The sequence below is a fragment of the Pelodiscus sinensis genome, chromosome 1 (assembly GCF_052426305.1).
Source record: "Pelodiscus sinensis isolate ZL-2025 chromosome 1, ASM5242630v1, whole genome shotgun sequence".
NCBI classification, from domain to species: Eukaryota; Metazoa; Chordata; order Testudines; family Trionychidae; genus Pelodiscus; species Pelodiscus sinensis.
The window spans coordinates 321,042,569-321,110,323 of NC_143052.1; the positions used below are offsets into that span (position 1 = coordinate 321,042,569).

Here is a 67,755-nt window from a genome sequence, read left to right on the forward strand (position 1 = left end):
AGGACCTTTCTGTTTTAATTGTATCCATTACCAATATTTTATACAAATTACTGTTGGCAGAAGCGTATTTGCTCAGTGAGGTTTGAGTGGCTCACCCTAATTTATCAAATACTAGATGTTCCATTAAAAAAAGAGAACCCTTGTATTAAAGTAAACCCAGAACATGAAGATATATGACATAAAAGTCTCTTGTCAAAAATAAATAGCTAACAGCTTCTAGCCTATAAAAGAGCTCCAGATACAGAAGGAACCCGTCACCTTGCCCTGTGGCCCATTGCCAACAGACTAAAGTTTTTATTTTCAAAATGCATATATTAAATCAATGCTGTTGATTCCAGCTGCAGAGTAGCTTTACTTCTCTGTGTATGGAATGCGTAGTTTTCATCATGTGCTGTGCACAGAGAGTGTATGGCACACAAATGCAGGGCATTGGTATTCAAGAGCTCAGGTATACTGACACTTCTGTTAAATGAGTTCACTTGAGCCCTGCTGTAAATGGTCAAAATCATAATGGAAGCTGTGAAAACAGTCCAAGAAGCCCTACATATATTACCGAGTTCTGACCTTCATGAGGCAGAAAAATGTTAATGCTTCAAAGTTAATGGAGAGCTCAGACACATGACTACACCTGGCTGTCTGAGGCAAATGGTAAGTGATATTATTGTATATCCCTGCTGTACTGTTCCTCTGCAACTCATTCACTTCTCCAAGGGCCATGTTGTCCTCTCATATTTTGGACCTGATCTAAAGTCAGTTGCTGCCAACAGAAGTGTTTCCATTAATTTCAATAGGTTTGGGATCAGCCCTCTGAAAGCGAACTCTTCTTTCAACTCAGTGGGAGTTCTGCTTAAAAACTGGAGACACAATATGCCCTCTAGTGACTAATAACTAGTAAGTCTATAACTTACACTAAAGTAATGGAATAACTCTCCTCTCTGCCTCTACTCAGTGGGGGCCCTACTGAGCAACTCCAGACATCCTCCCGCCCAGAATTGCAGAATTCAGGAAGGTCTATGAGAGAGGGGGAGGAGCCAACTCAGGGGAGGAGGCAGGGAAGACGTGGGGCAGGAGCTAGGTATGGGGGAAAGGGGTGGAATGGGGGAGGGGTGGGCCAGAACAGGGACAGGGCTTGGGAAAGGGGTGGAATAGGGTAGAGTTTGGGATGGAGTCAGGGGGGAGGGGTTGAGCACCCCCTGGCTAGAAGAGAAGTCAGCACCTATGAATAATGGTGAAGGACACTGGCAGCCAAATAGTAGCTGATCACTGAATATGAAAATAAATAGATAAGACTCAATTCTTGATAGACCTCAGGACACAAGTGTTATTTGCCAGTTGGAACATGTGTTTCCTTCCCCTGTTAAGCAGAAACACTAGAACGTAAAATGCTAAGTTCAAAGGGATTCAGAGAGTCCTTGCTGCTGGCTAAAATGGAGATTTCACTGTACACTTTCTCCTATCAGCTGCATATACCTTCAGTACCCCTCCATAACTTGTTCATGGATAATAATTTAGTCTTTCTTTTGGTTTGAATTTTGAGTCCTCTTGCATTTCCACAAGGAGGTTCAACAGTTTGAATTAGAGGCCATTGGATAGGAAAACTGACTAACATGATCAGCAAATTTCCACTCACAAAAATTGTTTGGTACAAACTACTGGCTTAGAAGGAGCTGGATTGGGACCAAACAATGACAAGTTTATGATGAATTTGACTACATGGACCTACACCCCATGCTCCTAAAGAACAGACATGAACTGCAGACATACAGAGATCCAAAGGTGATGACCCAGAAGTCTGGGGGAAGGATTATGTTCTGAAGCTCCACAGGATTATGTCCTGTGCTTCCCTGGGGCAGTGTATTTTGAAGCTAGCCCCTACCTATGGCAGAGACTACATAGTACAATCTAGACCTTAACCTCTCTCTACCTCAGTTTACTAATCTATATAAAACAAGGATCCTGCCTCTTCCATTGCTTCCTCATAGAGCTACTGTGAGACATAATTCATTAGTGCTTATAAAGTACATTGAGATCTTTCAATGGAAAGTGCTATAGAAGTCCAAAATGCTATTGACACATATTTTCTTTGTCTTTTCCATCTCATCATCCAAATCAAACATCAAGGAGAGCTCCCTGGCATGGGGACTGTGTCTTATCGTATATGTGTTCAGTGAACCTGTGATGAAGGATAAACCCCCCTGACTAAACAGATGGGTTAAACAGTAGCTGTGGGCTCAGGCACTCCCATCTGGCTGTGTCTGTAAAGCATGCCTCCTTTGACAGAGAAGACTTAGGCCATGTCTTCACTGGGGGGAAAGATCAACACTGCCATGATCGATCTTCTGGAATTTGATTTAGAGGTTCTAGTAAAGACCCTCTAAACTGAACTCAGAGAGCCCCTCCTTTGGTGGCTGGTACTATTGCTTCAGTACGGAGTAAGGAAAGCTGACTCACATTGGCCTCTCGCTGTAGGGATGGCAAGGAAACTCAAATTAAGGTACCCTCCCAGCTCAGAAGGTATCTCCACATAACAATTAAACATCTGCAGCTGCGAGGGAGCCAAGGCTGCAACCGAAGCTCAAACATCAGCACTGCAATTAAACAGCCCCTTAGTGCAAACCCATGGTGGCTGACAGACTATTCTGGGCCCCTGGGCAAGCTAGGGGGAAGCTCTGTGCCCCTGGGAAGGGGTGGGCTAGGGTTTAACCTCCCCCAGCCAGCCCTTCAGTATGATTTAAAGGGCCCAGGGTTCCTGCCACTGTAATGGCAGCGGCAGCTGGGAGCTCTGGGCTCTTTTAAATTGACAGGTCCTGGGCCAACTACCCCCTTTAACTCCCTCCACCCCCATTGTCCGGCCTGCCCAAGCCCAGTCAGCTGACACAGCGTTGTTTCACTGCTGTGTAGACCTATCCAAAGGGTACTCCAGCAACGGGAGGTGAACAGTCACAGACGTCTCATCCTCAGCTCTCGAAGAGAACAACAGCAGAGAACCAAGCTGATTTCGATGACTATGAGCACAAAGCAATAGGACAGATGGATGGAGGACTCTGCTGGGAAAAAGATGCTGGTTCAGCTCTTTATTGCTGTTAATTTAGTTTCTTTCCTTTGTTATGTGGGGAACGGGGACCAGAGCTGCTGCTGAGAATGTGAGCCTCTGAAGGCCAACGTGGGCTGATGTAGGGAGTGACTCAGGGCAAAAGCATCAGGCCTGGCAAGATGGATCTTAACCAGTCTTTCCTGTAAACTGTGCACTTCTGCAGCCACTCAGGAGAGATTCAAATGCCACCCAGCTGATTAGCAGAGTGCTCACAGGTAGGCATTTGTTTCTACTGGTGGTGCACATCCCTCCGTGCATATAAAACAATTTATTCTGCTCATGGGTAGAAAAATCCCCACATAGATGGAAAAAATTAGAGGGAACTAAATGCCACAAATGATACTAATAGGAGACGGGAAGTGGGGTATCTGGGTTCCACAACAGCTTCACTGTGGAAATTAAAGTGAAGACCCCTGGCACAAGGGATCTGAGAGACTATTGAGCCTGGATCTGCATTGTTGACCTGGTGTGAGATTCTGGGGCTACTGGATTAAAACCCTGAATTAAATCTCCGAAGGGGATGAGATTAAATGTGACCCAGCCAGAAGGCCAGGCCACACAGTGAAGGGTGCTGCCAGCAGTCTGGGGCAGCAGGGCTATGGAGAAAAAATTCTGCATCACTGCACCTCCCTGCCAAGTGGCAAGCCAGCTGGTGAGTCACATTGTCACTGGGTCCCACCAAAGTGAGCCCAGATTGGGGATTTGAGGCACTGCCACACTGCAAACAAAGAAAATGCTATGCAGACTGAAGGTTAGTTACATTCCCAGCAGTAACAGTGGATTTCTTATTTATTGGATCCAATTTTCAATATGCAGAAAACTGCAGGACTTTTGTACTCAGTCCATTAACCTAGATTCCTATCTTAGAAACTAATTAAACTGTCAGTACATGATCAAAGATCTAGAATTCATGCCACATTTTCTTTCTGTTTCAAAAAGTTAAATGAAACAACAAACTAGACAGTACAACAAACCACTTTACATATCCACCACATTATACACACTCTGATTGGTTTCTAACAAAATATCCCGCTGCCAGAGTGATCTGCTACTGAACTGATGATCAGAGCATGCAGAAACCTAGTTAAGGTCGTGAGAACTCACAGCTTCCACATCTCAGCATGTCCTGTTGTATCCAAGGTCACCGCCAGCAGGGCACAGGTGTAAAACAACTTGAGCTGATGCAAGTGCAATCGTGAAGGGGGAGACGATGACAGTTCTCTGTTCCTGCTACAACCATCCCAGTGTGCACCTGATCCTTTGTTATATATTTAGCTCTTCTAATCATCTTATCCCATTCCTGAAACAGGCAAGATTACATTTCAATGTGGTGTCAGAGCTTTTCTTTTAACAGTCACTATATTGAGTTACACCAGGTGTGGACAATAATTTTGGCAGGAGGGCCATTCCACAAATTTTGGTAAGTCATTAGGGACCAGCTGCAGGGCAGGGCCTGTGGCAGAAGGGGTGGGGGCCTAGAGCGAGAAAGAGAGAGATTCTCTGTGGGTGAGAGAGAGGCAGGGAGTAGAAGAGTGTGCGGCACAGAGGAGATGTGTAGCAGACTGTGTGTGCTGGCTAAGTTTCTGAGAGACACCATATGCTGTTGCTTTAAGACAGGGAAAGCTGTCCTGCTTTGTTGCCTTCTCTTCCCTGCCCTGCAGAAATGAGGCATATGGGAGGGGGGACAGGAGCGTATGTATGTTGTGTGTGAGAGAGCACTGGCTGCTGGAGAAATCCTAGACACAGTGCACTGCCTCTTAAGACAGGCACTCAGCACACTTCAAATTGGAGCAGCTCCACTATGTGTGTCCCTCTCCCTGACCCCTGCTGTGCAAAGATGGGGTATGTGGTTAAGGGAGCACCCTGACTTCAGTTCTCTCTTCTCTCTCCCCACACTCTGGCCAAAGTAGTAGAAGGGGTTTGGGAGCAGTTGCACTGTAGGATGGGGCAAGGTGAGGTGAGGGGAGGGGCAGCTGACTACACACTGGCAGCTAATCAGCTGAGCAGGCCAGATAGAAATGCTGGACAGGCCAGATCCAGCCTATGGGCTGTATTTTCCTCACCCCTGGGTTACACAGTATTTACTGGCTTTCACAATTCAGCCAGTGGACCATGTAATCAAAGATGGCCTGGTGAGTTAGTGTGAAGGTGATTCCTAAATGCCCCTTTTCTTTTGTGCCATCCTCCTAGTCAGCCTGGGAACAGATGAAACTAGAAGGAAAGCAGCTAGCATGCCAGTGGTGGGAGCCATATTTGTGGTAATGGAAGCAAGATAAATGCTTTCATCCCTCATCCTGGCATCTACAAAATCCCTGGTGGCAGCACTGCTTCAGATGGCCAGCTGCATGGTGGCTCTTGGTAGTCAGACTATAGTATTGTGTGTCTCACCGAGAAGAGTTTCTTGCCTGCTTCACACACAAGGTTATATAGATTTGGATAGGACTGCTCAGCCAGTGGTTGGTAGTCATGTTAAAAGGAGACAAAGGTCGCTGGTGCATTGTAACAAGTGTTCAGGAGGAGAATAGGGAACTTGATCTATGACTTGGAGTCATGCCCCACTGATAAAGTCTTATAATGAGAGACTGGCCCATTGGTGGGGCAATAATTGACAAGACTGTTGATAGTTGCTGTCTGGTCTCTAATCAACTTTTTAAGAGGCCATCATTAAGAAGGTGGTAACAAAGCAGTACCTGGAATTCTCAGATCTCCTTGAACCCAGTTATACCACTCTTGTTCATGTTAGTGAGCCTTTATTTGAATAGGCCCACTGATATCTATAGTGCTATGTGCACAGACATGTACAAATGTTAGGCACTGAGGCTGAAGGTCAAGCTATTTAATGCCTTAGATCTATTAATCAGTGAGTTAACATGAAGCCACCTGATATAAACTGAACACTCTGATCCTAGTGTTTATGCCATTTGGAAGCCAGTCAAATCACAGGAGACACAAACTGAGGGTCCCATTGGAAGACTTCATAACACCGCAAGCACTTGAAAAACTCCTCTCAGAAATCATACAACGTAGGGGAGCAGAGCAGAGCTCGTTGTCTGACAGTGTCCTCCATTCACAAAATAAAATAAGGATTAGCTGGAGATCAATGGTGAGTTATGTCCATGCTGGCAATCCTGTTCCTGAAGAATATACTATATGGAAGGCAAAATCATACCTTGGTGTCCTTCCTAAAGGTGGACTAAATGGATCTTACTGGTATTGGGTCTCTTTCAGCTCTCACTGCTATAACTGCATATTCTAAAGGCTAGTGCTTGTGCTGGCCAATCATTGGTGAGGGACTATTACAGACCCTAATAATCAGGAAAGTATTGGAGACATTGTCAGTCACCTTCCCATCCTCCAGCTACAAGTATTGCTCCACTGGACTAGGATTTCACCCTGTGCTGCCTTCGTTGTTCTGGGGAACTAAGATACTGACAACAAGCCAAATTATGTGTGACTTTTGCTGCTTTGTTTTGCAACAGTGTCACGCTGTTGATTCATATTTAGCTTGTGGTCCACTATGAACCCTAGATCCCTTTCAGAGGTACTCCTTCCTAGACAGTTGCTTCCCATTTTTGTACTTGTGAAATGGATTGTTCCTCCTTAAGTGGAGTACTTTCCATTTGTTCTTATTGAACTTCATCCTGTTGACCTCAGACCATTTCTCCAGTTTGTCTAGATCATTTTGAATTATGACCCGTTCCTATCCTCCAAAACACTTGCAGCCCCTCCCAGCTTCGTATCATCCACAAACTTTATAAGCGTACACTTTGGCTGTGTCTAGACTGGCAAGTTTTTCCAAAAACTTGCCAGCTGTCTATACTGACCGCTCGAATTTCCGCAAGAACATTGACGATCTCATGTAAGAAATCAGTGCTTCTTGCGGAAATACTATGCTGCTCGCATTCGGGCAAAAGGCCAGAGTAGACAGCTCAGATTTGTTTTGCGCAAAAAAGCCCCGATCGCGAAAATGGCGATTGGGGCTTTTTTGCGCAAAAGTGCATCTAGATTGGCATGGACGCTTTTCCGCAAAAAGTGCTTTTGCGGAAAAGCGTCCAGGCCAATCTAGACATTGTTTTCCGCAAATGCTTTTAACGGAAAACTTTTCCGTTAAAAGCATTTGCGGAAAATCATGCCAGTCTAGATGTAGCCTCTATGTGCAGGAAGGATTGAGAGAAAATGGAGGGTTAGTTCAAATTTGCAACTTTCATCCTTCAGGAAAGGATCCTGCAAAGTACTGAGCACCCCTCACCTGCTGAAGGACAGTACAGGTTGGGATCCATGACAGTGCATCTTTATCTGATCCTTCAGTACCTTACATTATGAAGTGCTTCTTTGTCCTGAAGAATACTCAAGTTTCACATACGTAAACACTGATCTACATACTTTATACAACACTAAGTGCACATTTCATGAGTGATGAATGAATGATTGCATTTCAACTCTGTGATGAAATACCCGAGTAGCCCAGAGATGGTGGGTGGGTGTTCCTCATCTCAGGCTTCTGGAAATTCTTAGCAACAGAACCTGTGTCTGGCCAGTGGCCTGTGTACCTCAGTACAGGCCTGTGCAAGAAGGTCAACTAACTCTGAGACCCTGACAAAACTCACAGACACACTGCAAGGTGCTGTCAAAGCAGTGTAATTGTGGGAGGACTACGAACATAAAGTTCCAGTGACTCTCAAATGGAGCAACTTTCAAATCTGGTAAATGTAGACCTACCTGTCCCTTGAAATACCTGATAGTTACTGTTCATGTGACTGCTAGGTTTCATTTGTGGGCATTTCTCACACAGTACAGCACCCTTTGTTCGCTCTTTGTATGTTTTACAAAAAGAGAAACTGTATGTTTCCATGTCAAGTGATTTATTTTAGATTTAAGAAAAACAGCAGGAATAAAAGCCAAGTCTCCACGAGAGATCACAGTGTGTACTTTCTCAGTTACTATAAGCTGATGCAACAGCAAGATGGCTGCAGAAATCTGTATACAGGACATATAGTTACTAACCCTGATTTTAGCTGTTTACTAAGACTTAACCACATACAAAAATAATACATCTTTTCTGTATTTTGCATTTGTGGTTCAATTTGTGATTAATGAGCGGAACTGTAACTTAGTGCATACTGACTTTTATTTGACTAAATTCTTCGCATTCATACTGTAATTTCATTCCAACTGCCTAAATGCTCCCCTTAATTTAGTCAAGCTACTCTAATTATAAATCACTGTTGTTCTCAGGAAACAAATTAATTTACAGCAGTTACAAGTGATAAGATTATCCAGTAGGGTTTCTTTTTTTAACACATGCAGCTCATAAACTTTATTAAATGAAAATAATTTCTTCCAGCAGACACTTGCATTAATAGCAGAGAAAGACAAATTAGAGAATATTAGCTTTATACAGCGTCACAGACTCCTTGCAATTGAATTTGACAGACCACTGTTGTGAATAATAAAAGCTAGTGTAGCAAATATATGTCCATACATGTATGATTTTCAGTATTCACTGACTACTGTTGGTGCATGCACAAGACATACATATAGTTACTAGAACATAAAGAGGCTCTTTTCCAATGATGTAGCACTTTTGTCACACTGACTTTCAGGATTCACATTCTAGTTTGGTTTCTGCTGAAAGGTGAATTGTTTGGGAAAGCTTGATCAAAAAGGGTTCTGTTGCTTTTGGATACAAAGTGAATAAATATTATTGAATGTCATATAACTCTTCTAAGCAATTCTTTGCTCTGCGTTATACTGTAGCTCAGACTAGGTAACCTTCCTGGTCTTAAAATCTATGATAAAGTGCATTTTTAGCAAAGCTTAATAGTTTTCAGAAAGGTAAGCAAACTGCTCACCGGCATGATGGCTTGGCATTTAAGATGCTGGTCTGGAGCTTTAGAACCAATGGTTCAATGATCTGCTACAGGCTTCCTATGTGATATTGGGCAAGCTGCTTAATTTCTCTGTTCTTGAGTTTTCTTTGCTGTACCTGGGGTAATATATTCTGTGTCTTGTCTGCTCAGATTGTAAACTCTTTGGATGAGGACATTCTCTCAATGTGTATGAGCAGGGTCTAGCACAATGCTGCCCTCTGTTCATGGCTGAGGTCTGAAGGTGTTGTAAAAAACAATGTTCAGCTGAAAATACAAAAGTGCTGCTTTAGGGCCTGATCTTATACCAGAATTCATGGCACTGTATGATCATGAAGGAGCTTCAGTGGCATTCAGGTGATACTGGGGATATTTTTAATGAAGGGCTGACGAAATTCTAAAATCATTAGTATAACATTCTTCAGAAACTTACATCAGTCAGGTAGCCTTAGGGCAACTTTTCCCAGCAGATTTTCCAAACTGATTTTAATGGCTATTTGCAAGGTGGCAACAGACTCTATAAACTACCCAACAATATATAATGTGGGCATAAACGCCATTCACTAGAAATTATGTGTATTTTGAGTAAAGGTCACAATTCTTAAAATAGTTAATAGCCAATAGCTCTCTTTTCTCCCTCAGATTCCAGGGGAGATAATGTCATGCACTCATAGTCCATTGCACTCAGTTTTTTCAGACACATCACAACATTCTGATGCCAGCTAGATTTCTGATTTCCTTGAACTCAAACCCTTGAGCAAGGCAGGATATCACGCTGTTTGATTTGGACACATAGATCCAATTCATCTGAAATATCCAGATTTCTTTTTTTTCCCCTTGGTTAAAAATGTCTGCCACGTAACTTCTCCTGCAGGTGCTGTATGCTCTTATATGTGATTCATTAGCTTGACACTAATTTCCCCAACAACAGTGAAAACGTCTCATGTTTTTAAGAGCTGCACAAATCTGAGGCCTTGTCTACACTACAAGATAAGGTCAAATGTATTAAGGGCAATTTTTAGCACACAAGTTTAAAAAGCTGAAGGTGCATGTCCCCAGTGTGCACAAGAATGTGATGTAGTTTGAAGTAGCACATCCCCAGTACGGTGGCTACTGTCGTCTTTGAGAGCGATGCACTGTGAGTAGCTAACCCACAGTTCCTGCCTCCCCTTTGCATTCTGGGCTATGCTGCTAGTGCCCCATGGGACCAAAACCGTGCAGTCGGTGGTTCTGGGTACACATCATCAGCTTCCCATAATACACTTGTCTTCTCCCTCCCTCCCTCCCTGCTTAAAAGCAATAGCAAACAGTCTTTCACAGTTTTTTTCCCCTTAATATCCATGTGGATACCATGGTAGGGTAAGCCATAAACATACTGTTCTGCGAAGCACTTCAGCTGAGAAGGGAATGTTGGTCTGCAAAGGTTGGAAAGGGTGCCTGTGCATGTAGCTGTCCTGGAAGGCAGCCATGTGGCTTATCACATCTACTGTGGCTGTCAAGACTCTCTCCTGGTTCTTCACTTCAAGTTCCTTGCACTTTCTCCTGTCCTCATGCACTGCTCACATCTCCTGCAGCAGTGTATTCCTCCACTCACATAATCGCTCCCTGCCCATGTTGGCAGATTGCATTTGCTCCTTGAACATGTCATTCCTAGTATGTTTTTGCCTTCAGATTTGTGCTGGCCGTGCTGCTGTCAGAGCCCGGGGAGTGTGCGGCAAGCTCACTGCTGCACCCGCTGTAACAAAAAGTGAAGAGCAGACTTTATAGAAGATAAACTGTCGAGCTTAAAACCTAATCTCTTAGCATAAAAGGAAGGACTGTCTAAAGGGGTGTGTAATGTACGAGGCTTTTTATGTTATGCTTTTAAGTAGCCCCCATGCAGCAGAAACACCTTACAGATCTTAGGGAACAGCTGGATTCAGTTTGGTGGCAGGCATGGTAAGTGACAGACCAGGGCTTGAGCCTGCAGAGAAGAGGAGATCTGGCCATGGCAGCAAGGCAGGGCTGGACAGGGCAGGGGCTCACTCGGTGACCATGTATTTGGCACCTCCATGTGCTGGGAAAGTGCAACTTTCCCTTTCCACAGGACCATGCAGGTAGGAGGGAGGCGGGGAATCCGGCTGTGGTGGCAGGGCAAGGGCTCAAGCTGTGCTTCACTGGGGATGAACAAATAGAGCTAATAGCTTCCCGTTTCATCCAGATTGCCACAAGCAATATCAGTCTTCTCCAAATCACACAGCATGCTAGGGAACTGATAAGACCACTTACTGCTAGCTTGGCGTGGAAAAGTGTCCAACTGCTGAGGACAGCATAAGACAGCCCTCCCCAGAAACCTTGTGAGAAGGATGAAAGAGTTCCTCTAGGAGAGCTATATGGAGATGTGCAGGGAGGATTCCTGTTCCGTCTCCAGACCCATTAACAAACTCTTCTGGGAAGCCCCTGGTGTGTAGGCAGAGTGGCCGTCACAGATCACACCCAATTGCCCTAACACACTTGTAGCATGATTAAATATATGAACTCACCAGAAGTGCCCTCCCTGCCATCAGGGCCCGGCAGCTAGATGTTCTGGGAGGGGTAGATTGGCTCCAAAATTAGAAAAAGGTTCTGGCTGTCAGTGAGGTCAGATGTTCCACTCATCTGCTGACCATTCTCCTCCTCCTCCTCCATGCTGTCCTCCACGCTGCTGCCAGAGGCTGCCTGATGAGTCTCTTGGGAGGAATTCACGGACTGGGTAGGGAAGCTGCTTGGGTTCCCCCGCCTCTCCCCTTTTTCCCCCTCACCAATCACATGCAGCTGCTCATAAAAGCTGCAAACTTGCAGTGATGATCCAGACTGTCTGTTTGCCTCCTTTGTCTTCTGGTACAACTGCCTCAGTCCCTTTATTTTCATGTGGCACTGCTGGGCATCCCTGGCACATCCTTTCTCCACCATGCCCTATGTGATCTTGGCATAACTAGCAGTGGTTTTTCGGCTGGTTTGTAGTTCTGCCTGAACTGGTTCCTCTTGCATCCCCTACTTCCAGACTCCACACACCCAGCTCACTCCTGCACCCTACCTCCCACTCAGACCCTGTACCCCAAGCTCACACCTGCACATTACCTCCCGCCCAGACTCCACATCCCCAGCCTGTTCCCCAGCAGCCTCCTCTCATGCACTGAACCCCTCATTTTTGGCACCATCCCAGATTCCCACAAAATCTACTAGCCCCAGTCCCCTAAGCTCTGGAGCTTGAGAGTAGTGAAGTGAACGTCTTTTTTTTCCTGATTCTCAGTTGGGGGCTATATTTGTAAGGGGGGGGGGGTTCTCCTCACTTGGGGGCCAGGTCAGTGAGGGTGTGGTTTTGGTTGTTGTTTTTTGTTTGTTTTTGGTCCTCACATGCATGTGTCCCCGACCGATTTTTCTGTAGGCCAGTGGCCCCCAGTTCAGAAACGGTTCCGTGCCCCATCTAGTGCCCACAGAAAGTGCATGCTACTACAATATGCCTGTGGCAGATTCCTAAACTTCACTGCACCATGACCCCCTGCTGACAACAAAAATATGACCCCAGGCGTGGGGACCAAAGCCTGAGCCTGCCCAAGCCCCGATGTCCCTCATGGGGAAGGTGCCCAAAGTCCAAGCCTGAGCCCCAGTGTTTTGAGCAGGAAGGCCAAAGCCCAAGCCCCAGGGCTTCATCCCCAGGCGGGGGAGGGGATGTATCCTGAGCTCTGTCACTGATAGCTGAAGCCCTCAGGCTCACACCAGCCCTGGTGACTCCATTAAAATGGGGTCGCAACCCACTTTGGGATCCCGACCCACAGTTTGAGAACTGCTGACCTATGGGATGGTCTTAAAGTGACAAGGTGGGTGAAGTCATATCTTTTACTGGGCTGACTCCCTTGGATGAGAGAAGCAAGCATTGGAAGAGCTCAGCATAGTTCAAAAGCGTGTGTGTCTCTCACCAGCAGAAGCTGGTCCAATAAAAGATATCTCACCTACCTTGTCTCTCTAATATCCGGGGACCATGATGGCTACAACACCGTGTGACGGCTCGTCGGGGAGCCCCCTGATCTTGCATCCTCATCTGCAGCAAGATGAGACTCCACCAGCCAGTAGAATACAGAGGGTTTATTGCTTCTCCAGGATACAGCACAGCACAGACGTGATGTGGTTACAGGAATCGGGGCCAGGCAGCCTTATACCCCTTGGGGTAGGGGTCCACAGGCCCCTGAACTCTCAGTACTCAGCTTAGTTTCTTCTCTTCATGTTTTCCCAGCCAAGACTGCCCCTTCTCCAAGCATGTAGAGTAGTGATAGAAATGTAGCTGTGTTAGTCTGGTATATATGGTTGTGACAATTTTCTTCCACTATTTGATCTGAGGAAGTGGGTCTGGCCCACGAATGCTCATCATCTAATAAACCATCTTGTTAGTCTTTAAAGTGCTACATAGTCCTATTGTTTGTTCCTTCTCCAAGCCACATCCTTCCTTTGTTCAGACCCCTTCCCTCGACAGGTAAGAACCGGTTGGGCCATGGACTACAGTGACCTGAGGGTCCTCAGGGTGACCCCCTGCTGGGCAGTGCTTACAGACACAGGCCAGTAGGGGTCACCCACAGCCCAAGCATAGTGACCAGTGAATGCCCGAATGGACAGCACCCTCCTCCCCCACTTCATCACACACTGCAATACAGTTTTATCTGTAACTATGGAATTAGGTTCAGTGTTCTGTAGCCTTCACCTATGAATCCCGAGTGGAAGCATTTTGCTCTCATGTTGCACTGGTACAAATGGCAACACAAAGTGCAAGGCAGCAGTGAATTGAATCTTAACCGTGTCACATACAAATATCAGCAGCTCTCCTAATCTTCATCTGTATGAAGAATTCAATGTTAAGGCAATATTGAAGAATAGTCACTTCTCCATGTACTGAATATTTATTTTGTGATCTCTAAATCAGATCAATTACTTTGCTCAAACAAACAACAACAGACCTATACAAAAAGCAATCACACAGTCATTTGATAACCAATAGCTTCTAAAGAGGATCATTTAAACTTTTAAGGCAAAACCTGTTGATTTAAAAGTAGTACGGTCAGTAAAAAAAAACAATAAATAGAATCTTTAACAGAAAGTGAAATTCTAACAGACAAAAATAGAGTGAGAGGCAGATCTTTAGCTGGTGTCAGTACAACTATGCAAATGTACATGTACAAGTCTTGCCATAGAAAGTCTAAATTTCAAATTAATCAAACTTTCCAAACAAAGTGACTGATCAGTTTTAATCACTGATTAGAAATGGAAAAAATGGAAGACAAAGAAAAATGTCTAGCAAAAGTACTTAACATTTTGGAGAGCCAGTCATTGTTGCTACAAAGAATGAGCTGTTGTAGCTTCCCCACCCATGTTCCTGTAGCATTGCCACATTTTAAGTGTGTGATGCCTGAAAGCTTGTCCCTTCCACTACCAGAAGTTGGTCCAATAAAACAGATGTACTGTATTATGGTATGTAGGGCTACTTCTTGGAAGGTGCTGAGGGCCTCTTGAAACATACTGAGTGCCCTCAAATCCCACTCAATTTGAAGCAGAGGACAATCCCTTAGCACCTTGCAGGATTGGAACCTTAATAATTAACACACAACAAAGGTTTTCTGCACCTGCTAGTGACCTGCCCGCTAGCTTTGGCTTCATCTTTGCTCTTAATCAAAATTACACATACAAAATTACAAAAGTACAGCATTTGCTCTTAATCAAAATTTCTGAACATAAGTTTCTGTCACTTCTCAATGGCTTCCAAATATTTTTCTATTTCCCATTAAGGGCCAGATCTTCAATTGGATAGATTAACATATTTCATTGATTGAAGAGCTGGCCTTAACAATTAAGTGTCTTTTCAGCATATTAAAACAAATGCAACATAATGTATACTCTTGGCAACAAAGTGGCTCTCCATATCGACATTGAGGCTATGTATATACTGCACCCTTCTTCCGCTAAAGCTTATGCAAATGAAGCATGGATTAGCATATTGCTGCACTTCATTTGCATAATTAATTAGGGGCCGCTTTTGCACAAAAAGGAGCTATGTCAATGGCTCCTTTTTGCACAAAAACCCTCTCTTGCGCAAGAGCCGTTCTTCCTTTTTTCAGGAAGAACGACTCTTGCCCAAGAGGGGGTTTTTGTGCAAAAAGGACCCATTTACACAGCTTCTTTTTGCACAAAAGCCTCTTGCGCAAAAGCGGCCCCTAATTAATTATGCAAATTAAGTGTAACCATATGCTAATCTGCACTTCATTTGCATACGTTTTTGCAGAAGAAGGGTGCGGTATAGATGTAGCCTGAGAGATAATTTTAGCAGTACAAAGGCTTCTTTTAAAATGCAGGCTAGTCTTCTAACCCGTGTTTATCCACACATTTTCTTCTCTAGTAAACTGTACAGTAGCAGCAGGAATTTCCTGGTGGTTCTCCTCAATTTTTAGTCCAAGGTTATCAAACCCACTGCTGGTTGGTTGTGGCAAACTGGTCGTGGCTTCTGCAGTTCGGGTTGCGGTAGAACAGTACAAAATGAAGCCCACCATAATGATACCAAAGGACAGGAGGTAGAGACCTGAAAACTGACAATGATATGAAGAGGGGCAGAGAAATAGAAGTGGTTAGAAATTCTGTCTTATGATTGTGCCTTGCAGCAAGAGCATCACTTACAGTTACACTTTCTTTAGGTCTCAGTATATGAAGTCCATCACTACAGCATATGGGACTTAAAAAGCAAAACTCAGAAGCTCAGACAATTGTCAGATTCAGCTTTATTGTTCTAGACACGGGGATGGCAAGTGTGATGGGGTGTACCAGCCCCACACTGGGGAAGTTAGGCCTAACCAGGCTCATCTAGTTAAAGGAGTCCCGTCCCCACAGCCTTGCTGGGCGTGCTCGGACTGCAGCCCAGGTAAAAAAGCCTAGAGAAAGGCTCAGTCTGGGTGGGCTGCTGAGGAGGGAGGAGGCACTGCCAGAGCTCCTGGAGGCAAACTGCCAGTGGGACTTGGCCTGGGGACCAGCCTGCAAGACATTGGAGATTCGGCAGAGGAACTGGAGGAAGGCCTCTGGAAGGAGTCTAGCGGAGACTGGTAGAAAATAGCCCCAGGCAGGAGAGTGTATCCTGAGGAGCTCAGTGTGTTGCGGTGGTAGTATTCCACACTGCTAATAGGGGCCTGGGCTGGGAACTGGTGTAGTAGGGAGGGCCTGGGTCCCCCTACCCCAGAGGCGGGCAATAATATTTAATCGGGGACCACTCCAAAATTTTGGCAAGTGGTCAACGGCTGCCCTTCTGTGGAGGGGGGGCGGTGCCTGGGACAGTGGGTGGGGTGTAGAAGGGAGCTTAGGATAGAGGAATGGGGTGCAGGAGGGAGTGTGGGGTCTGACAGGGAGTTTAAGTGAAGGAGGGGGTTATGATCTGGGGCAGAGGCTTGGGGGGCAGGGTCCAGGAGGGGATAATGGGTGCAGGAAAGGATTGTGGCCTGGGGGAGGGATGTAGAAGGGAGTATAGGGTCTGGGAGGGAGTTGTGATCTGGGAGAAGGGGGGAAAGAGGGTACAGAGGGTTTGGGTGGTGACCTGGAGCAGGGGAATGGGGTGTAGAGCCAGGGAGGGAATATGGGTGCAGGAAAGGATTCTGACCTGGGGGAGAGATGTAGGGTCTGGGAAGGAGTTGTGACCTGGAGGAGGTGGGGAGAGGAGATGCAGAGGGTTTGCATGGTGTCTGGGGGCAGGTAGTTGGGGGAAGAAAGGAGGTGGGGTGCCAGAGGCAGGCTCTGGCTAGGAGGAGCTTATCTAGGCAGCTCCCAGACAGCAGCTTTGCACAAACCTGAGACAGGCTCCTTGCTTGTGTATGGGGGGGTGGGAGGCGCTGCTCCACATGGCTCTGTTCAAGCACAGGGAGGGAGGAGGCTTCATTCGTTGCCCCTGCCATCAGCAAAAATTTTTAGCCCCTATTGGCTGGAAACTGGCCAATGGGAGTTTGGGGATTTTGTTAGGGCGTGGGGACAGTGCACAAAGCTTTCTCCTACCTGCCCAGACTGCATTGTAATTAGCAGTCTGCTTTTTAAGATGGCTGCTCCTGCTGTGTAGTAAGGGTGCCGGTGAGGCAGCCATGGCCCAGATCTGACAGTTTGGAAGGCTGGATCTGACCCACTAGCTTCCTCTTGCCCACCCCTACTCTACCACCTCCACAATCCCCCAACCCACAGGGCCTGCACCTGCTACTAGTGACTCCAGCTGCTAGGCTGCACTGCCCCAGCGAGAGGGGCGTTGCTTATTGACTCTGGTTGCTAAGCCATGCTGCCCCAGTGAGGGGGCATTTTGTATTGGCTCCAGCTGTTAGGCTGCATGGCCCCAGAGAGAGGAGCATTTGTTATTGACTATGGCAGCTAGGCTGCTCTACCCCAGAAAGAGGGGTGCTTGCTACAAACTCTGGCTGCTAGGCTGCACTGTCCCAGGGTATGTCTACACTACCCCCCTAGTTCGAACTAGGGGGGTAATGTATGCATACCGAACTTGCTAATGAAGCCCGGGATTTGAATTTCCCGGGCTTCATTAGCATAAAGCCGGCGCCGCCATTTTTAAAAGCCAGCTAGTGCGAACCCCGTGCCGCGCGGCTACACGCGGCACGGACTAGATAGTTTGGGCTTCATTAGCAAGTTCGGTATGCATACATTACCCCCCTAGTTCGAACTAGGGGGGTAGTGTAGACATACCCCCAGTGAGCAGGGCATTTGTTATTGATTCCTGCCACTGGGCCGCACTGCCCTAGCGAGAGGGTCGTGGGTTTAGAATGGCCATTGAGTTACAACACACGTGGGGTTGGGGGTGTGATTTCAGGAACCCTGGGGACTTGACAGCGCACCCTGGGGAAGGTACGAGTGTACCACCCCATGACAGCAAGGAATAAGTATTTATGATAGTGAATAATATGATAATGTAATGTACCACTAAGTGTTTTCAATTTTCCATGCACCATGGCCAACTTCTGTAATCGATTTACTCCAGACTTCCAACAGTGAGAGAGAATTTGTCTCAGTTATTGGAACTCTGCAAGTCACTAGATCAGTAGGTGCATTTTATATCACTTTTAACCATTTGGCACACTCTATAAGTGTTATTACTGGGCTGGACCTGTTTTCCTGTCTCCTGATCTACACCAGTTTAACATCACTGAAATTATACCAGTGTAAAGAGAGAACTGAGGCTGCCTGGTGGATCAGGCCAACAGGATTTGGTCTGTTATTATTATTCAGTAAGCTGTTTAACATTCTAAAAAAGGAAGGATTATTATAAACCATCTTGATAGGAAAATAAGAGTCACTTAAAGTGTTGACTTTATAAAATTGGATTTAAAATATAAAAGGATAAAATTACACTCAGCTGGGAACAGTCTGTCAGCAAACACAAAAAGCTATAGATTTTCTTCTCAACACCATAATTACTGAGGCAGCTGGATTACTGAAAGCAAAATATCCCTACTCAAAACTAGATCCCCAGTAATAACACAGGCATAATATTCCTTTGGGGCTGATCCTGCTGAAAACAGAGACTCCTATTGTGTTCAGTGCATGTGTAACCGCCACCAGGGGGATTTGAATGTGGGACCTCTGAAGCTTAGTATAGGAGCCTCTACCCTTTTTGCTAAAAGCCAGCTTACTCTCAGCCTATGATGTAAAGGTCTCTTGTTCTCATCTGTTGCTGTGGTCTAGGTGCCACCATATGGGACACTGAACCACACCAAGGCTACATCTAGACTGCAAGCCTCTTTCGAAAAAGAACGTCTAGACTACAACCAGTACTTTCGAAAAAGCAAGCTGCTTTTTCGAAAGAGAGCATGCAGGCAGTCTGGATGCTCTCTTTCGAAAAAGCACAGTTTGCATTACATAGCACCTTTTTTTGAAAGTGCACTTCCGAAAAAAGGCGTTATTCCTCATAAAACAAGGTTTTCTGCGGTTGAAAAAACTGCCGCGTTCTTTTGATTTACTTTCGAAAGAACGCAGCAGCAGTCTAGACGCAGGGGAAGTTTTTTTGAAAAAAGGCCACTTTTTTTGAAAGAACCCTGTAGTCTAGACACACCCTAGGTGTGTGGGTTACACATGCTGGATTGTTCCCTGTGTCTTTGTTATCTGTGTTTATTATCTTATGGTTCAGATTTTCAAAGGCGTCTAAGGAAGATCAGTGCGATTTGGTCATGTGACTTATGTCATATGATTATTGTCTAATACTATAAATTCTGGTGGAGGTTTGTATTGTTTGATTTCTCTGCTGACACTTGCACTTAAGAGTTCTGGGGTCAAGAAGATTCCATTACTACGACAATTAATGTTGACAAAGTCAGTGTCAAAAATTATTTAGTGCTGAATCAGAATTCAGTAGAGCAACCCTGCTATAAACAAGTTTAGTTGCTTGGTGTACTGGCATTAATACCAGTCAGAACTTTTTAAACACTATCCTTCCAATTTTGAGGAAAACAGGCAGACCGGTGCTGGGCTGTGGCAGCTCTGGGGGCCGGGGCTGGGGTACACTGCCCCACACCTCTCCTCTCGCTGCAGCTGTTGGGAGATGCATGTCCTGCCCCACCTCTCAGCCAGTCAGCTGGGATGGGGTCTTCTCCTGGACACAGAAGAGCCTGGTACAGCAGCCTTAGAGCAGCTACGACTGGAGCAGCAGCACTCAGCTGGCAGCTGGGAGGCAGCACAAGATATAGCCCCCGGCTTGTCTGGATCTGACTCCTGAAGTTTATGGCTTCCCCCAGCACTGGGAAGCCCACACTGGCACTCCAGCCCCCCCCCCCCCTCCCCCCAGCCCCTGACTGATTTTTCTGTGAGTCAGCAGCCCCTTACCCAAAAAAGGTTCCCCATCCCTGCCCTAGAGTCAGCTGAGTATGGTGCTATTGCTTACACGCTCCCAAAAATGTCTGCCTCTCCAACTCTCTCCATTTTCCTTCCTTTATAACTGGGCTTGTTTTCCACATTGGTCCCTGCTGTGGTGCATGCCTCCATGACTGGCAGTTCCAGCAACTGTGCTGGGGTTTAGTCAACCTGGTCATCTCTAAGCCACAGAGACTCTCCTTCCCCTTCTGCCTATGCTCAGTTTGGGGCTTGCAGACCACATCACAGACACAAAACCATTTCAGATGCAGGCCACTCAACTTTCTAGAGTAATTAGGAAAATTTAAATTGGATTTTTTGATACCTAAATTACTCCAGCCACTAGAGCACGTGCTAGAGAATGATAATGGATGTACCTTAGACACCAAGGCAAAGATACTTTTCTAGAAATAATAAAATAAAGGCTAAATCCTAACTCTGAGAACAGGGCATGTGTGCAAGGAGGAGGCGGCCCCACCACGGTCCACACATTATGGCTGGAGCTAGGCTTGCACCCAGAGTGCAGCAGTAGTGGCTACCCCTCTGAAGCTTTCAAAATAAATGTGATTGGTAATCCAGTAACTCCACCTAGTGTCTAAATCTGCAATAGACTCTTTCCTAAGTGTACACAACAGAAGCACTTTCAGAAAATATTTGTAGCAAGAAATCCCCCTGCTTAGTCTTTGGATTGCTCCGCGGGTTTTGTTTTGTTTTATATTTGGCACTGTATTTCAGATCTCATCTGCAACTGAATGAAAGACAGTGACCAAAGTGATGTTCTCAAAGAGTGAAAATGTACTTCCAAGAGGGTTGGCCAATGAAAACTTCCTGTGGACCTGATCTTGTATGAGGCCAAGTGTCTTAATTACCATTAAATCTAAGGCTATGTCTACAATGCATTCCTCTTGGGCAAAAGCCTATGCAAATGAAGCGTGGATTAGCATACTGCCACACTTCATCTACATAATTAATTAAGGGGCGTTTTTGCAAAAGAGGCTTTTGCACAAAAAGGAGCCATCTACACAGCTCCTTTTTGTGCAAAAACACCATCTTGCACAAGAGCTGTTTTTCCTCATTTTTTTCAGGAAAAACATCTCTTGTGCAAGAGGGGGTGGTTTGTGCAAAGGCTCTTGTGCAAAAACAGCCCCTAATTAATTATGAAAATGAAGTGTGGCAATATGCTAATCCAGGCTTCATTTGCATAGACTTTTGCGCAAGAGGGATGCAGTGTAGACGTAGCCTAAGGGTAAGCAAGGGCTCACAGCACCAGGCAGGAATAGGAGTGGACTCTTACTCCATACCAGATAACATTTCTGTGATGATCTTATTCCAAATGGCAGTAATGGCAGAGATTAACAAAACTCTCATGTACTAGAAGACCACAGCCAAGAACTGCTGGGGTTAGAAAAAATCAGAAAAGTATAATAAAATAAAGGCATCCTATGGAATAAAGCTATGGTTAAGAAAGAAATACTCTTCTAGACTGATACGCAAAACTCTAATTTCACCTGCCATAGTCACTGAGGGGCCTCACATGGAATATCATTTGGTTACAAGGGAAAAACTTCTGGGAGAGTTGAAGTGTTCCTTGTATTAATGCTCAAAACTGTTGTATTCCAGTGGGGATTGTCAATTGCTAAATGTAAGCGGGGGAATGGTCCCGCTATTGTGGGGAACTTTCCTGGCTTCTATACCACCCCAGTGAAATGAACCAGCGAAAGGATCTGAGTCCCCACTCCCACTTCCTTTACCCCACGGCTTCCCTGATCCTGAGGGCTCCCCCTCCACTCTCTAGAGTAGCAGAGTCCTTGAAACCCCAACAAGGCTGGGCCCAGGTTTCCTGGGGCTTAATCCCCAACCTTTTAGTCACTAGGGGCAGAAGTTAGGGTGTCCCCACTCCGAGGTGCTCTCTTCACACTGCAGGCCTTCTTGGCTCAGTGATCATTTCATAAGGTTCAAAGCAAATACAATTTATTAAACATCAACTGATTAAAAAGAAAAGAATAAGAAAAAATGAGAATGATTAAATGAGAACACACAGCCCTGCTCTGCAGCACAGGGACATCAAAACAGCAGTCTGCAGAGTGTAAGGACAGTCCACAGTCTCTTCCTTATAGGCCCCTGAGAGGCCCTGGAAGTGCTGCAGGGGGGCTGCAGGCTGGATACGCTTGCTCTGGCAGTGACCACACAGCCTCAAGCTCTAAGTGGCCAGACCCCTCTCCCAGTCTGGCCTGCTGGGCCTCTTGACTGGTGATATCTCCCTGCCCAGAGCCTCTCCCCATACTTTGCTGGTCCCAGCTGCTCACCACACCCAGCTGCAGGCTGTGCTGCTTTGCCAGTCTCCAGCTCCTTGCATTGCTTCTCTGTCCCTTTTGGCTCTCTGAGCACTGCCAGTCTGCTGCTCAACACAGGGTCTGTACTCCTTGGGCTGTATGTGCCTGGCTCTGTTTCTGCAGGACTGCTTCTCTACACAGCTTGCTCCTCTTAGCTGTCTCTCAGCTCTCTCCTTGCTCACAGAGACCCAGAAAAATCCCAGCTCACAGGGAAGACGGGGCCTGGCCTCTCACTTTCCTCACTGGCCTGTACAACCTGTCAGTCAGGCCGAGCTGGAGTGTTGGAGGCTTTCCATTGTCTCTGGGGTCTGTCAGTCTCAGGGCCCTGATTTCTCATGGACCCTTCCCCTTTTGACACTGGGAGCTGGTGAACCAAAAACTCCCACGGAGTTTTAGTAAGGGGCTAGCAGTCCCCTTACATAAATATCTCTTTAAAAGGAAACCCGAGCCATTGCATGTGCCTGACAATACAATACTTCTGCTTTTATGCTTCCAAACCAAAATAAATGGTCCTTCACCCTTAGAGCAAAGTTTGACATAATAGCTTCTGATTTCTGTGTGGCAGGGGGCAAGTGACCTGGTGAGTAATAGAGCTAAGCCTCTTAAGCAAAGTTCTCAAACTGCTCACTAAGCTTTTTCACTTTTAAATCACTGAGAGGGTCAATGATTTAAAAGGTGATAGTAAGCTTGGTTCCCATGAATGACTCTGGCTGCAAAGGATCAGTCAGAGTGGAAGTGTTGTTTTTAACAGGACCACAGCGCTACAACAGAATACTAAAGAAACAAATCTTACACAAGTAGTCCTACAGAAGTCCTCGCCAAAATATAGAACAGTCTTCAGAACTCACTGTCTTGCGTTCTGTTCAGAGATACAATTGCATAGACTTGATTCTTCCCTCACAGATGTATCTAATAACTGATTAAACATGCAGAAAATATTTACTTTTGAGATCAGCCCAAGCCATAACCGATGTAGACACACTTGGACTTCTGATGAACTTTGGATCTGAACTTTTTAACTGACTTCAAGGGCTGACCAGATTCGGAACATTCCCAAATTTGGGTGATTCAAAATATGGAGTAATAAAACAATACTGGGACTAGAATCAAACACTAATTTATTTACAGTTTCCTGCATTGCTTGCAAGACTTTCTGAGGGAATTGCAATGGTCTTTAACAATTTAATCCACGAAGTGTGAAATTAATTTAAATCATCGTCTACATAAAAGTGCCATATTATGTAACTAACTTGAGTCTTATGATTAACTTTTTCATTTCAATGATAAATGAATGATGTAATCTGCACAAACTCACAACCGCAAATGGTTGTTAGAGACAGTTAAGATGACTATGCTTTGGAATGAAACTTAATTGAATCCATAATGACTGAATGTTTGCTTACCTTATAGCCAAACAGGAACAGTCCAAAGAAAAGACTGTAGAGATCAGCTGTTAGAATGCCCAAGTTGACAGAAGTAGCACTAGTAACTTTAATCACTACTGGCATGAAGCTGTACAGCCCAAACATACAGAGGGCAAAAGCCATAAATAGTAACACTGTAAAACAAAACAACAATCAACTCTAAATAGACTGAATAATGAGACAGCAAAAAGACTGATGTTCTTCAGACATTGTAAATCTTTGCACATATTATCAGGTGCTACAGTAATACAAATACAAATAATAAATGTGAATCAGACAGGGAGAAGTGGTTGATGTGGTATACCTAGACTTTAGTAAGGCATTTGACATGGTCTTGCATGACCTTATTATCAATAAACTAGGAAAATACAGCCTAGATGGGGTACTGTAAGGTGGGTGCATAACTGGCTGGATTACCATTCTCAGAGAGTAGTTATTAACGATTCAGAATCAAGCTGGATGGGTATAACAAGTGGGGTTCTGCAGTGGTCTGTTTCGGGACTGGTTTTGTTCAATATCTTCATCAATTATTTAGATGACGGCATAGAGAGTACTCTTAGTAAGTTTGCAGATGATACCAAGCAGAGAGAGGTTGCAAGTGCTTTGGAGGACAAGGTCAAAATTCAAAATGATCTGGACGAATTAGAGAAATGGTCTGAGGTAAACAGGATTAAGTTTAATAAAGACAAATGCAAAGTACTCCACTTAAGAAGGAACTATCCATTTCACACATACAGACTGGGAAGTGACTGTCTAGAAAGGAATACAGGCAGTCCCCGGGTTACGTACAAGATAGGGACTGTAGGTTTGTTCTTAAGTTGAATCTGTATGTAAGTCGGAACTGGCGTCCAGATTCAGACACTGCTGAAACTGACCGCCAGTTCTGACTTACATACAGAATCAACTTAAGAACCCCAGGCGTCCCCAAGTCAGCTGCTGCTGAAACTGATCAGCAGCTGATTCCAGGAAGCCCGGGGCAGAGCAACTCTGCCTCGGGCTTCCTGTAGTCAGCGCTGGTCAGTTTCAGCAGAAGCTGACTGGGGGACGCCTGGGGCAGAGCAGCTGGGGTGCTGCCGGGTTGGTCCAGTAGTGCCCAGAGCGGGCGCTGCAGGACCAATCTGCAGCGCCCCAGCTGCTCTGCCCCAGAGTCCAAAACAAAAGCCTGGTCTGCTGGGGGTGGGGGAGCACACTAGCTGCGCCCCCCCTCCCCCAGCAGACCAGGGACACGGGGAGCAGAGCCGCAGCGGCAGCGGGGTGCCGCGCCTCTGAGGCTTTGCTCTGGCAAAGCCTCAGAGGCGAGGGACCCCGCCGCGGCTGCTGGTTCAGTCTGGGTGCCTGTGGTCTGCTGGGGACGGTCCCCAGCAGACCACAGGCTCCCGGACTGAAACCGCAGCCGCGGGGGGGGGGGGGGTCCCGCGCCTCTGAGGCTTTGCTCTTTGCAAAGCCTCAGAGGCGCGGGACTCCCCCCCCGCGGCTGCAGCTTCAGTCCGGGAGCCTGTGGTCTGCTGGGGACCGTCCCCAGCAGACCACAGGCACCCAGACTGAAGCGGCAGCAGCGGCGGTTCCCCGCGCCTCTGAGGCTTTGCTCTGGCAAAGCCTCAGAAGCGCGGGAACCCGCCCGGTGCCCCTGGTCTGCTGGAGACGGTCTCCAGCAGACCAGGGGCACCGGAGCAGCTTACGAACAGGGCTTTCTCGCCCCGACCTCCGGGGCGAGAAAGCCCCGTTTGTAAGTGCGGATCCGACATAAGTCGGATCCGCGTAAGTCGGGGACTGCCTGTACTGCAGAAAGGGATCTAGAGGTCATAGTGGACCACAAGTTAAACATGAGTTAACAGTGTGACACCTGCAAAAAAACCAAACATGATTCTGGGATGCATTAATAGGAGTGTTGTGACCAAAACACAAAAAGTCATTATTTTGCTCTGTTCTGCACTGATTAGGCCCCAGCTGGAGTATTGTGTCCAGTTCTGGGCATCACATTTCAAGGAAGATGTGGAGAAATTGGAGAAGGTCCAGAGAACAGCAACAAGAATGATTAAAGTTCTAAAAACATGATCTATGAGGGAAGACTGAAAGTATTAGGCTTGTTTAGTTTAGAAAAGAGAAGACTGAGAGGGGACATGATAGCGGTTTTCAAGTATCCAAAAGGGTGTTACAAGGAGGAGGGAGAAAAATTGTTCTCCTTGGCCTCTGATGATAGGACAAAAAGCAATGGGATTAAAGTGCAGCAAGGGAGGTTTAGGTTGGACATTAGGATAAACTTCCTAATTGTCAGGGTTATTAAACACTGGAATAAATTGCTTAGGGAGGTTGTGGAATCTCCATCACTGGAGATATTTAAGAACAGGTTAGATAGACATATGTCAGGGATGATCTAGACCAGTGGTCTCCAACCTTTTTACACTCAAGATCACTTTTTAAATGACAGAACAAGCCGAGATCTACCGCCCCGCCCCTTCCTTGAAGCCCCACCCCCTCTATTCTCTTCCTCTCCATCACTTGCTATCCCCAACTCTTATACTGCTGCTTTTTTCCCAATTCTTCTGTAGGAAAAAGTTTTTCCAACATTTGGCCTGTGTAGACTGGACCAAATGTCAGAAAACCCCCTTCTTTTGGAAGCCCTCTTATTCCTTGTGGAAAGAGGAATATAGGGGTGACCAAAAGATCATGTTTGCTTTTCCACTAAAAGAAGTGGAAGAACAAACGCATCCCTGGATGCAGAAGAGTTTTTCTGGGATATCTCTGGAATCCTGAAAAACTTCTGCAGTCTAGCTGTACCCTCACTGGTTTGAGACAGGATGTGTAGGCTCCGGGGTGGGAATGAGGGATTTGGCTGTGGGAAGGGGTGAGAGGTGCAAGCTTTGGGAGGAAATCTGGATGCAGGAGGAGGTGGATAAGGGGTCGCTGGCTCGGGGAGGGGGCTCCAAGCTAGGTAGTGTTGGGGTCAGATGTAGGGTTGGGGTACTAAGCAAGCCACAGACTTCTGGACGTGAGGGTTCAGGAATTTGGGTTGGGGTATGTGAGGGACTCAGGGCAGGGGGTTCCAGTGTATGATAGGCTCAGATGTAGGGTCTGGGGGAAAGGGGAACGCAGGAGTGTTACGATGCTGCGGCCAGATGGGGTCATGGCCCCAATTGGGGGTTTGTTGGCCAGGCTTCATTTTTAAATAAAATATTATGTCAAACACAAAAAGTTTCTGCATTCTCTTTATTTCTGAGAAGGGCAGCGAATCTGTTTTGAGTCGGGGTCACTGACCCACAGAAAAGTCAGTTGGGGCCACACAAGTGGGATGCAAAAAAACCCTCCTCCAACCCCCTCTCCCCCGCAAGCGTCACTAATGTGGCCCCAACTGTGTTGGTGGGAGCAGGGGACATAGTACTGGGGAAGGGTGCTAGTGGGTTCGGCAGGGAACAGGGTGCCAGTGGGGACAGGTTTCTGAGGCTGGGGAGTGGGGAAAGGGAACAGAGTGCCGGGAGGGCAGGGGACAGCGTGCCAGTGGGGACAGAGTTCTGCGGCTGGGGACAGGGAAGAGGGAACAGGGGGCCAGTGTGGGCAGAGAGTCCCCTGCACCCGCTTCCTCCCAGTATTCTCCCCCCCCCAAGGGAAGCTGGTGTGTGCCTCCTCCGGGGCCGACTCCCCCTCCCATGGCTCAGCCAAACCCCCTCATGCACCTGCCCCAGGGCCGACCCCCCCCCCACACACACTGCAGCCAAACCCCAACACGTGCCTGTCCCAGAGCCAACCTTCGCCCCCCACGCAGCAGCCAAACCCCCACACATGCCTGCCCCGGGGCCAAACCCAGTGCAGGCCTGAGCCATCAGTGCGCCCCAGGTTTCGGCATGCTCTGCTCCCAGCGTATGTGCGTCCCCGCCCCCGGGCACCCAGCTCATGCGTAGCCCCATCCTGGGCGCGTGGAGCATGCGCGGTGCCGTCCCCACCCAGCCCGGTAGCCCCGTGTGGCACCCCCTACAATGGGGCGCTCCGAGCAGTAGCCCGCCTCGCCCCGGGCAGTTGCCCGCCTCGCCCGTACCTTGGGCCAGCCCTGGCCAAACCTCCCTCCCACACCGCAGCCAAACCCCCACACGCACCTGCCCCAGGGCCAAACACCTGCGCTCACGCCTGCCCCACTTGCCAAACCTGCTTTCCGCGGTGCAGCCAAACCCACGCGCGTGCCTGCCCCGGCACCAAACCCCCTTCCCGCAGCGCAGCCAAACCCTGCGCATGCGTGCTCTGGCGCCAAACCCCCATGCGCACCTGCCCCGGGGCCGACTCACGCTCCTGCGGCGCATGGAAACCCCTGCGCTCGACTCACCTCGCGCTCCTCCTCCGGGGCCGATGCCCCCTCCCACAGCACGCCTGGCACGCCACAGAGCTGTGGGAGGGGAGCAGCCAGCACACTTCTGGAACCCCCGGAAATGGCACAAAGCTGCAGGCAGGACTTCCGTCCACCCCGTAGGAAGTCGGCACTATGCTGGAGGTAGGTAGTGGAGCTTCTCGGGGAAAATGGGGATTAGGGGGGCCCAAACACCTCACGATCGACTGGTCGAGGCCTCGTGATCAACCAGTCGATCGCGATCGACTGGTTGGTGACCACGGATCTAGACAGTGCTTGGTCCTTCTATGAGGGCAGGAGAGTGGACTCGATGACCTCTTGAGGTCCCTACCAGTTCTAGGATTGTATGAGTCTAGGTACAAACAAGTTCCTTACACATAACTCTCTTGTATGAAGAAAGAAAGAAAGAATTTTAAACCAGCTGCCCTCTCAGAACAGCTTTGCCTGCCACCCTTTGCTGCTGCATCTGATACAAGGAGTGGGGAGCTGCCAGGAGTGGGGAGCATTGGCTTCCAGCCTTAGCCCGGCAGGGAGTATTTGCGTAACCACCTAACCACTAAAAATTGTTGCACCTACATGATCCCAATATCTAACATCTCAAGAAAAATATTTGGAAATAGCAGCCAATGCCATAACTTCTGTCTTGAGTGAGTCTTCTTTACCTTGACAATTAACATGGTTCAGTTCCATGGACCTGCTTGGATTTTGGGGTCCAAAACCTGTTAAGTTTATTTCTTTGCTACCAGAGTTTGCACAGCTCTTTTATAACACAGTATAAATGTTATTTGTTTTATGCTGACAAATGAAATAAAGGGAAATGAAGATATCATAGCTCTGATTAATTCAACCAGTTATCCACTTTCTGGGATTTTAAAATTTAGACATAGTTTTAACATATACATACCAATTTTCCAGTTCCACTGAATATGAGCAATGTCCTTATGTTCCAGAATGGCTCTACATAAGAAAAGACATGCTGGAGTGAAAACTACTTTGCATTATTTTCACTATGTATTCAAATGATGGATTTAATTACAAGCGTGTATAAGAAAGGCTTTGATTTTTCCTTTCTTTTAATCCTATAATTTTGTATCACAAGTATTTATTGATCCCCAGTCACTGTGGAATCTAGCTGACCATAGAAAGAATACATAAGAGTTAAAAAAGGGCTCTTGCCTTTCACAGGTTCACTTGCTACTTAACATACCATATGAGAAAATAATTAACTTTGAGGATGAAAGGTGAGGAACATAAAATTAATTGCTTCAGAGGGGTAGCCAAGTTAGTCTGTACGGGTATGTCTACACTACCCCCCTAGTTCGAACTAGGGGGGTAATGTATGCATACCGAACTTGCTAATGAAGCCTGGGATTTGAATTTCCCGGGCTTCATTAGCATAAAGCCGGCGCCGCCATTTTTAAAAGCCGGCTAGTGCGAACCCCGTGCCGCGCGGCTACACGCGGCACGGACTAGATAGTTTGGATTAGGTGGAACGAGGTGTACAGATAGTTCGGATTAGGCTTCCTAATCCGAACTATCTAGTCCGTGCCACGTGTAGCCACGCGGCACGGGGTTCGCACTAGCCAGCTTTTTAAAATGGCGGCGCCGGCTTTATGCTAATGAAGCCCGGGAAATTCAAATCCCGGGCTTCATTAGCAAGTTCGGTATGCATACATTACCCCCCTAGTTCGAACTAGGGGGGTAGTGTAGACATACCCTACAGGATAAACTTGAAAAACAACAAATAGTCTGGTAGCACTTTAAAGACTAACAAAACATGTAGATGGTATCATGAGCTTTTGTGGGCACAGCCCACTTCTTCAGATGACTGGCAATTAATTAGTAGGCTTATTTGCTTGCTCTTTCTGTCTCCATGTTTGTTTGTAATAGTAAATGTGGCCTCATTTATAAATTCAAGATTAAACATTACAGATGCCCTCTTTAATGATTCCTTTCTACTGAAATAAATTTTAACACTGATTTTTGTAGTTAATTTAGAAAATCATAGGAGTCACTCTGCCAGTGAGTAACTCCAGCAGGTTTCCACTGGAAAGACTATTACAGACATGAAATTCCATACCTTTGTCACATGAATGGTCCCATGAAGGTCAATGACGATATTCACACAAGTACAGACTACGGCCCAGATCCTCAGAGATATTTAGATACTGCTTTCCCACTGAAATCAATGGAAGTTTGGCACCTAAATGCCTTTGATGATCTGGGCCCACGCTCAGACAGGTTTGTAGGATTAGGCTTTAAGGGAATTACATGAAGCAGCAGCATGTAGGACCTCGGCCACAAATGTACAAAGGAAATGAAATGCATGATGCAGATCCACAAAAAGAATCCCAAATGCCTGGGTAAATGTAGTCTTAACAATTAATTGATTTAAAAGTAACAACACCATTTGGTGATACACAAATAAATCATTCTGCAGTGTGTTCTTAATTAGGGTTAAAATAAAGATTAGATCCTTACAGCTGTAGACCGCTGATAATAGTCCCAAACAAGCCCACCATTCCTAGAAACTCCACTCTGCTCAGATTTTTCACAATGTATTCCTCACTCACATTAGAAATGGCATACAAAGATGCACCCAGCAGAACTAAGACATCGCCAACCACCACGTCACTTCCTGTACAGAAATATTAATCCACAAAAAGGGAAATACTGTAAACACTTTTTAGGTTTTTTTTTTTTTAAATAAACATGTTTATTTCTAATGTCTCTGCCCACCTTTCAGGATAAAGAGAGGGGAATGCTTCTGTATGGATCACTTGCAAACCAAACACTGACAATGTTTGGGGTCAGCTGAGCTTTTGGTTTTTACTTCAAAGGTTAAAATACACATTAGCTCACCAGCTGTTTTAAAGTAAGCTCCAGTTCTAACTAATTCTGTTAGGGTTAAGCACCATGTGGGAATTCCAGAAGAATCCTACCTTTTCATACCATTGATTCAAACTCTTCTCCATTAAGGGCCTGATTCAGCTCCCATTCAAGTCAATGTATTGATTTCAGAGCCAGGTGAATTAGGTTCCAAGCCTATGAAAGCTCTTAAGTGGGTGCTATGAGTCTGCAATTGCATGATATGGGCTAAAATAAGACTTTTATACTGTACTATTGGGATTCCTCATAATGCCACTAGTCATCAAGTGATGCTCTTAAGAACCAATTCAATAGCCAGATCGTTGCACTCACTAAAATCTTTGATTGGATTTAAAACCTCTTCCTCAAGCTGTTGGATAGTCATTTTTTAGGCAAACATGATTGGGAGCTGGAAGAAGGACTAAAGAGATACAGTTCTTTCAGGAAGTATATCTATGTTGTACCATCAGACTAATGGATGAATCATGGCAGATCTAGAAATCTCAGGGAAGGAAGATTTTTCACTTTGGACTCTATTCTGTCATAGATTCCAAGGTCAGAAGGAATCACTGTGATCACCAGGTGTGACCTCCTATAGAACACAGGCCATAGAATGTCCCCCAAATAATTCCTAAAGCAAATCTTATGGAATAACATCCAATATTGATTGAAAAATTGTTGGTGATGAAGAATCCACTACAACCCTTGCTACATTGTTCCAAAGGATAATTACTCTCACTGTTAAAAATTTATACCTTAGTTGTAGTCTGAATTTGTGTAGCTTTAGCTTCCAGCCATTGGATTATGTTTTACCTTCCTTTGCTAGATTGAAGATCCCATTATCAAACATTAGTCATGCTTACCAATGTCAAGTAGTGCTTCCACTATGCCTTCACTAAAAAAAAATGTCTTTTTACACTGAGATAGCTATCACGCTCTCTGTAAAATCCTGGTGGAGACAAGGCACAAGGGAGTTTTACCTTTATATAGCTAGTCAAACTCAAACTATACCTCCCACCTAGGGATGTAAAAATGCTGTTAAAAATATAACCATGTAACTGCAAAAAATTATGGTGGTTACATGCATTGCAGGCTCTGCAATATGGAGCAGGAAACAGGGAGTTTTGAGAGGGAGTTCTCCAGGTAAAGGAGGAGCAAATATGGGACCCTTGAGATAAGTGGCTGTCTATAGTGTGTGTTTGTGGGTTACTTGTGTGTGCTGAGCTTGTGTTTGTCTGGGGTTTTTTTGTTTGTTTGCTTGAAGGAGCGTGTGCTGTGGCCAGCAGTTGGAAGCTGTGAGCTTCTAAAGGTTTAAAATCTAGAAGCCTCTGTTAAATTGGCTGAGTCTTAGTTTGGGGACAGGGCTATCAAGAAGGCCACAGCTATATAAAGCAGTGAGTCAGCGACCAGAGAGCTTTGAGAACAGGGGCAGCAAACAGGGAGTTTTGAGAGGAGTGGGAAAGGGCCAAGGTACACTTGCCATTCTTTATAGTTTAATTTAAAGGTTTTAATCAAAACTTCCTGATTTAACTAGAAACTCTATCGATAACCAAGGTAGCTGTAGGAAAGATTGCAGGCAGAAGCCAAGCAGCAGAGTGGGGGCTATCCTTTTTATTGCACTCAGTGTAGCATGTATGATTACCTGCCCTAGGGGTGGGTGGCGTATGTGTGCATTCGGTGCAAGGAGCTCCTGGCCCTCAGAGCCCGCGTACAGGCTTTGGAGGCCAGGGTGGCTGAACTGGAGGAGCTGAGGGAGGGCGAGAGGTATGTTGATGAAGCTTTCTGGGACATTGGAGAATTGTCCCAACTCTGGTTAGACAGTTCAGGGAAGGAGAACAGTCAACAGGAGCAGAGGGAAACCTTCCCATAGTTGGGACCCTCCTTCCAGATGTTGGGGTATCCTCTCACACTGAGGTTACCTCTCCGGGGGAGGGAACTCCAGTCAGTAGGAAAAGGCAGTTGTTAGTAATGGGACATTTGATGATTAGAAATGTAGAGAGATGGGTTTGTGATGACCGGGAGAACCGTATGGTGACTTGCCTGCCTGGTGTGAAGGCTGCGGATCTCTCGAGGCATCTAGATAGACTTATGTGTAGTGCTGGGGAGGAGCCGGTGGTCATGGTACATGTAGGTACCAATGTCATAGGGAAGAGTAGCGGAGACATCCTAGAGGCCAAATTTAGGCTGCTAGGAAAGAGACTGAAGTCCAGGACCTCTATGGTGGCATTCTCGGAAATGCTTCCAGTTCCACATGCAGAGCCAGGTAGGCAGGCAGAGCTTCAGAGTCTCAATGTGTGGATGAGACGATGGTGTAGGGAGGAGGCGTTTAGCTTTATAAGGAACTGGGGAAACCTTTGGGATAGTGGGAGCCTATACAGGAAGGATGGGCTCCTCCTAAACCAAAGTGGATCCAGACTGCTGGCACTTAACATTAAAAAGGTCTCAGAGCAGTTTTTAAACTAAGAGATGGGGGAAAGCCGATTGGTGCACAGGAGCACGTGGATCGGACAGAGACGTCTCTTAGAGGAGAGTCTTTTGATAGAGATTCTCTAGGTTTTAATCAGAAGGAGAGGATGGAAGAGTATAAAGTATGGGTCAGATCAGACGAAAAACATTCACATAAAAAAGAATCTGACATCAGAAAAGGGCAGACAAACAGTGACAAGTTTTTAAAGTGCTCGTACACAGATGATAGAAGTCTAAAAAATAAAATGGGTGAACTAGAGTGCCTCGTGTTAAAGGAGGATACTGATATAATAGGCATCACAGAAACCTGGTGGAGCGAGGACAATCAATGGGATACAATCATTCCTGGGTACAAAATATGGGAAGGACAGAACAGGTCCTGCGGGTGGGGGAGTGGCACTATGTGAAAGATATGTAGAATCAAATGAAGTAGAAATCTTAAATGAATCAACATGTTCCATAGAATCACTATGGATAGTAATTGCCTGCTCTATTAAGAATATAACAGTAGGCATCTATTATCGACCACCTGACCAGTACAGTAATAGTGACTATGAAATGCTAAGGGAGATTAGAGAGGCTATCAAAATAAAGAGCTCAATAATAGTGGGGGATTTCAACTGTCCCCATATTGACTGGGTACATGTCACCTCAGGACGAGATGCAGAGACAAAATTTCTTGATACCTTAAACGACTGCTTCTTGGAAAAGCTAGTACAGGAGAGAGGCAATTCTTGATTTAGTCCTGAGTGGCGCACAGGATCTGGTCCAAGAGGTAACTATAACAGGACCGCTTGGAAATAGTGACTGTAATATAACAACATTTAACATTCCTGTGGTGGGAAGAATACTCAGCCTAACACTGTGACATTTAATTTCAAAAAGGGAAACTATGCAAAAATGAGGAGGTTAGTAAAACAGAAATTAAAAGGTACAGTGACTAAAGTAAAATCCCTGCAAGCTGCATGGATACTTTTCAGACACCATAAAAGAGGTGTGACGGGGCAGCGCCCACGCCCCGCACGAGCCCAGTGCCGTCCCCGGCATGTTGAGGAGAAGCGGCAGTCCCATGCCGGCTCCGGCCCTGCATGGCTTGCTCCGCTGCATTCAGGGGAGGGCCCTGGGATGCGGGCGGGCAGGGACTGTCCGAGCATCCCCGGCCCCGGCAAGCAGGGAAGCCATGGAGCCGGCCAACCGCTGCAGCACAGGGCGGCACAGGTGCACCCTTGGAGATGGTGGAGCAAGCAAAGGGGGGGAACGTTGGGAGGAGCCGGGGAGGTTCCCGCCCCCGACGCAAGAGACATAGTGGCGACGGGATGCTTAAATGGAGCGCTGCTGCCAGCGACTGGGGGAGGAGACCGAGGTACAGAGAGCCCAGGAGGGCTGACCGGCACGGAGGCACGGACCCTGAAGAGCAGAGAGTGGCGGAGCCAGAGGGAGACACCTGCCGGGAGGTCTGGCGGAGGCATCACAGGATGGCCCTAAGGAGGCCCCCGGACAAGGCCGTCACAGCGACTCGGCGGGGAGGTAGGAAGCAACCCAGGGCAGGGTATTGAGCCTGGAGGGTTGGTGTGTTGCGGGGTGGAGCTTTCCCCCGCCAACCAGAACTGGGGCGCTGAGCCCCAGTCCTCAGGGCGCTGGGTCGGGCCTCGAAGTGAGGGCAGGCCCAAGCCCCTCTACCTCTCCTCGCCAGCCCGGCACCACACAGGAGTGGGCAACTTTAAATGGACCAACCCTGCTGGACTTGGGACACGGGGCGATTGATAGGGAGCGGTAGATGGGGTTTTTGGGCACAGGACGGGTAGCGGGGCAGGGCCTGCACGTCCCCAGGGGAGCATTGGCCTTGTGCCCCTCAACAAGAGGCCCAATTTAAATGTATACTCCAAATTAAAAAACATAGTAGAAGAACTAAAAAAGAGCCACCGTGGCTTAACAATCATGTAAAAGAAGCAGAGAGAGATAAAAAGGCATCTTTTAAAAAGTGGAAGTCAAATCCTAGTGAGGTAAATGGAAAGGAGCATAAACACTGCCAAATTAAGTGTAAAAATGTAATAAGAAAAGCTAAAAAGGAGTTTCAAGAATAGCTAGCCAAAAACTCAAAAGGTAATACAATGTTTTTTAAGTACATCAGAAGCAGGAAGCCTGCTAAACAACCAGTGGGGCCCCTGGACAATCGAGATACAAAAGGAGCACTTACTTTATTGTCTTTAATTGCAGAGAAACTAAATGAATAATGTGCTTCAGTCTTCACAGCTGAGGATGTTAGGGAGATTCCCTAACCTGACCCGTCCTTTGTAGGTGATGAATCTGAGGACTTTGTCACAGATTAAAGTGTCATTAGAGGAGGTTTTGGAATTAATTGGTAAACTTAACAGTAACAAGTCACCAGGACTAGATGGCATTCACCCTAGAGTTCTGAAAGAACTCAAATGTGAAATTGCAGATCTATTAACTATGGTTTGTAACCTATCCTTTAAATCAGCTTCTGTACCCAATGACTGGAAGATAGCTAATGTAACGCCAATATTAAAAAGGGCTCTAGAGGCAATCCCGGCAATTACAGACCGATAAGTCTAACATCAGTACTGGGCATATTAGTTGAAACAATAGTAAAGAATAAAATTGTCAGACACGTAGAAGAACATAACTTGTTGGGCAAAAGTCAACATGGTTTCTTTAAAGGGAAATCATGTCTTACTAATCTATTAGAGTTCTTTGAAGAGGTCAACAAACACGTGGACAAAGGAGATCCGGTAGATATAGTATACATAGATTTCCAGAAAACCTATGACAAGGTCCCTCACCAAAAGCTCTTACATAAATTAAGTCATCATGGGATAAGAGGGAAGATCCCTTCATGGACTGAGAACTGGTTAAAAGACAGGAAACAAAGGGTAGGAATAAATGGTAAATTTTCAGAATGGAGTAGTGTTCCCCAAGGGTCAGTCCTAGGACCAATCCTATTAAACATATTTATAAGTGATCTGGAGAAAGGGGTAAACAGTGAGGTGGCAAAGTTTGCAGATGATACTAAACTGCTCAAGATAGTCAAGACCAAAGTAGACTGTGAAGAACTTCAAAAAGATTTCACCAAACTAAGTGACTGGGCAACAAAATGGCAAATGAAATTTAATGTGGATAAATGTAAAATAATGTACATTGGAAAAATAACCCCAGCTATACATACAATATGATGGGGGCTAATTTAGCTACAACTAATCAGGAAAGAGATCTTTGTGCCATCGTGGATAGTTCTCTGAAGACGTCCACACAGTGTGCAGCGGTAGTCAAAAAAGCAAACAGGATGTTAGGAATCATTAAAAAAGGGATAGAGAATAAGACGGAGAATATCTTATTGCCCTTATATAAACCCATAGTATGCCCACATCTTGAATACTGCATACAGATGTAGTCTCCTCATTTGAAAAAAAATATACTAGCATTAGAAAAGGTTAAGAGAAGGGCAACTAAAATGATTAGGGGTTTGGAACAGGTCTCATATGAGGAGAGATTAAAGACACTGGGACTTTTCAGCTTAGAAAAGAGGAGACTTAAGGGGGGAATATGATAGAGGTATATAAACTCTTGAGTGGTGTGGAGAAAGTGAATAAGGAAAAGTTATTTACTTGTTCCCATAATATAAGAACTAGGGGACACCAAATGAAACTAATGGGCAGCAGATTTAAAACAAATAAAGGGAAGTTCTTCTTTACACAGCGCATAGTCAATCTATGCCTGAGGAGGTTGTGACAGCTAGGACTATAATGGGGTTTAAAAGAGAACTAGATAAATTCATGGAGGTTAAGTCCATAAATGGCTATTAGCCAGGATGGGTAAGGAATGGTGTCCCTAGCCTCTGTTTGTCAGAGGGTGGAGATGGATGGCAGGAGAGAGATGGCTTGATCATTACCTGTTCAGTTCACTGCCTCTGGGGTACCTGGCCACTGTTGGCCACTGTTGGCAGACAGGATACTGGGCTGGATGGACCTTTGTTTTGACCCAGTATGGCCATTCTTATGTTCCTGCTAGGATTGACATTGAAATAGCTACCTCAGTTTTAAAAACACATCTCTAATCCACTAACTGGAAACAGTGACTTAGTTATATGAAAAAAGCCACCGACATCAATGAGCCTGATTGTGTGAGTAGAGTAGATGCTATTTAATGTACTTAACAGCTGCAGATCCAGTCCATGGTGTTTTTTAATTGGATTAAAGATACACTGCTATTTTAGTTCTAGGAAACGAGCACTCATCCACATTCTCTTTGGATGCAACAGTACTATTTAGTCAAACTTTTACTTAATTCCAGAATCTAAAGGGCAGGTTTTATTTGAGAAGTTAAAATAGATAAACATACACAGACTTCAATCCTCAGTTGCAACCAGTAAGTGCTGTCATTAGGCTTGCCAATGGTCCCTTTTTACAAGGGATGGCTCTCTTTTTTTCATCTCTGTACAACAAGATCAGGAGTTACTGAGTGCTGCAAAAATCAGCAAGAAATACCCCTGGCAAAGGTTGGTGAAATACTGCTTATTAGTAGTAGTAATGATAATTAATAATAGTATTGGAAGGAGGGATTGGGCAAGGTGCTAAGAAAACAGTCCTTTATTCTTGAAATGCAATATTCATAACCCTAGGTAATGGGCGAGATGCAAAGAACTCTGTGTGGCTCTCTAATGCTGTACTGGCTGGAGAGTAACTCTGCTCTATCCTATGCCAAATTGGCTGTTGGCTTCAAAGGGCCAGCCTTCCAGACAGGGATCACAGAAACTCACTGCATTCTGGCCATATGTTCTCCATCCCCCACATGTCCCTTGTGCAAGCAGGATCTCCAGCTGCAGTGAGCTGCTAGCCTTCTGTCCCCTTCATGCCTTTGGAATGGTGCAAAAAGACCAGAGCAGAGCTTAATGAATTGGGCCCAGATACTTAAAGGTATATAGGTGTCTAACTCCCATTTAAATCAATGGGAGCCAAGTACCTAAATTCATTTAAGAATCTGGGCTTCAGTGTCTGAAGCAGTAGCATTAACCAAGGTCTACAGGCAGGCCCACTGATGGGGGAGGAGGGGCAAAAGGAGCAATTATCCGGGGCCCTTTGATTCACCACCCGAGTGCAGCTCTGCACACTCTGCAACACCATATACTCCATGGGATTCTGAGGGGCCAGTGCCGTGATCCAGGCAGCACTGAGAGCTGGCTGCCCCGCATGCCACCCTTCCACTCAAGGTCCTGACCCTTCCGGGGGTGTGAAGCCACCCCCCCCAAACCTTGCCCCGGGGCCCATGGTGGCTGTCAGTCCCGCTGTCTGCAGGCAAACATATCCCCAGAACCTGAATTCAAGTCCTCAAATGCTGTTGTTGGAGAGCAAGGAGCTACTACACTTCAACAAAGGATCCAAAAGTGGCAGCACTGTTCTCTAGCACAAGTAGAAGAGCATCCGGTAACATATGGCTCCACCACCATGTCTGCAGTCTGAAAAGACTAGTGTTTGGAAGGATGCTAACCTGAAATAGTGGCTGTTACACTGGAATGGAGCCAGATGCATTCACCATATGTTTTCTCCTCTTTTGTTTCCCCTTTGAAAGTAAGAATGTCGTGAAACCCATGTCTCCACACTGCCCAGATGATAACCAAGTCCTTACCTTCACTGTTCTGTCGCCCCGCTAATATGTCTGCACCAACCATGGTTCCCACACCCAACAGACAGACAGCAACAGCTATAAAATGGATGAGTCTGTATCTTGCACGCAGAATGAACCATGATAGAGCCATCAACACAGGGATCCCAAAGCAGTCCAGCAGCTATGTATACATAGAAACAGTTTTTAATTAAAAACTTGACAAAAAAAACGTAATTTCACCATCCAGAGGGCAAACATAGCTTTTATTCTCCAACAGAGTAAATCAGGTGTAAGCTTATGGAAGTCAATGAAGTTACACCAATATAAAGCCAGTTTAGGTCAGAGGAGAATCAGGCCCACATTTTGCCATCACAGTCATAATGTGAGTTAGGCAGGTGTGGGTGCTAGTGAGTGAAAAGTCTCTTGTGTCTATAAACGAAGTGTCGTATATTCATGATGGATCTGCTCACTCGTACCTTCATCAGTAGCGTGTTTAAAATGTTGCTGCTAAACTCAAGTTCCTCCGGGGGAAGGGGGTGTCACTGCACTGATTACTAGAAAGAGGATTTTTGTTTAAATTTCTTTTTTTTTCCCTCCTTTTATGTGGTTTTATTTTGCCACACTAAAATCACTTAATCAGAATCATGCTCATCTGTTTGGCTCCCCTCCCCCATCCTGCTTTGGAATCAGAACTACTGTTTAGATTCTGATTCCCAGTTAAAGTCAAAAAATGGAGTAAATCCAATAAAAAGAATAGAGTTATTCCAGCTTTATATCAATGTGACTGAGACCAAAATCTGGCTCTGAATTTTTTAAATAGGTTCTGCTGAAAAAACTATGTTTTAGTTAATTTAGTGCTACTGAAGGGTAAGATGTAAAGAATTTTAGGGGAATAATTATCTCTTTGCCAGTTTCCAAAGCATCCAGTTTCTTCTGGAAAACATCTACAGGAATGCATTATCTGTCCCAAACTCTGTAGTATACTCAAAACTTAAAGTTAAGTTGCAGCATAAAATAAAATGAATGGAACAGAAAATTAAATAAAACTAGAAATATTGTGCCTAATTGAATTATTCATTTTTATATTTAATTCAATAAAAACAAAAACCAGATTTTACAGAAACTGATGTGAAATTTCTAGTCTGCTTCAATGGATGTCACAGAAAGTGAAGGTCAGGGGAACTACAGCAGAATTTAGGTCTGGCTTCCCACAGAGCCCAGTACATTGTGCTTCAAATCATTGCAACTTACCAGAACTAAAACATACATATTAAAAAAATTATTTCCAGGAGTCACACCCAAGTATTAGAGCCAAATCAATGGGGCTTCTCACATAAATGTCACGATCAAGATTTAGCTCTCTGTCTTTAATGTTCACTGTTACTTTTTGCCTTTCCATATATACCATTTCAGTGTTTCATTCTGCATATTCCTGTTATTGAAGGGTGATTACCACTTACAAAAACAAGGCTAAAAAAGGCTTTTGTTCATAACCCCATGTTTTTACTTGCTCATAACAACGGAGTATTTCAACTAAAAGCAAGTCAGTTGAAAGAGGAGTTGTCACACATTACATTTTAATTGCGCTTCATAAATCACATGCTCCATCTAATCCCACTGACATTTTTTTCTGTTCCCTGGACTCTCTCCAGTTTGCCCTATTTGAGAAGCCCACAGATGTACAGGGACCTACCAAAGCTATAGGAGAAATTAGAGAATGTTCTGACATGCATTACCAAACAGTCCAATATAGAATTTGTTTTATTGTAAGAATACCACACTGCGAACTTGTATCTAATCTGATGTCCATCTCCATTCCCTTTCTCCTGTCATGGAAATGGAAAACATTTACTGGCTCCACTGAATTCTGTGGTTTTGTCAAGTGTTAAACTAAAGGAGGCATTTATTTGCTGGAACCCAGTGCACACTGTTTTAGCTTTCACAGCTGTGTTATTCCATTGCCTATAATTAAAGACGAGGTTGAGAGTTTGCTTTCAGCCCCATGTAAGGAGGTGTTTAATTATCCCATCCCAGGAGAAGCTCCAGAAAGGAATGGTGATTCTGAGGCCTCATCCCTACTTATCTGCATCACTGAGTGATATAAAGATACACATCCCTGAGGTCTGGTCTACATTAGGACCTTAGTCCGAAATAACCCCAAGATCAAATTTGTAAGCAATGCGTCCACACTACCAAGCCCATTATTCTGGAATAAGGGACCACGGAATTTAAACTCAGTACTTCTGCTTTTCATGAGGAATAACACTGTTACTGAACTTGTAAGTCCGAAATAACAGTGTGGACACTCCGGTGCCACTAATTTGAACCTCTTGCAGCTGCCCAGAGTGCTTCCTGGGGCGCTGAGTCCGAGGTAGTGTGTCCACATCAATGGAGCCTGCCTAAGATTACATTCGATTCTCCCCCATAGTAAGGACATGGACGTTTGAATTGTAAAATCGGATGCACAGAAGTCAAATTTAGTAAATTCGAAATAATCTCCTAATGTAGACATGTTCTCAGAGACGTAGCTAAGCCAACCAAGGTGCAGGCACAGCCATTGCTAGATTGATGGAAGAATTCTTCTGTCAACCTAGCTACCGCCTCTCAAGGGAAAAACCCTTTTGCTACTGTAACAAATGTCTATGCCACAGCGCGGCCACAGCACCGGAGCTGTGCCACTGCAGTACCTGCAGTATAGACACAGTCTGAGATGACCCTCTGTGTCACAATTTCCCTTGAGCTCAGATTTTTAGGTTGGCGAAAGGAATGTGCTATAACAGACCACTTCAACCTTTAGTATATTCCCCCTTCACATCCAGCAAGGAACACATAAGAGAGATTTACTATTGCTCTGTCTACTCTCTGTCCCCTCTTCCAGCCCACTTGCTCAGAGAAATGAGCATCAGATATAGAGCGCAGTCTACATCAAACACAGACTCACGAGCCCAGCCCAGCCACACAAGATACACAGTCTTATAGTTACTCCCCTGCACAGCTGCTTAGGGATAAATCATAAGTAAGCTCTAAAGTGACTGTCTCCTAGTAGGAAGCTCTTAAAAGTGATCGGCAAAGGATTTTTTTAAAAATTGTTTGTCCCTCTTTTTGGTTCTCAATGATGGATAAAGTCAAAGGCTTGGAAGGGGGGGGGAGCAGCAGAGTGTTTAAGGATGTTTACTTGTTTTCTGCTTTCTTTATTTTTAACCTTTAGAAATGTCAGAAATGTAAAATCTTGTCTTCCCTGATTTCGCTGAAAGCCCAGCCAGAGGTATTAGGGAATCTATTTGAAATTGCTGAGTCTTTAACAAAGGCTTCTCTGTGTGAAATGATAGTCGCCAACTCCAAATATGTTTACCAAGAAGAAGCAAAAACCAAAAAGTTTTAGACAACCTGTCTAGTAATGTTCCTTTCACTATTAATACATAAATGCAGCCACCATTTCACTAGTTTTCTAATCATCATATAATCCTCCAGCTCAGACAGAAAACATCAGTTTTAAAATAAAATAAAAAACTTTAACAGATCTTTAAGGCCAAAAGGGATCATGAGATGAGCTATTCCAACCTCCATAATATTTCAGCCAGTGATTCCTACATCAAGCCCAATAATTCCAAAAACTTGTTTTTGAGCTAGAGCAGATCTCATAGAAAGAGTTCCAATCTTGATTTAAAGATCCAAAGGATAGATACTTTTCCTTGATAATCTGTTAAAACAGTTAATCGCCCTCAGTTTTTAAAAAATTCTTGTTTCTGGTTTAAATTTTTCCAACTTCAATGGGCTTAAATTGCAGCAAGGGAAGTTTAGGTTGGACATTAGGAAAAACTTTCTATCTGTCAGGGTGGTTAAACACTGGAATGAACTGCCTAGGGAGATTGTGAAATCTCCATCATTGGAGATATGTAAGAGCAGATTAGACAGACATCTATCAGGGATGATCTAGATCAGTGTTTCTTAAACTTTTTAAGATGGAGGAACACCAAACCATAATTTTTTTATGAGGCACACCAAGGATTTTTTTTATCGAGGGAGTGGGGGCAAAAAAGAAGCCGTGGAAAAGTTATTGAGCAAAAAAAAAAGGGGGGGGGGGTCGAGGAAAAGTTATTGAGGAAAAAAAAAAGACAAATAGGGTTGGGGAGGAAAATTATTGAGCAGAAAAAAAAATGTTGCCTGCCCCTTTAAGGGTGGCCATTTTGAACTCTGTCGTTCTCTGTGGCACACCTCTGACTGCCTCGCGGCACACTGGTGTACCACAGAACACAGTTTAAGAAACACTGATCTAGATTAGGGGTTGGCAACCTAAGACTTGCAAGCCAAATATGGCTCACAACAGAACCAAATATGGCTCTTTTGGCAGCTGCTGGGGGCTCCCTGTAGGGTGCGTATCTGCGCAGGCGTGCACAAAGAATTGTAATCCCACCCTCCTCCTAGCACCGCAGCACTCACCATTCTTGCATGTGGAAGGTAAGTTGCTGCTGGTGGTGAGTTGGTGGGAGAGTGGGGGGCCAGCACTGTGTGGTGGCTGCCCAAGTGCTCCCATGGCAGGTTGTGTGGCAGGCAGCTGCTGGAGCTGAAGCCAGGCTGCCATGTGGCTGCTCCAGGGGCCGCCACACCGCAGTTTGGGCCCCGGCTTCAGCCCTTCCCCAGAACATGCAAGGGGGAGCCCATGAACCCCTGCCACTCATGACATGGCAGGGGAGGCGCAAATCACGGCCTACCCGCAAGACAAACTAAGGAGCCATGAACCATGGCCTGGCAGCCTCCCAACCTGCAAGAGATGTGGGGGGGGGGGGGTGACACAGCGGTCCCCTCCTAATCCCAGGAGACATGGAGAAGGGGGTCAACTGGGAACCACTGCCCAGCATCCCCCCCATCGCAGGACACACCCGGGGAGGGCCAGAAACCACTGCCCCCCAGAGGAGATGCCGGGGGGTAAAAACTGCCGCCTTCCCCCAGAGGAGATTCTAGGGGGTCCAGAAACTGTGCCCCTCTCCTGGAGCAGACCCATGTTCACTGCCGTGGGCAGTCCTTGTAAGCCCCCCGAGACCTCCCAGTCCCCTGCCCTTAATCCCCTGCCCTGATTACTACACCCCCTCTGCACTAAGCCCCATCACGTACCCAACCCCCTTCCCTGCATCCCTACCTCCTGCCTCAGCTCCCCACACCTCCCAGTCCCCTACTGTCACTCCTGCACCACCCCCTGCCATGAGCCGCCCAGACACTGCACTGACTCCTGCACCCCTCCCCCCCCCCGGCTGCCCTGGCCTTCTAAGTCCTGTCCTGACTCCTCCAGCCCCTACCCCCTGCCCTGAGCCTGCCCACACATCCAACCCATTGCCCTGAGCCCCCCACTCTCTGCCCCAGCTCCAGCACCCCCTATATTCTGCCCTGAGCCCCCCACACACCCAAGCCCCTGCTGTGACTCCTACATTCTTATATGGCTCTCTGTTGACCATTGTTCTGAAATTTGATATCATTTGGTTCTTTGGTTTGAAAAGGTTGCCAACCCCTGATCTAGTTGGTGCTTGGCCCTGCTGTGAGGGCAGGGGGCTGGACATGATGACCTCTCAAGGGCTCTTCCAGTTTTAGTATTCTACGATTCTGATGGATCTTGTTCTGTCTCATCTGCTAGGCTACATCTACACTGCAGGCTTTTGCCAGCAGAAAGTATGCTAATAAAATGCTCATTAGCATTTGTCGCACTGTAATATTTTGAGGCATAAGGGATCTTGCACAAAAGGGGGGTTTTGCACAAAATGGACCTGTCTACATTGCTTGTTTTTGCCCAAAAACCTCTTGCGCAAAAAGCATCAGCAGAGATATGCAAATGACAGCGCGACAAATGCTAATAAGTGCTTCATTAGCATAATCTCTGCCGGCAAAAGCCTGCAGTGTAGACATAGCCTTAGAGTACAGTGCCTGCCAGTATAAGGGTACGTCTAGACTACCTGCCTCTGTCACCAGAGGCATGTAGATTAGGCTACCAGACATAGGAAAATGAAGCGGCGATTTAAATAATCGCCGCTTCATTTAAATTTACATGGCTGCCGTGCTGAGCCGACAAGCAGCTGATTAGCTGTTTGTCGTCTCAGCGCAATAGTCTGGACGCACGGGTGTTGACATCAAAGGTATTTGTTGACCACCCAGGTATGCCTCCATTTTACTATGTCTGGTAGCCTAATCTACATGCCTCTGGTGACAAAGGCATGTAGTCTAGACGTACCCTAAGAGACCATCTTATAACACATGATCGGAAAGGGGCAAAGCAACTGAAGCATGGCAGTGAATCTGGCCCGCTGATGTCATTGGGATTACTTAAAAATATGGGTTCATACAATAGTGCTATTGGACATCTCTGGGGCAGGAGGCAATTCACAGTGTAGTTACTGCCACTAACACTTCAGCAAACTCTCTATTACTGTTTAATTCTGCTCTCCTTTTTTACAGGGAGGGAGAAAAATGACCCTCCAGTTTAATTTACTAGATGTTCTATCTTAGCTCAGTTCTTGGCCACGTTTTATATTAAAGTTTCATTTATAAGCAGTAATAGGTGTTTTCATAAATAGTCAGTCAATTATTATGGATTATTAGAGATTCCAACAGGTTAATAGGTTGTATATAACCATTATAACACCTTTGACTAATGTGCTTATAAACATCTATAATAGATAATACTCTTGTCTATAACATATTGATAACATTTATAATTACTCATACATCATTTAGAAGTAGGCCCTTAATCTAAAGCAAATTTTCTTTCAATATTGCATATTTTGTGCTATGAAGTATATGGTCAAACAACTTGTCTCAATTATCAGCTCAGCTAGACATCAGCATGAAATTAAAACATATTCTTGTAGCACTCTAATTTCCACTGGCATTGTCTGCACTGTGGCAGGATAAATCTTTGTACATGTGCACCAAAATCCCTTTTTCTTTATCTACTAGGAAATAGTAGTTGCCATCTCAACGTTATCACTTTAAAAACAAACAAAACCTTCCTTGCAATGCAAACCTTTGCTAAACTAAACAACCTGTTTTTCGCTTTTCCTTTGTTGATAACATATGGAAGTTTCCCACTGAGTGGATGTTTCCCACAGAGAAGAATCATGAGGCTGAACCCAAGCTCCATTGATTCATTGATGCACAGAGGATCCTGAACTTTTATAGTGATTGCATTTATCTTAATTGTGTTACAACTCAATAGTGGCATACGGCCACAGCCCTGCATTGGGTATACATTAAAACTGTTCAGAAGAGCAGCCCACAAGGCCGTTTTGTCAAGTAGCCTATCTCCAGCAGTGAGAGAATTTCCTTGAGGAAATTCAGAGCCAAAGATAGGGCCAAACTTTATGGCTTGCGCGTCCCTCTTTATTTTAAACCTCTCTCACCAGTTTCTGCCTGTCTGTCTCATTCACGGTCATATTCCCAGATGTAGGCCAGGTCAATGAGTGGCTGTGTAACTGCCTCCCCTGCAATCTTGGGTGCCTCAAACTGCTTGGTTGTTGTAGCTCCCAAACTGGATCAGACACAAACAACCAAACAGCATGAGGGTCACACCCTGAGTATCTGTGTATAGCTAGAGTCCAGCAGCCTGTCAGCAGCGCACCAGTCACAGTTTGGCTTTCCTCAGCCTTGGTTACTCTTGCAGGGTGGACCCCAACTTACACACGCCACTGGATTGGCTTATTTTAAAACAAGTTTATTAACAAAAGAAGATAGGATTTTTTAGGGAATTCAAGTACAGGAGATGAAAGTGAAAACATTAAGCTAAAAATCTAAAACCTCTCTAGCAAGTTTTAGGTCAAGGCTTTGTTTAAGATGGCCTTTCTGCCCCACAGCCTTCTAGCAAGATGGTGACTTAGCCTTTCTCTGGTCAGGATCTGTCCCAGTGGCTCAAAGGCCCTAGTCACTTTGTCCCCTTAGGTGAAGGAGAGAGTGATTTGCAAGGTTCTCTGACCCTCTCTCATATAGGCTATGTCTACACTGCAGGTTATTTTCGGAAAAAGGTATGCAAATTGTGAACCACAAATGGCATATCTTTTTCCTATTCTTTTTTCGGAAGAGGTTTTTCCGACATTTAGCCCAACTACCCGGGGCCAAATGTGGGAAAAACCTCCTCTTTCAGAAGAGCCCTTATCCCTCATAAAATGAGAAATATGCGGCTTCTGAAAGAGTGTGCCCGCTTTTTCAGAAACTGATCCGAAAAAGCAGACACATTCCCTGGATGCAGCACAGTTTTTCCGGGATACCTCTGGTATCCCGGAAAAACTCTGTAGTGTAGACATAGCCTCAGTCTTGTGAACCTCTGAAGAGGTTTCTTCTCACCATTTCCCTCAAAGCAAAGTTTAATCAAACAGTAAAGAAAGCAAGAGGGAATCTGGTGGTAAAGAAGTCTCCATGATAATCTTTCTCATCTGGGTTTGCTAAAATGTAATTTTGCTTTGCCTACAGACTGTTTTTCCTCCCCTTATGGTCTTGAGGATCCTGTTTACTACTCATATCACACATCCCTTTGGTTAGGATAGGCCTGTTTAACAACTTCTGCCTGGACAGGGCTGTGTGGGTTTGATGGTATGCTAATAACATCATACAGAGGGATTTCATAACATTTCCTAAAATGTTGCTACATACATTTCACTTTGGTATGACTGACCAGCCTTGTGATACTTCACAAGGGCCATTTAGCACCGTGATTATTACAGTAGTGCAAAGGGTGTGAATACAGGGGTGTTTTCAGTCACACTCACAAATCTCTGTTTCTGCTAGAGCCTTTCACAGCCAGGCCATGATGACTCCTCTCCCCATTGGTCAGAAACATTGACTGGCCATGGATGAGAATGCATGCTCCGGAACATCATGCAACAGGTGCACCCTGCTGTGTTACAGGGGTGGGGACAGCACCATTCTGCCCCTAACAAAAGCCTTTGCCAGACAGCCACAAATCTGGCCCAAATCTTTGATTTGCAGCACGTGGGAAAAGAGCAGTTGTCAGCAAACTCTTAAAAACATATTCTATCAAAATAATTAGAGCTGTACTCAGGAAACTTGGCACTGGATACCGTCGTCAAATATTCACTGCTTCCCAGAAGTATTACTCATGCCACAGCATGCTCCATTCCCCAGACTGCGGCATGGATTCACATCTATTTACAGCCTTTTCCATTTTAAAACGGTTCCATATTTGTACTATAAAATCTCATGTTCGTAACAGATTCAAATGGATTTAAAAGCACCAAATCAGAAAGGAAAAATGGTCCATACCTGAACACTTGTTAGGGTTGTGTATTGGTAAGCTTTTACAATTGTGTAGTTAGCTTCGACATCCACTAGTGACAACAGAATATACTTCCACCACTTCCCTTTCAGAATTTGCAAAAGGCTGTCACTGCCTGTTTAGAGAAAACTTCAGTCAATGTATGTTTTTTTAAAGGAATGCTGAATATTTATTTCAGAACTCATGCTTTTTTAAGGTATATCCACTATTATTGTGTTTGAGTCTACCTGTCCCATCTGAAGATAAAGCAGAAACAGAAAGCAGCCCACAGATAGGCAATAAACATGAATCTCAGAGGGGTAGTCATGTTAGTCTGTATCTGCAAAAGCAACAAGGAGTCCTGTGGCACCTTAGGGTACGTCTACACTTGCTCCCTAGTTCGAACTAGGGATGCAAATGTAGGTGACCGAAATTGCTAATGAAGCGGGGATTTAAATATCCCACGCTTCATTAGCATGATCTCGCCGGCATGTTACTCCGCTCAACAGCTGTTTCAAAAGTGAAAGTGCGCGCCAGGACGTGTTAGTTCGAACCAAACCCCTTGGTTCGAACTAACGTTACTCCTCAAAAACCAGGGAGCAAGTGTAGATGTATATACCTCATGTATATACCTATATATATACCTCAACTTCACTCCTGGACAAGCCTCAGGGCTGCTTTAATTTATTCAGCATAGCCCTATGTAACCCAGAATATGGGAAATGCAAAGGTATCTTAAAGCTCCCTTTGCCATCACAGTCTCCCTCTTCATTTCTGCCTGCAGTATACTGAAAGAATTCAGTAACCGAGAATGAGGTCCACAGATTTCAGTGGGATTCTGTACAGGAGAAGGGGTCCACTCATGCCTATCTTAAGGCAGGATCAGGGCCATCTTCTCACTACGCTATCACTTATACTTTAAAAATATATACAAAATGAATTATGAAACAAATAAAACCTCATTTCCTTTCCCTACAATATTCAGATGCATTCACTCTTCTACAGCCCAATCCTACTTCTAGCAGAGTCATTGGGCAATGTTACCATTAATGTCAGCGGATGGAGGAGTGGACCCCTGCTTTGGTAATATCTCTTATGGTCTTCAGTTGGCCCATATGTCAAAGTGCATGTCCCACTGTTTTAGTGAATTAATCTTAAACATACACAAGAAAAACAGAGTTTCATGAACCCAACTCCCTCCCACAGTATTTCACATACCTCTCCTAAATGCCAACATTATCGTGTAAACTAGAAGAAGCAAACAATAGTTGATAAAACTTTGTAGCATTGGAGTGTTCACATTGTATTGTTCTGCTAAATACTGGCTTGTAACAGCAGTCCCACAGATAAACAAGGAAAGCATCTGACCAAGGGCAATTGTTTTCAAAATATGACTGTAAATGTAAAAGAAAAATGTAATTAGTTTATAATTAAACAAAACAATAATTATCTTAATATTTTACAGAGAAAAATAAGAAGTTATTTCCTAGCTTGGCATCTAGTTCTTTCTTGACTCCCTTTCATTAGCTCCACAACTCAAACATGGTTTTGATATCATTTTTAAGTGCACCTCCTACTTGCAGGAAGAAAGATTGCTGGTTAATGTGCACATGGGGCCTTGTCTATACTGGAAGCAGTTTCTAACCTCACACAGTCTTGGAACCCATTCAGTAAAAACAGATCAGGCCAATTAAATCACCTAAAATTGAGTCCATACTATCTCTTTATATAATTTTAAACTTAGTTTAGCTGAAGTGGATTTAAAACAGGTGTGAATTGGTATTTTGATACCCAGGGCATGTAGTCTATTCCTTGCTCTGCAAAAACTTCCTGTGCACCCTGAAATCTCTGTGCTTTAAAAAACAACAAATAGTCTGGTAGCACTTTAAAAACTAACAAAACATGTAGATGGTATCATGAGCTTTTGTGGGCACAGCCCGCAGCATCCAGATCTGAAAACAGAGATAATACTCACTTAAGTCAAGCCTCTTATGAGGTGTGATTCCGAATCCTGGGAGACTGAAAGTGAACTGATACCTTTGGAGGGAAGGTGCTACACAGAAATGCAAAGTGTTATCTTTGCTGTAGATCACTTTGCTGTTCTTTATTTAATTCAAAGTAGTTTTGAGCTTTGTTGTATTCCTAGACATTCAAAGTTAATATAGCAAATTATATTCCTAGCCTAATTTACCAGCTGCTTATATTGGTGGTGACCCTTCTGTCTATTCTATTCTATGAATAGAATATCTCACTCATCACTGTGGTATCTGAGTACTTTCCAGTAGTAATGCATTAAGCAATACTACTACACATCTGTCATGTGTGGTTCATTCTTTCTTCTTTTCCCCAGAGGGAGAAGCCTATGAAGTGGCTTACTGTAATGGGGGGGGCGCATTGTTTTGTTTTGGGGGAAGGCTGTGGGGAGTTAATAAACACACTTGTTACTCTTGGTTTATGTTTGAAAAGGCCAGGCCAAAGAAAAATGCCTTGCACTTGGAGTAGAAGATGGTAAGGTTTGTGGTGGGCCTTAGTTTCTGGGGGTGTCCATGCCATGATCTCAGACCAGATGACATTAGTGCTAAGCACTCCCATGTGCCAGAGGAGTGGAATTGTCAGCCACCATCTTTGCCCTGGAGCTTTAGTAGACTTGCACAAGGACCAAGACCATGAACTTGATGCAAAATTCCATGATGGTTGAAGGCTCAGTGTTGACAATATTGCAGCGATACAACCAGATTTTCACTTACATCACAAAAACTGCAGGATGTTCAAAATTGTCTGACTATGGGCTTGTCTTCCTTGCTGAGCTAACCCGAGTGTTGTCCCAATAAGGGTAATCCTACAGTCAGACGCGTGACTGCACCATGGCTAGCTAACCTCGCTTTGACTAGGCTCGCTCAAATCACAAATAACAGTGAAGACACCCTGGTGTGGTTGGAAGCACAGGTTGTACAAACTCAGCAGGACCCTCAGATAGAATCATGCGGCCAGCTTCACTGTGCTTGTCATCTAAGCTTGCTACGGATCAATATTAGCTCAGATGCACATACGTGCGCTGCCATCACATCTCTGATTGCAGTGTAGACATACCCTACCTCGAGTCTCATCCCCACACTAGAGCAGGTCTATGCAGCAAGTAAAAGGTGCAACTATGGCATGAGAAGATCTATGCCGAAGCCCCAGCCACCACATCCACATTAACATTACTACTGGTCACTGTGCTAGCTATATTAAAGCTTGTGTAGCTTGTGTAGCTTGTCACACCTTCATTGGCAGGGGAAGACATAAGGGGATCTCTGAGCTGCAGTCAGGGGTGTGATTTGCAGCTCATGTAGATGTACAGGCAGTCCCCGGGTTACATGGATCCGACTTACATCGGATCCCTACTTACAAACGGGGTGAGGCAACCCCGCACTAGCTGCTTCCCACCAGCAGACCAGGGAGACACGAAGCTAGCGCCCCCCCCCCAGCAGACCAGGGAGACGCGGAGCGGCTTTTCTCAGCAGACACCTCAGCTTGAGAATAAAGGACTGAGGGAAGTGAGGTGTGGGAGAATAAAACTGAGCTCTGGAGAAATGTTTGGCTAGAGTTTCCCCTACAATATGTACCAGTTCCGACTTACATACAAATTCAACTTAAGAACAAACCTACAGTCCCTATCTTGTACGTAACCCGGGGACTGCCTGTACTGGTCTTAGATATAAGCTGGCAAGCTAACTAATAAAGGAATGAGAATGTGAGCTAGCAATGCAAGTGCATGCTTGGGAGGTCAGGCAGGCTTGTACAGCCCATGCCAACACCGTAACTATTTTTGCATGTGGGGCAAAATATTAATTATGCGCCCCCGGCTCATATCCAGTCCCAGACCACTGAGCTTCTGTTTTTTAAATTATGCGCCTTTTAATCTGCGCCCAAGGTTGCTGGCAGATTAAAAAAAGGAAGCCGAGCATATTTAACACAGAAGGTAAACATGGAGCCCACCAATGCCTTTTTACAGAGATACTTTTCAGAATAGAAGTGCATTTAATGTTTGTAACGTCTATTAAGAGATTTGAGATAAAATTCCAAAATACTATAGGAATTATTATTACAGTCCTCAAAATGGCTCTCTGATAGTAGATGGCTCTGTATTCATTCACTTCAGGGTATACATACTGCCTTTCACAACTTTGGCCAAAATTCATCCATAGCAACAAAAACACTTCTTTTTCCTTTTTGAGGAGCAGCACTTCAAAGAAGCAGTACAGCATTAACACCTGCGATTAATGCGTTAATTTTTTTGAACTCGTTAATTCTATCCTGCATTAATTGCAGGCATTAATGCAGGTCAATTAACAGCCCTAGTTCTTTTCTAAATCAGAAATTTTAAAAAAAATCACAAATTGTTGGGTGCTTTTTCATTTAATTTTCCCCTTTCTTTTCCTTCCTCTTATCTTTCCTCCTTTTTCTGCAGCAAGTGGAAAAAAAGGGGGGAGAAATGGTGGGAAAATTTAAATGTGTGAAAAGTGGAAAGGAGGGGAGGAAAAAAGAGCCCCAAAACATTCAAAAAATTGTAATCCAAAATGAACTTCTGTTATTCAATATATGTATTTCATATTTTGAAAGACTATGCGTTCCTTTTCTAAACCTGTGGAAAGAAAATTATTTCCAAAATTTTAGTGAAGATTTTTTTTCCCATTTGTGTTTTCAATCAGATACTCTCCAATACTAAGCTTGTCCCAGCTAAAGTCACTCTTTGGACAATGAGATGCAAAATAAATTGAGTCGTGAGTTTTGTCCAATGTTAGACAACAATTCACAGCACTACTAAACGGGAGCTGCCCAAGGTAAGCACCTTGCACCCCAGCTAGGAATGTAAGCAACTAGTTGAGTGACTACTTGACTAGCCACTCCACTGCCCTTGCTGCCTCTGTATCAAGGGAGGCAGAGGTACAGCTGGGGAACCAGCATGAGCCGGGACTGAGTAGTCCCAGTTCACACCCACTGCACCTCTGCCTTTTAAATGTAGTAACAGCCACCAGGGGGACCTGTCGCGGCTCAGCTGTCCTGACTTGCACCCGGTCCCAGACCACTGAGCCTCTGTTTTTTAAATGTAGTAACAGCTGGAGACCAGGTGTCAGCCAGGACTCAGCTGTCCCAGCCCATGCCCAGTCCCCTACCGCAGCTCTGCCTTTTAAATGAAGTAAGAGCCTGTTGGCTCTTACTAAATTTAAAAAGCAGAGGCACAGCGGCCCTGGAGCCAACGCAAGTTAGGACTACTCAGTCTCGACTCATGCCACTCGGGGAGCTAACCCCTTTATCGACTAATCAAGTTGTCGATGGAAATTCCATCCACTACTCAATTAGCTTAGTAACGGCTATTTAACATCCCTAACCCCGGCCCTGAGCCCCCTCCCACACCCTAACTCCCACCCAGACCCCTTCTGCCCGGATCTTCATTCCACACCCCTTAGCCCCAGTCTGGAGCCTCCTCCTGTGTCCCAAACCTTTCATCCCCAACCCCAGCCTAGAGCTCACACACCTCCAGTTGGAGCCCTCACCCCCTCCCACATCCAAAACCTCTGCCCCATCTTGGAGGCCTCTCCCACATTCTGAACCCCTTGTGAAATAAATAAATTAGCTTAATTTAGTTTTCATGTTATTGAAAATTGATTTGAAAATGTTAGAATGTTTGTTTATAGTTACAGTTATATATTAGTAATATTGTACATGTGTGTTTGATGGGGTGGTGTGCAGGATGGACAGTAGTTATGTGGCTCTTTTGTTTAACGGTGGTTGCAAATGTGTTTCCCGATCAAGGTTCCCTATAAGCCGCCTAGCTGTTTAATGAGCCCTGCCCTCTTGCTCAGCAGCAGCAGCTGCCTGACAGAAACACAGGAGTTCAGAGAGCATGTAGAAAAGGGAGATAAGGATGAGGGAAGGAAGGAGTAAATGGCTGGAGAGGAGTTATAGGGTACGGCAGTCTGGGGAAATGAGGAGGATGGACGGAGGGAGTAAGTAAGTGCTACGGGGAGGGAATTTGGGGAGTCCTGTCTCCAGGCTGCCCAGCCTGGAGAGGAGAGAGAGGCAGAGGAGGAGGCAGAAACCCAGCACTCTTCTCAAGCTTCTTAGGCTGGGAAGGGGTGTGGGAGGAAGCAGAATGCATGGGGTAAGTGGGGGAAATAGAGGATGAGTGGGTGCTGGCATTGGGGTGAGGTGAGGGTGGAGAGTATGTGCTATGTCCTGGGGTGAGATTTGGGTGGAGGGCTTGTTTGTGCTGTGTATCCTGTTTTGACTTACAGCTAGGCTGCTGGTGCCTGCAAGTCTGAGAAGCAGGTTTTTATTCTAGCCACCGGCTGGGCTGGGGCGAGCAGACTGCACAAGAGTAGATGAGGGAAAGAGGAGGTGGGTGGGTGCTGGCATCTACGCAGTGAGGTGGAAGCAGGGGAAAGTTTATTTGAACTGTCCTGACTCACTTGTTGCAGTGAGTGAGACCTTCTCTGTCTATCTGGATTGGAGAGGTGGGGGAATCAGGCTGCACATGGGGGGATATGTGCCAGGATTTTTGTATGATTACATTTCAAACAAAGTTTATATAGGTTTTAATGGCTTACGGTAAGAAAGAAAAATGATTTTCACAGAATTTTTTTGGGAGTGTTGTAGATACCTAAAACTCTGATCTTAATGATTTTTTTAAAAATCCTGTGTTACTAATTAATACATGGTATATTGTATTGATGCCAGCTCTTAAGTCTTCTTGAGTCAGAAGTAGCAAGTATTAGGTGTGATGCTAGTTGTTTTGCAGGACGAAACCTTATTTGCAAGCTCTTTGAAACATGCATTTGTCTACAAACTTTGAGGCCATGTGTTGCTCTGGGACTTCTGTTCTTTGAGTTGGTGACATACATAAGGTGAATGTTTCAAACCAGGAGAACTCTTATCTGTTTTTACTGTCTCTGTTTCACTTGTTCTTGTATAGCAATGATAGGCACTAATATTTGGTAGGGCGCCACTCCAAGATTTTGGAAAGTGGTCAAGGGTCGGAATTTCTGTGGAGGGGTGTGGAGTCTAGGATGGAAGTTGGGTACAGATGGGTGCACAGGGTAAGAAACTGGGGTGCAGAAGACAGTGTGAGGTTTGAGAGGGAGTTTGGGTGAGGGAGGAGATTGTGACCTGGGTCAGGGGATTGGGGTATATGGTCAGGGAAGGAGTATAGCTACAGGAGAGGATTCTGGCCTGGAAGGGGTACAGGCAGGACTGGCCCGAGCCCTTTTGGTGTCCCGGACCCAGGCGCATGGCGCCGCCCCCGGGCACACGGCGCATGCACGGCATGACCACGGCCGCTGGCGCACAGCCCGGAGCCCGCCCCCAGGGTGCACGGCACATGCGCTGCCCGGCCCGGCCTGGCTATTGCTGCTGGTGCACGCACCGGGCCGTGCAGGGCCCCGTGGCCAGTGCTGCGGGAGCCGGGCACGCGGCACCTGATGGCAGCTGTAAAGGACACCATGTGTACCTTACAGCTGCCATCAGATACCCCCCCATGGTTGGCGCCCTGGGCAGCTGCCCGGCTCGCCCATGCGTCAGTCCAACCCTGGGTACAGGGTTTCGGAGGGAGTTGTGACCTGGGACTCGGAGGGAGTTGTGACCTGGGACAGGAGGGTGCAGAGAGTTTGGATGGTGACCTGGGGGAGGGGCAGGGGTGCCATAGGCAGGCTCTGGTTTGGAGGCATTTACCTAAGCCCCTCTTGGCCAGTAGCCCTGCAGAATCCCCAGGCAGACTGGGCTCGCTGCTTCTGCAGCCCCAGACTGCTTGAAAATGCAGGCTGCTCCCTCTTTGTGGCTCTCCGCTCCAGGAGCGGGGAGAGGCTTGTGCTGCCCTTATCCCCCAAGCCAGTCTCTCAGCTTCTACTGACTGATGGTTTCTGGTCAACAGAAGCCGAAAGATTGTCTGGGGTCAGTTCATATTGGCCAATTGTTTCCTCAAAAGGAGTTGAGGTATGGGCTAGGGGTGGGGAGATCACATGAAGCCTCCCCTCTCTTCAGAACAGAGGGGCACACGGAGCAGCCCTGCACTTAAAACAGCGTCTGCTGTGGGCTGGAGGGTCCTGGCATGGGGGTCCGTGGGCCAGATCTGGTAGCTTGGCAGGCCAGATCCAACCTGCAAGAGGTATCTTGCCCACCCTTGTTGAACAGCATGGATCCTAAACATTCCCTAGATAAAACTGTATAAGACTGAGTTAATTCCTGTTATTCTGCTTTCTAGTGTCAGTAAATATTGTATTAATATTTGCAAGGAAAGCATGACTATTTCTAGTTAATTTATAGATTTGTTTAGCATCTTAAAGCTCAGCTGTGTGTGGCTAATTTGCATTTTCGTGTGTTTACCAGCTTGAGTTGTTAGAAAGGATAATACATGTACTCCAAGGGTAATGTTAATTTTATTTTTATTTGATTTCATATTAAATAAACATTGTAATTATCCTTGTTAATTATCCCTTGTTAATGTATCCCTTGTTTTAATATACTTTCTTTCACACCTATGGACTGTCTAAAACAGGGGTGGTCAAGAGAGCCTCTGTGGGCTGGATCTGGCCTGCCAAGCTGGTTGATCCAGCCCGCGGCCGCCTTGCTGCTCCCCTGCCTTCAGGCTAATCGAGACCTGGGGATAAAGGAGCGAATGAAGTCTCCTCCCCTCACTAGCAGCATGCAGCATCAAAGGGAACTGCCAGCTGTTCAGAATAGCTAACAGTTTGCTCTAGCCACCGTGTGCCCCTTGCAGAGTGGAGGCAGGGGGCAAGAGACTTTGCATGCTCCCACTCCCCCAAACCATGACTGGCCTGCGGGTGGAGTGAGTGTGAGAAGCCCCACTAGGGCCACACAGTGCCTAGAGGGAACCGCCAGCTGTTTTAAACAGCTGGCGGTTCTCTCTGTGTGCTGGAGGGGGGGGCCAGGCAAAGACTTCACGTGCTCCCCCATCCCCAGGCCAATCAGGGTCTGTGGACAGGGAGCATGGGAAGTATCCTGGCCCCACCCCTTCTGCCCAAGGACCTGCCCCTTTCTGGGCAGCTCGGGGCCACTTCAGAAATTTGTGGAGTGGTTCCCCTTCAAAAATTGTTGCCCACCCCGGTCTAAAATATATATTTGTATCTATGTGTTTTGTTTGTACTCGTGCATATCTACACACTACCTCGATATTGGTGTTGCACATAAGAAATTTCAACCCGACGAAAAGAAAATTCAACCCAACCAAGGATAGAAAATGTTAGAGGGAACACTGCTCCCGAGTCACATAACTAAGTACCACTGTCTTACACTCAAATTTGTAGAAGGTATTTAAGCTTTTCTCTGCTCAGCATTGCAATGTCACTCTGATTTAGGAGCCTTCAGCACTTGCTTACATGAACGCCTATGAGTACCTTTTCAGTGGGACTACTGTCATGGTTAAAGATAAACGAGCTCTGCTGGATCAGGGCCCACACATTCTGCTTATTTAGGGTCAAGGTCACACAGGGAGAGTTAGAAGCAGCCTTTTGTGATCATGCTTCATTTAAGGCTTATGTGACTACATCATACCTAGACATCACTGCTGCAGGTTTTTAAAAGGCAGAAAGATGGATGGGAGATTACATCATGCTTCCCTTCCCCCAGTTTATCCACAAGACACAAAGCCTGAAATTCTGCGCCTACTAAACTCAATGGGCGTTTTACCAGTACAGTAATTCCACATTTAACACGGTAGATACAGTAGATACGTTTCAGAAAATGATCGTGCTAAGTGAAAACGTGTTATGTGGGGTCAATTTTCCTATTGAAAATAATGGAAAAGGTGGGGGTTGCATTTCAAGCGCCCCTGCGCTCACAGCTCCAGCCTGCACTTGTTAGCAGCTGGGACCGGGTCATAAGGTTGGGGGAGAAAAGGGACTGGGTTATAGCAGGGAGGGGAGGTGTTTGGCTTTGGAGAAGGGAAGGGTAGGATAGGGGAGGGGGCTTGCAGCTGCGCGGGGCTTCCTCTGCCTCCTTACAAAGCAGTGGAGGTTTGGAGGTTTGCCACTTGCCGTGCAGTTCCCTGGTGACCCCCTCTGGCCAGATGCACAGCATCTGGCCAGAGGAGGTCACCAGGGAATGGCGCTGCGAGCGGCAAACCTCTGCTGCTTTGCAGGGAGGAAGGGGAAGCCTCATGCAGCTGCTGGTGCCCTGCCAGCTGGGGAAACCCAGCCGCCAGCTGCAAGCCCCCTACCCTAGGGGAAATCATGTTATTGCAGGGAGGAGTTCCTATTGTTTGAAAAATGTTCCCTAAAAAATCGTGCTATTGTGAAAACGTGTTAAGCAGGCACGTGTTAAGTGAGGAATTACTGTAATGCAAATGGGGAGAGGGTTCAGCCAAGGCAGACAAAGTGAGTTTCTTCCCTACTCAGGTCACTAGCTCTTCCCTGCCCCTCTTTTCCTTCAAAAATGTACAGCACTCCCTTACAGAGATACCAAATAAGAATGACTGGTGGAATCAAAGGGGCTCCATCAAGGGTTGCCCCTCAAGCACTCAGCCCCCTGGTACAGATTTCTTCAGGGTAGTCCCATAAACTGTCCATGAGCCATTAGGGTTCCCCCCCCCGTTCAGCTGCCAAACCTGCAGAATATCACCTACATGCCAGCCCGACGTCCGGCTGCACCCGGCGGCTGGGGCTATTTTGTCGCGAAGGGAACGGGCGGACGCTGCGCCCAAACACAATCATCCTGCGCCAGCGGGTGGCAACTCCAGTTCGGCGCCCCATAAAGTGGCTGGTAGATGAGGGGAAAGGGGCACGTTCTGTGTGGAGCTAGGAGGCGCCGGAACCCCGTGCTCTTCTGTAGCGATTCCCCCGAGGCGCTCCGAGCGTTTTGCAATACCCCTAAGTCCCCCGGGGAGCGGAGGGGCGGGGAGGTGTTTTTATCCCCGGTAAGATTCAAGGAGCTGCCTACAAAGCACGCACCAGCTCAGCGGCAGAGCCGGGAACTGGTTTCCTACCCGCCCGCGGACTCCTCCTCCACCTCCCATGCGGTCCCGGAGCGGAGGCGCTGTGGCCCCGGGTGCTGATGGGGTTTCCCAAGAAGCACGTGTAAACGCCCCCACTAGGCCCACACGTGCGGGAGCCGCTCTGCCTGGGGCGCTAGTAGCCGCGCTAGGGGGCGGTTAGCGCATCCCTTCAGGCAGGGAGCCCCGGCTCACCCAGGCGCTGATCACACGTGTCTCCGCCGGGCTCCTCCAGGTCGCGGCAGGGTAGAAGCGCGTGGCAAGTCCGCGCGCCCTTTGCACTCACCAAGTACAGAGCTTGTCTTTGATCCCGAGGAAAAGGCGGGCGGGCTGCCTGGGACTCGGCGCGGCTGCGGCAGCTGCTGCTGTTTCCGATGGTGCCCGCGGGCCGGGGGCAGCCTCAGGACCAGCCACTTCCATTTGGAGCCAGCCGCCGCCGAGCTATCGCTGTCTAGAGAGGTGGGGGGAGGCGAGCAGACAGAGGGAAAAGGGGTGGGAGGCGGTGCTAACGCACTGGCTCCGGGAGGGTGTCTTTTGCAGCTGATCATTAACAGAGCAGACGAGCCCATACAATCCAGGCAAGCTCGCACGCTGGCATCTCTCTCTGATGTAACCCGCAGCTCAAGGAGGGAGGAGACGCGAGACCTCTGCTCTGCTCGCCTGTCTGATCTGGCTGCTGCCAACTCGTCGTTCATTCCCTCCTTTTCTACCTGCCGCTCAGGTTGCACAATGATGTTATTTGCCCCTCTCTGTGTAGCCGAGGAAACCGCGTGTGCCCCAAATCTCTGCAAGAGGCAGCACTCGCCCAGACTTGCAGCGAATGAGAGCTGCGTTCCCGAGATCTGGTTCTCTTGGGCCACGCACTAGTTTTACACCGGTGCAACTCTGCGGAGTTTCTTCTGATTTCCATCATAAAATGACAGGAGACTCAGGCCCTTCATTGTTTTACAGATCTGTGGATGGCTAGAGCCCACAGCCCAGATCCTTAACTGCTGTCAATCAGCGTGGCCCAGAATTTCCTTTCCAAGATGTGGAACAAATCAAGAGGGTCAGCGGCTGAATCACGTTCATTGACACAATTGAATGGGCCAACTGTCAAAGAACAAGGAAAAATGTGAAGATCTGGAATGGACACATGCCACAGAGATGCTTTAATGTGAATCTACTCACCCAAGCAGATCCACATGGTAAAGTGAATCATTTCCTTCCAAGTTTGAAGATCAGTCAGTTTTAGGCTTCTTTTCTTTGTAAGAGTGTTGGCATAAATTAACTGTTAATTTGCTATGTCTGGGTTTTTGCATTCATTCTCCAGTTATTTTTGTTTCAGTTTGACTTTTGGTAATGATGCAGCACATACCTGCTCCACATGCATAGATCCCCACAGCCCCCAATAACAAAACACATTTCAAAAATTAAATAAACGTATAAAATTATTAAAATAGTGGAATTTTTAATAAGGTTTCTCAAGTGAAAGTGGAACAAAACAGTAGAGTGGAAACCTACTTTGTAAGATTCAAGATTAAAAAATCAAGTGATTGTGCCCAGATTAACTATAATTTGGTCCTCTGGGCCATATGGGGGGTTGTAACTATACATGATTTTATTATTATTATTATTATACATATGTCTAGTGTAGAAAAGGATGAGCCCAAAACCAAACCCTGTGGTTTCGGAAATTTCAGAATCAATCTGACTTTTGCATCAGTACCCTGCCTATGCCATAAAGGCTGGAACACAATCCCCTTAGGTTTTCAGAAGGTCAGAACTTGGCTACAGATGCAAATTCTGCAGCTTGAGCTCATCTCTAATTAAGTGAGTCAGAGTTCTTGTGGGAACCATAACTTTTAACTTCCCAATTTTTATGCCGATAAAATCCCAGTGATCTAACAAGCTCACAAGGCTTCAAACATCCTCTTTATGCCAATGACTCGCAAATCTAGTGTTCCATTCCTGATTTGTCTCTATCCATCCTAGGGATGTAAAGGGTTAACCAGTTACCCAGTAAGCATGATCCTTACCAGCATGCTTACAAGGGTAACTGGTTAACCGGTGCAAGGATCGGCCTAGGCAGAACAGCCTCCGCCCATGGTGCAATACAGCAGGCTTGGCCCAGCCAAGCCAGAGCAGCCTGTGGCATGGCAGGCACATTCAATTTATCCGCTTAACTTTTTAACCAGCATTTTACATTCCTAATTTTTTCATATCTCTCAGGTTGTCTTTTGCTGTTATCTCCTGAAAGAATTTCTGCCAATGTAAATACAGGCAGTCCCCGAGTTACACGGATCCGACTTATGTCGGAGCCGCAGTTATGAACGGGGCTTTTCTCGCCCCGGAGGACAGGAGCGGCGGGATGCCGAGATGCGCCGCGGTCCACCGCCCCCGTCCTCCGGGGCGAGAAAAGCTGCTCCCCGTCTCCCTGGTCTGCAGGGAGACGGAGAGCAAAGCCTTGGAGCACGCCCGCAGCGGGACAGCCCGGGCGCGCTTGAGCTATCCCCCTGCGGGCGTGCTCCGCGGCTTTGCTCCCCGTCTCCCGACCAGCAGACCAGGGAGATGGGGAGCAAAGCCGCGGAGCACGCCAGCAGTGGGACAGCCGCGGCGCGCCTGGACTGTCCCGCTGCCTGCGTGCTCTGCGGCTTTGCTCCGCTTCTCCCAGGTCAGCAGACCAGGGAGACGGAGCAAAGCCGTGGAGGACTTGGGCGGTCCCGCCAGCCCCGTCTCCCTGGTCTGCTGGGGGGGGGGGGTACAGCTAGTGCCCCCCCCCAGCAGACCAGGCTACCCTGGGGTAGAGCAGCTGGGGGCTGCCGGGTTGGTCCCGCAGCGCCGCTCCGGACCAACCCGGCAGCACCCCAGCTGCTCTGCCCCAGGCGTCCTGATTCAGCCGCTGCTGGTCAGTTTCAGCAGCGGCTGAATCAGGACGCCTGAGGCAGAGCAGCTGGGGTGCTGCTGGGTTGCTCCAGTAGCGCCGAGGAGCCGCGCTACTGGAGCAACCCAGCAGCACTCCAGCTGCTCTGCCCCAGGCGTCCCCAAGTCAGCCGCTGCTGAAACTGACCAGTGGCTGACTACAGGAAGCCCGAGGCAGAGTTGCTCTGCCCCAGGCTTCCTGGAATCAGCCGCTGATCAGTTTCAGCAGCAGCTGACTTGGGGATGCCTGGGGTTCTTAAGTTGAATCTGTATGTAAGTCAGAACTGGCGTCCAGATTCAGCCGCAGTTGAAACTGATCAGTTTCAGCAGCGGCTGAATCTGGACGCCAGTTCCGACTTACATACAGATTCAACTTAAGAACAAACCTACAGTCCCTATCTTGTACGTAACCCGGGGACTGCCTGTATAGCAGATTTTTCCTTATTATTCCTCCCCTCCTATGCCCTATTCTCTTTCACTATTGACTATATCACCATCTTCCCTGTCACTTCAACATATGATTTGAGAATATTTTACCCCTGCACCTCACAGCCAGGACCTACGCCTTCTGCCTCCAAAGTGATAAGATAATAAAGCAGGTGATATGGACTTTGATTAATAAAGAATTAAAGCAGAGTCATAGAATTAATGCTATCAGTATGGTTTATGGAAAATAGATCCTCTTAAGCTTATTTGGTGTCTTATGGATGCAATTACGAGCTTGGTTAATAAACATAATGGTGTTGATGTAATAGACTCCTGTAATGCATTTGACTTGGTACTGCAGAGTATTTTGAATAAAAAATTAGAACAATGCAAACTTAACACTGCACACCTTAAAACACTTGGGGAAATGGTTATTATTCTTAGCACTGTATTAGTGAGAATTATGCCTTTACTGAGAATTATGCATCTATGTACAAAACTATCTAGATAAATGCCAGTAGTGGTGATCCAGAATATGTAGCATATTTCATGGGTTTTGTAGGACTATTACAGCTTCTTCTTGTTCATTATAAATGCCTTCTTATGAGAACTCTTTACATGCATCTCTTCATAACTATGCCAAATTTTGTGGATTTACAGTACAGGCAGTCCCCGGGTTACGTACAAGATAGGGACTGTAGGTTTGTTCTTAAGTTGAATCTGTATGTAAGTCGGAACTGGCGTCCAGATTCAGCCGCTGCTGAAACTGATCAGCAGCTGATTCCAGGAAGCCCGGGGCAGGGGCTTCCTGTAGTCAGCCACTGATCAGTTTCAGCAGCGGCTGACTTGGGGACGCCTGGGGCAGAGCAGCTGGGGTGCTGCTGGGTTGGTCCAGTAGCGCCGCCGCTCCTCGGCGCTACTGGACCAACCCAGCAGCACCCAAGCTGCTCTGCCCCAGGCGTCCTGATTCAGCCGCTGCTGAAACTGACCAGCAGTGGCTGAATCAGGACGCCTGGGGCAGAGCAGCTGGGGTGCTGCCGGGTTGGTCCAGTAGCACCCAGAGCGGCGCTACGGGACCAACCGGCAGCGCCCCAGCTGCTGTACCACAGGCGTCCGGAGCAAAGCGGCGGAGCACGGGAGCAGCGGGACAGCCCAGACACGCCGTGGCTGTCCTGCTGCCCGCGTGCTCCGCGGCTTTGCTCTGCTTTGCTCCCCGTCCCCCTGGTCTGCAGACCAGGGGGACGGGGAGCAAAGCAGAGCAAAGCCGCGGAGCATGCGGGCAGCAGACAGCCTAGACGTGTCTGGGCTGTCCGCTGCCCGCGTGCTCCACCGCTTTGCTTCCTCTCTCTGGTCTGCTGGAGTCCAGGGAGACGGCCCCGTTCGTAACTGCGGATCTGACATAAGTCGGATCCGCGTAACTCGGGGACTCCCTGTAGTAATATTTTTTTCCTCCCTGGGTTAATGTTTACACAAAACAAGGGAAACTGACTCACTGACTACTGCTAATATTTAGGCATATGAGTAACTTTTTTTCACATGAGTAGGCAGTTGAGATCAAAGTGATTATTCATGAGCAAAAAGTTACTCATCACATAAGTGTGTCAGGAATATAATAAGAGGGGAAAACCCTGTTAGCTACAACAGCTTTGAATCAAGGCCTAAATGAATAAAGGAGTAACAATGAAATTGACTACACACAACAAGTGCTATCAAATGAATAAAAAAAGAAACTCGTGTGGGGAAATCTTTTTTTCATTTAACTTAATACAGTATTCAGACAGAAGTATAATTTTAAATAGGCAGTTTCATTTACAATAATTTATATAGGAGCTTAAAATAGAACTGCCATCTCAAGCATAAGCACAGTATTAGTATTAGTATTTTATTATTATAACAATAAAATACAGATCAGATTTATTGCAAGACAATGTCAATTTCTGAATGGGAACTGAGAAGCAGGTTTTCTATTTTATAGATGAGAGATCATTTCACCACTAGAGGTTCCACATGATCCATACATGTTTCTGTGACATCTAAGGATATGTCTAGACTGTGTTGCTCTTTTGGGATACCGGAAGTATCCTGAAATAGCAATGCATGTCTTTATTTCCTGAAATAGCAGGCATGCTATTCTGGTGTCTCTGTAACCCTTATTCCACGAGGGCTAAGGGATTTGTCAGAATAGTGCCTCATTTTGAAATTTGGCGCTGTGATTTAGACTCAGAATAAGCTACGCAATTTGAGTAGCACAAATTGAGTAGCTTATTCCAACAGAAGGGTGCTCTCTAGATGCATCCTAAGTCTCAATGTCCATCTCTTCTTCCTGGCTTGTGGTGCTGTTCAACTCAAACTGAAAACTTTATTTATGCCATCTTTTATTCCCTAATTTGTATTCTCCTTCCACAATTGGCTCAGGATTGCTAGCCATAAAGATAAATGGTTTTGTCTAGTTTAACATATATGTTATGTAGAATTTTCTTGCAGAATTTTTGAAGGGCGAAAACATCCTTATAATAAGATTTCAGTTGACAATTTTCAGTTTCTACTTTGTTTTTACTTCAAATATCCTTTTCCTGCTTTTTAGACCAAAAACTGGGCTTTTTAAAAACTTTTCTGGGTTTTTCCATCCCCTTTTTTCTCTTTTTTACATTTTCCTTTCCCTCCCCTGCGCACACACTTTTTTTCTGCTCAAAGACAAGTAAAGGTCAAAATGTGAGACAATGAGGAAATCTTAATTAAAACAGTAATAATGCCTGAAAAGTAGGTTTTTTTCCTCCAGTTTCTTGATCATTTTCCGACTTTTTGTCAATTGTAAAATGGTAATAAAGTGTTTGAAAAGCGGGGGGATCAGAGGGTAGATCCATAATTTTGAAACAAGTGTTCATTCCTTCCCCCTTCCCCCTCCCCGGCTCAATTTTGCCATTTTAACTTTTTTATCAAAAATTTAAATTTTTCTGCTTAAAAATTTGTTTTTTTAATAAAGCTGAAACTTCTCTTTCCTTTATGCTGCTTTTTGGCTACCACTTGGGAAGAGGAAGAACTAGACATCCCTTTTCTTCAAAACAGATTCCAACTCTTCCTGGGGAATTCCCCAGTGCTCCCAGGTCAACTGGGAGATATAATCCCTCCAGCATGTCCTGGGTCAGTATAGTTCCAACAGAAGCCTCCTTTCTTATCAGGTGCCCAAACCACCTCATCTGGCTCCTCTTGCTCTGGAGGAGTAGCAACAGTACTCCAACGCACTTACTCCCATATAGCCAAACTCCTTGCCCTATCTCAAAGAATATGCCTAGCAGCACTGCGGAGAAACCTCATTTCTGCCACTTGTACCCATAATCTTGTCGTTTTGGTCATTACCCAAATTCATAGCCAGAAGTGAGGATGGGAACATAGAGTGACCTCTAAGCACAGAGCTTCATTCGAGAACTCATCTCCCACTTCTCAGAGCCTGAATCACTGCTGTAACCCAGCTGAAGCCAGTCCCAAAAGGTGATGTGGACCCAACTCATGGGCTCCCCACCAGCGAGGTAAAGGGTGAGGGTCAAGTGTGATGACAGAATGGCAGCAGACAGGACAGGCTATGACCCCTGGCCATCAAAATAGAAAAAAATAAAGGTGAAGCTTTTTGTTGGAAAATTTTAGACTGATTCTATTAGAAAACCAGGTGTTAAAACAGGGGCTGAAGGGTAATGGTGTTCATATGTATTTTATATAATCTATTTTTATAGTGCATCCATCACTGGAGCAGCTGAATAAATATTTCTGAATTTACCAAGGTACTTACCAAGGTAAACACAATGTGTAACAAAAACTCAAGATAAGACACTGTGAGGGGGTGGCCCCACCCCGCACTCAAGCCCAGGGAAACCACCTGGCGCTGGGGCAGAGAGGGCCCCACCCACACAGCTCTACTGGGCATGCTCCCAGGGGAGCCAAGATACAAAAGGCTGCAGGCCTGCTCAGAAGGGGCAGACTATGGCCAGAGCTGGAGCTAGCGCTCACCCACCTGAGTCACAGACTGGACCATCAGAGAGGGAGTCTCCAGGCCTGCTGAACGCGCCGCTGCCAGGCCCAAGCCGGGCTTGACCCCAACGACGGAGCCGCCAGCCAACCCCCCACGACCCAGGCACCGGACCAGTGACAGCCTGGGGGAAGGGGGTAGGAAGCTACCCAGGGCAGGGAGCTGGAACGGCCCCTGAGGGCTCGGCGCATTGCAGGGAGGAACCCTGCCAAGCCAGTGGTGGGAGCCACCCGCTACTGATAGGGCCCTGAGTCGGGGCCCGGTGGAGAGGAAGGGCCCGGGCCCCCCACCCCTCCTGCCCTGAACCCCGGTGACTGGGGGCTCGGCTAAAGGACTAGGCAGCGGAGCCTGCGTACTAAGGACTAGGCAGGGAGGCCGTATTTCCCCTACTACAGGGGCAGCGTACTTTAAGACTAGGCCAGTGGGCTGTGGTTCCCCTAATAAAGGGGCATTGCCCTTTGGGACTAGACCCGAGAGGTCTGAATTATGCCCCGGACAGGGGTGGCCACCTCGACAGACACAAAAAATATTATTCCTGATGGAAACATAATATGTTATTGGTTTAATTCCATTAGTGTAAATGGCTTCCGTGCATTAATTTTGATGTGAATTTTTCAACAATAAAATTGAGGGAATACCATATTTGTATGAATGTGATTTTTGGGAATAAAATGAGATAAATTTGACAGTTATGGCCAGGTACCAAATACAGATCTAGCTCTATACTGTGTAAAGCTTCCATTTTATATATCCCACCCTTTTATGCCCCACAGGCCTTCCTTGGGCCCTACACTACAATCCTGTTTGCCTTTAGAACTATATTTCCTAGCAATCCTTAAGAAAGCTTTGTCCCTCTCTCCTGAGAGAATTCCAGTCTGCCCTGTTTATGGAATGTTGGTAATGGGTCTTATGGAATTTCCCTCAGAGTGTCACAGCCCCACTTATTGTGCCCTGGGTCTTCCAGGAATTGTTCCTGGAATGGAGACATATGGGTACAGCTAAATCAGCTGCAGGCACCTCATATCTACCAAAACTTTTGAGAAATATTAAACAGAACTATGGATAAGAAGGTTCTTTGGTTGCTGGATCAAAATTACTCTGTTAATAAGTTCCTCGGCTGTATGTAGGGTGCGTCAACACTTCACTGTTATTCCAGAATAACGGCCATTATTCCGGAATAACAATACTAGTGTCCACACTGCAATTACATTATTTCAAAAGAAATTTTAAATAATGGAGGGCTTTTTCAGACATTGGTAAACCTCATTCCACGAGAAATAAAGCCTCT

The 67,755-nt window shown here is 46.1% G+C and overlaps 1 protein-coding gene across 2 annotated transcripts; it reads right to left on the bottom strand.

The window, feature by feature from the left end:
- Positions 1-15,173: 15,173 nt before the first annotated feature.
- SLC35F2 (solute carrier family 35 member F2) lies at positions 15,174-59,539 on the bottom strand. 2 transcript variants are annotated; one of them, XR_016348558.1, is made up of 9 exons: positions 59,406-59,539; positions 49,351-49,526; positions 48,141-48,268; positions 38,904-39,063; positions 30,408-30,564; positions 28,831-28,883; positions 23,573-23,727; positions 22,963-23,085; positions 15,407-15,548 (listed from the first exon to the last, which is right to left on the bottom strand). XR_016348558.1 is itself a non-coding variant. In XM_089775700.1 (8 exons), the coding sequence occupies exons 1-8, from the start codon at positions 59,537-59,539 to the stop codon at positions 15,327-15,329; spliced, it is 1,185 nt and encodes a 394-aa protein (XP_089631826.1). In that variant the 3' UTR covers positions 15,174-15,326. The 2 variants fall into 2 exon arrangements, 1 of the variants encoding a protein (XP_089631826.1); XM_089775700.1 differs by lacking the exon at positions 22,963-23,085 and having other exon boundaries at positions 15,174-15,548.
- Between the last annotated feature and the right edge of the window lie 8,216 nt (positions 59,540-67,755).

Bases quoted from the DNA above. Each gene is read 5' to 3' on its own strand.
- SLC35F2 (XM_089775700.1), bottom strand. From the start codon at position 59,539: ATGGAAGTGGCTGGTCCTGAGGCTGCCCCCGGCCCGCGGGCACCATCG. The intron at 48,269-49,350 runs GTATGTGAAATA...TTCTCTAAACAG, and splicing joins AATGTTGGCATTTAGGAGAG to GCAGTGACAGCCTTTTGCAA. The intron at 23,728-28,830 runs GTATGTATATGT...TTTGTTTTACAG, and splicing joins TCAGTGGAACTGGAAAATTG to TGTTACTATTTATGGCTTTT.